At 44.0% G+C, this 71371-nt stretch overlaps 2 protein-coding genes and 1 pseudogene across 3 annotated transcripts; all 3 read right to left on the reverse strand.

The window, feature by feature from the left end:
- Positions 1-444: 444 nt before the first annotated feature.
- THEM5 (thioesterase superfamily member 5) lies at positions 445-8827 on the reverse strand. 2 transcript variants are annotated; one of them, XM_045479248.1, is made up of 6 exons: positions 8499-8826; positions 7130-7331; positions 5789-5927; positions 1346-1456; positions 902-1026; positions 445-603 (listed from the first exon to the last, which is right to left on the reverse strand). In XM_045479248.1, exons 1-6 carry the CDS (start codon positions 8619-8621, stop codon positions 560-562), a joined length of 744 nt encoding a protein of 247 aa, XP_045335204.1. In that variant the 5' UTR covers positions 8622-8826; the 3' UTR covers positions 445-559. The 2 variants fall into 2 exon arrangements, with proteins under 2 accessions (XP_045335204.1, XP_045335205.1); XM_045479249.1 differs by lacking the exon at positions 902-1026 and having other exon boundaries at positions 8499-8827.
- Positions 8828-11941: 3114 nt separating this feature from the next.
- On the reverse strand, positions 11942-31348 carry LOC123598715 (annotated as a pseudogene).
- A 103-nt stretch (positions 31349-31451) lies between these two features.
- THEM4 (thioesterase superfamily member 4) lies at positions 31452-56301 on the reverse strand. The gene is made up of 6 exons (XM_045479250.1): positions 55839-56301; positions 47583-47766; positions 41254-41410; positions 40545-40655; positions 34896-35020; positions 31452-31703 (listed from the first exon to the last, which is right to left on the reverse strand). The coding sequence occupies exons 1-6, from the start codon at positions 56067-56069 to the stop codon at positions 31663-31665; spliced, it is 849 nt and encodes a 282-aa protein (XP_045335206.1). The 5' UTR covers positions 56070-56301; the 3' UTR covers positions 31452-31662.
- Between the last annotated feature and the right edge of the window lie 15070 nt (positions 56302-71371).

Genomic DNA, 71371 nt, shown 5'->3' on the forward strand with positions numbered 1-71371 from the left:
ACTCTGCCCTTTTACCCCATTCCTTTGCTTTTACTATCCCTTTTGCCTGGAGAGTCCTCCCCTCCCTTGCTTGCCTGGTGAACACCACTCAAGTTTTGAGACTCAGTTTAAGCACTGCTTCCTCTAGAAAGTGTTTTTTTTTTAATCTCCTTTATAGAGTGAAATTCACCCCTCCCTTTGTGTCTGTACTGCATCCACGGCAGGAGCCAGGGTGGGGTGGCAGGAGCTGAGGGCCCCCTGCTTGTGGCCTGCTGTTGTTCACCTCAGCACCGGGGCTCTGTCTTTGTCTCTCGTTACTGTGTGCTCGGTGCCTCACCCAGGGCCTCGACGTGCCCTGGTGCAGGTGCTGAAGAAATCTCTTGGTTGGTGATGATGGGAAAGTGGGTGTGTGGGGGGTGCTGGCAGGATCTTGGCTTCCCACTACAGAAGGGTCTTAGCCTGAGAAGGAGTTGTGAATCTTTATTTACTCAGAGGAAAGTGCTCTCTTCTTCATCTCACCAGTCACTTCCTGGAGACACCTCCTTGCTCTGCAGTGGGTCCTGAGCAGGCACAGTGACTGTCACTGGGACAATTCCTCTTCCAGCTGCAGCTGAAGGAAAACACCTGCAGGAGAAGGGCAAGCTGAGTGGCAGGAGCTGGATGTGGTGCACGGAGCATTTGCATCCTGTTATCTAGTACCCGATCCTGTCCTTGTGGTACAGGTCCGGCCACTCATACATAGAAAAAAAAAAATCCTAGCCGGGTTCTCCCTCATTTCATCAGAGTCTACAGCAGGTGCCCATTCCCACTCTAAAAAGCTGGACCTCAGTTTGGGACCGGATCCTCAGTATTCTTCCTTCCATTTGTCCTGAGGGTGATGGCGGCAGGACAGAGTCTGGGCTGAGGCTGAGAACCTCCTTACCTGAGGACTTGGCATAGACTCTCTGCTGGTCCCTGCTCTGGGCGATGCAGGACATGTAAAGCTTTTGGTCCTCGATCTTTTCCACGTCAACGTTCAGCACAGCCAGAGAGCCCACAGGGATCAAACTGAAAGAGGGCATGGCTTAGCCCAGCCGTCATGTGGCTTAGCCCAGCCTAACCCTGGCCACCATCCCTTCACTCCTCTTCACTTCATCCTTCTCTTCAACCCACCCTGCCCCAAGAAACAAGTGGCCCAGGGCTCAGGGCCCATTTGCAGGCTCCTGGAATCTGATGGGAGAGGCTGTGCTCTGGCTAGGAACAGCTTAGCAGCAACTGGGGGAGGAGAGTGGAAGACAGGGCTCCTGCACCCAACACTGAGGATGGCCAGCCCTCAGTGATAAAAAAAGGTGTGACTTTGGCCGACATCTCAAGGATTCATACTTACTTTTTGAACCTGATGTTGAGGCTTAGTGTGAACAGCCCCTCTCCAGCCAGGTAAGCAGTTTTAGAGAAGGTCTCATCCATCATGGCGGCCAGGGACCCTCCATGTGCAAACCTGGGGGTGGGGAGAATAAGGCCTGGGCTATGGGCCTCCCTCTGACCCCGACCCTACCCATGGAACCACCTTGCCTGTACCTTTCTCCAGGACGGGAAAGGAAACAGAGTAGGATCCCAGCTGATCAAACTGGCCAAAGTCACTTCAGCCTTTCTCCCGTGATGCTTCAGCATGTTAGCACCACCTGACACAATTATCTTATTTTGCCAGGAAAATGTTGGGCTTTTTTTTTTTTCTGATAAAGTTCATGGAAAAACATTTTTCTGATTCATCACCTAACTGCTGGCAGCAATTGCCATCATTTGGAAAGGTGCGCTCATACAGGGGAGGGGAAAGTCCCTGTACTTTTTGGCTTGGGCTTGGAGGCGCAGCCTGGGGTCAGCCCCTACCTTATCTGTCACTGTAGCCAGTGCCAGGTCCAAGCCTGCGTTTTCAAGGCCCCTAAATGTGAAATGTGACCTCTGCCCTCTCTAGTGCCTTCTGAGCAGCCAGCAGGCTGCCTGCAGAAAGGGCCTGCTTCAGCAGGATGTGCAAACTCTTGCTTTACTTAAAGTGAGAGAAATGTTCATTCTTATGTAAACTGACCTGCATGCCAGAGCTACTTCACTGTTGGTGAGGTTGGGGAACATAGAAGGGTGTCCAACTCTAATAGATAGCACAAAACGGATTCAGGGTTCTCATTTTCTTTTTTTTTTTTTTTTTTTAATTTTTTTTTTCAACGTTTATTTATTTTTGGGACAGAGAGAGACAGAGCATGAACGGGGGAGGGGCAGAGAGAGAGGGAGACACAGAATCGGAAACAGGCTCCAGGCTCTGAGCCATCAGCCCAGAGCCTGACGCGGGGCTCGAACTCACGGACCGCGAGATCGTGACCTGGCTGAAGTCGGACGCTTAACCGACTGCGCCACCCAGGCGCCCCCAGGGTTCTCATTTTCAAAAGCCTGGTTCTCCATGGACAAGCCCAGCTGCCCCACTGTGCTAGCATGGATTCCTCTCCTGTTCTCACCACCAGGAGGGGAGAGAGCTGGGGGCCATGGAACCACACACCCACCTGGTTTGACTCCACCTCTCACTACCTGTTTGATCTTGAGCAAGTTGCTAAATAAATAGTTGAGCTGCTAAATTGCTAAGCTGTTCTGAGCCTGTTTTTCCACTATAATTTGTGAATAAAAAGAATTCCTATTAAGGGGCCTGGGTGGCTCTGTTGGTTGAGTGTCCGACTTTGGACACTTCCGGTGATGATGTCTTGGTTTGTGGGTTTGAGCCCCGTGTCAGGCTCTGTGCTGACAGCTCAGAGCTTGGAGCCTGCTTCAGATTCTGTGTCTCCCTTTCTCTCTGCCCTTCCCCCGTTCACACTCTGTCTCTCTCTCTCTCAAAAATGAATAAATATTAAAAAAAATTGAACAAAAATAATTCCTATCTCATCAGATTACATGAGGTAATGTTTACAAAACCCCTCGTGTACCTCCACATTGCTTGAAAGAGGGATAAAGGAGTTGATGCCGAAGAACCCCAAACCCACTCTTTCCTTATCCTCACTGGCCAGGCAGGGGCCCATTGGCAAGTGTGTGGATTCTGCAGGATAGCCCTTGGCCAGCTGGTAACCTACCCCTCCTAATTGCCTATGGGCTGGGTGGGTACTTATGACAAGATAGAAAATATATATTGGTGTCTGCCTCTGATTCCTGACACAGTGCTGCTGAAACTCTCGTAATTTCCTGGGTGATGGGACTGTCTTGTTCTATTGAGGCAACTCTGGGCGTTGGCTCCTGGATGGCTCCTGGATGGGGGCTGTCCCCAGAAAGACCAAGCTATGATTAAAATCTTGGCACTTTCACCTTCCCCCACCCCATTCTCTCAAGAAGGGAGGAGGGCTAGAAATGGAGTAAATGACGGATCATGCCTGTGTGAGGAAGCCTCCATAAAATCCCAATGGTGCAGGGTTTGGAAAGCTTCCAGGGTGGTGAACGCAGGCACAGTAGGAGGGTGATGCACTCTGACTCCACAGGGACAGAAGCTCCTGCATGCATTGGGGACCCTCCCAGACCTTGCCCATGAACGTGCTTCATCTGACCATTCTTCGGTATCCTTTATCAGACCCTTTAATAAACTGGTAAACATAAGTGTTCCCTGGAGTTCTGTAAGCCTCTCTAGCAAAGTAATTGAACATGAGGAGGTGCTAGTAGGAATCTCCAAATTGTAACCGTAGGGGCCAAGGCAAGCCACCCCAAGATGGGCCAGTTTGACACGAAGATTATTTTAAATACTTTTTTAAATGTTTTTAAAATGTTTGTTTATTTTTGAGAGAGAGACAGAGCGTAAGCAGGGGAAGAGCGCAGAGAGAGGGAAACACAGAATTGGAAGCAAGCTCTGGGCTCCGAGCTGTCAGCACAGAGCCTGATGAGGGGCTCAAACTCACGAACCATGAGATCATGACCTGAGCCGAAGTTGGACGCTCAACCAACTGAGCCACCCAGGCGCCCCTATACACTATTACGTTTGATTTCCTCTTGTTCATCTGTCTCACATCAATATGATTCCTCATCCAGCTAGAAGGACCCTTGAAGGCAGCAGGAAATTCTTGCTCCCCAACATAGCCAAATCAGACAGAAGTCGTGGGAGCCTGGGGGCCTGCTACTTGTGATTGACATCTGAAGTGGGGGGCAGGCCTGTGGACTAGCCCTTACTCTGAGGGATCTGATGCTCTCTCCAGATAGATGGTGTCAGAATAGAGTTAAATTGCAGGACACCCACCTGGTGTCACAGAATTGCTTGGTGTGGGGAAAAGCCTTCACCCGTGTGGTGATAAGAAGTGTCAGAAGTAAAGTGTCCTGTGTGAGCAGTAAGGAGACACACAGGAGAGAAAGAAATGGTAGAGGAGAGCTGGGTTTTTCCCTACACAATAGACCGAACTGGGTGTTTCTTTCTATTCAGCACTAATCTCTTCTCTGGACCCCTCAACCTACTGACCTCAGTGTTGGATGGTCCTCCTCTGTCTCTCCTGCCCCACATCCATGAGCCCCTAAATAAAAGCTACACTTCACCCCCTACTTGGGTTTTCCTCTTTAGAAGGAAGGGGATCCCTGACCTGTTTAGGGCTCTGACCTAGTCCCCCAGTGTCAGCATGCATTAGTATGAAAACCAGTGTCCCCATGGAAGACCGCTTTTGTATTGCCAAGGCGACCAAGGGCTGCAGTCTGAAACCATGGCCTGTGGAGGTGCTGACATCGATTAAGATCTCTGATGGGGCACCTGGGTGGCTTAGTCGGTTAAGTGTCCGACTCCGGCTCAGGTCATGATCTCACGGTCTGTGAGTTTGAGCCCCACGTCAGGCTCTGTACTGACAGCTCAGAGCCTGGAGCCTGCTTTGGATTCTGTGTCTCCCTCTCTCTCTGACCCTCCCCTGTTCATGCTCTGTCTCTTTCTGTCTCAAAAATAAATAAACATTAAAAAAAACCAAATCTCTGAATTTAATGGCTACTGAGTCCCTCTCAGGCCTTGGGACCCTAGAGCTGCCTCCCCCTTTCTCCCTCTGCCTTGCAGGGACTCTGGCACCAACAGCTTTCAGCGATTGTTTAAAGAAGGAACAGTGACAGAGCAGAAGGCAAACAACCACGGACTTAGTGGCACAGTGGCCTTGGGCAAGAGGCTCAAGGCTAGCTTGATTTCCCTTGTGGAATTTATGTCTAGCAGTCTATTCCAAGTTTGAAGACAGCAGAACACAATAGAGAGATCGGTGGACCCAGATTAGAGTCCTGATCTGTCCTTGATTACCCGTGCTCCTGCGGGCAAGTTACCTTACCTCTGTGTGCCTCAGTTTGTCCACGGGTAAAATATGAAGTTTGGGTAGATGGTGTCTGATAGCTATATTGTGCTGTATGGTTCATGAGTATATACAATATTATAGTTTTCAGCCACTTAGGCAGATGGATATTACTGCCCCAGGTTTCAGGTAATGAGGCTGAAGGCCAGAAGTTAAACTGCCTGCTTGGGGTCCAAAGGCCAGCAAGGCAGAGCAGGACTGGAAGTCTGGCTCCACATCTTGTCCTCTTCCAAGGTCACCACACCCTTCTCTCAAAGTGGCCCCCAAAGCCACCTTCTTATTGGGAAATATTCAGATCTCCATAAGGAGGCTTTCCTTGTCTGAACAATGGGGACTGGAGCAGACGACCCAGGATGCCCTCCCAGGCATGATGTTGAGACAGAAGCCCAGTGCCCACTACCCCCACCCAGCTCCTTAAGGAGAGGTACAGACTCCAGGGCCTGGTGTGTGGCTAATCTATCAACTGAGCAAGCCCAGGAAGCAGCTAAGGACATCCACCCAGGCCTTACCCTGGGGCCCCCTCCAGGTAGGGGCCAGGTTGGAAAAGACAGATGGACTTCTTCTTGGACGGGTGGAAAAAAATGACATACTCGTAGCCTTGTCCTTCCACTTGGAGGCACCTGGTAAAGATGCGCCAGTCGCTTTTGTCTGGGGAGAGACGGGAAGGGCTGCAGCTGGAGGGGGAGTTCGTGATTGTATGGGGCCCGTTGGGATGCAGGGCCAGCCATTCAGCACCATGTCTGGAGCTCTGTCTCAGGCACAGGGTCTAGGGAGAGAACCAGAGGACACCCAGGCTCTGCAATCTGAGAGTGGAGACAGAGCCCTCTTCTCAGGGATCCCTCAGTCTGGAAGGAGGAATAGTCAGGAAGTTCCCTGGCTGAGTGTAGAGATGGGATCAGGATTAAGACTTTAACAGATCTTAAACACTGAAAATTTAAAATGTAACATGTAATTCATATATAATTCAAAATAACAAACAGTAAAATACTAAACATAGTCAAATAGGAGTGCTGGCTGGCTCAGTTGGTAGAGCATGTGACTCTTGGTCTCAGGCTTATGAGTTCAAGCCCCATATGTGTGTAGAGATTACTTAAAAATAAAATCTTTAAAAAACCCAAAAAGTAAAATAAGTGCAGAAAAGTCTACCAAAGTTCTGGGTTTTTTCCCCCCAGAAAGACAACGACAACAACTACATCCTTTTTTTGATGAATACCAAGTTCTTCGAAAAAAAAAATTATTTTGGTGACCCTGCCTTGTTTGTGACATAAACCTAAAGGTCATCTGTCTACTGGACCACCCATTCATGAGTAGGCAGGAAAACCACATATGTGAATGAGACAAGAAAATAGGGACACCCTCTGACACACACATATGCATGCACACACAAGAAGAAAGACGAAGGTGGAAAGTTCTATCCATCTGGTGGGTGTTTTGGGAGACTGGCTATGGGCCCAGTAGAACAAGGATGGTATGCCAAGGCCTGCAGTGGGGGTGGGGACTGGGTGGAGAGGACGACTTGGGATAAGGCTTGACAATACGGAAGAACACCAGGTAAGAAGGCAGAAGGCAGGGGGGCTGCTCTTGGCTGGGAGCAAAGGTAGCCACTTGATTATATTCTCTTGGATGGGAGGTGGGGAGCTAGAGACCAGAGAGCATACTCTTCTTTTCGCCACCTGCTGGGGCTGAAAGTATAAGGAGTGGGGCAGACACAGAAAGGACTTCCAGCTGAGAACTGGAAGGGAGTTTGTGTATCTCCTTCCTGAGGGTGGAGAGTTAGTGCAGGGCAAGGGATTGGCTGAACCCCCAGGTGGGCTGGGTGTGCCCAGGGGTCCTCCCAGACCAGCCCTTACCTGAGGTAGCTGCTAACCCGAATGGGAGCTTGAGCCCCTGGATGTGGTCTCTGTTGGATTTGAAGGAGGGTAGTTTGATCCAGCCATCAGTCTTGGTCTTCTCCAGAAATTCCTGGTACAAGTTCAGCATGTCTGGACACCAGCTGGCATTGGGAAGGGCATAATCCTTCAAATCTGTCTTCTCCAGGCAGAATCTTGAAACCTGGGCAGCAAAATCAGGGAGACCAAACAGCTTCCTGGGGGAGGGAGGCTGCTGCTTGGGCTGTGAGACCTGTAGGTGATTTGCTCCTGGGTTCCTGGCTCCTCAAGCCCTTCCACCAGTGTTGACATACAAGAAACAGCCCATTTTCCTTGTAGAGGGTTTGGGGACACCTGTGGGTGACTGGCAAGGAGATGCTAAACTGTAAAGGAAGGGGAAAAAAAGGAACCAGGGCTGACAGGTAGAGGCATACTGCTGTGTGGCGGTCCCATTTAAAACCTGTGAACTCTCCTTTGAGGCTGAGAACTGTTAGTCTGAGCCCCATTGTACAAATGGGGAGACTGAGGAAATATGGCTAAAGTTTCAGGTAATAAAACTTCCCATAATAGAGAATACTGCTCCTATTAATTGAAGCTTGTGAGTGTGAGAACTGATGGTCAGACTAGAGCCTGTTCTGAGACACTGTCTACCCTACGGGATGCGACCACAGCTGTTGAAGACCACTATTACCACCCCCACACCTGAGAGGCTACTCCAGCTCTGACTACAGCTGTGAGTGTGCCTGGGCAGAGTAGTTCCTTTGAAACACGGTTTTGGCACCCACAGAAGTGTGATACCATCTGCGAGACAACGTGAGCCCTCTATGGCATTGAAGGCTCACAGATCAGTCACTGCTCTGGGCAGTAGGCCAGCTGCTTTCCCAAACCACACACAGACCCCTCCATCTGGAACCCCCCAACTCAGCTGCAGTGGTCTGTGTGCCACAGAAGGAAAGCGACTTGTTGGTGGCCACACAAGATTCAGACCAGGACAAAAGTGTCCTAGTGGTTTTAGTTTTGGATCCTGGCTCCTTGGTTTCTTTGTCTTCCTTCCTCCCCACCTTCCTCCCTCCTTCCCTTCATTCCTTCCTTCTGTAATCTCTGGGCCCAACATGGGGCTCAAACTCATGACCCCAACATCTAGAGTCGCATGCTCTACCAACTGAGCCAGCCAGGAGCCCCTTGATCTGGGTATTCCAAGAGCACCTTCCCTTTGCCAAATCAAATAGCTTCCCACCACACTGCCCACCTGCCCACCCATGATCTGGGAAGTGGAAGTTTGGAGTCCTCTTTATGCCTTAAGCCCCCAAGAGAAGGGCCGCCTGCCTGGCTGAGCTGGGAACTTACTCACCAGGGAGTCTGTGGAAGATCCAAACGCTGAGGTGCGGTTGAGTCTGGGCAGGACGTGGGGGGCTCCAGGAAGGACTCTGTGGTGGCCAAGTCTTATTACTGCCTGGAAGCCTCTCCTTATCATGGCTGAGTGTGAGGATTGGGGCTGGTGGGGCTGCTGGCAGGCTCTTAAGGAAGCAACAAAGTGAGTGAGTGCTCTTTAGCTGCACCCTGGTGCTGTTGGTACAGCCAACTCTAAGACAAGTCTCTCTCCCCTTCTGTCACAAAATTTTCATCAGCAACCTTCTGCAGATGATTAGGCAAGATGGGGCTGGTTTGACACAACACCCACAGATGCTTGGGGCCTTTAGCTGTTCCCAAGCCCCACCCAGCACTTGGGGAGGGGCCAATGCTGTTTGGGCATGAAGGTTTAACAGGACTGGCCTGAGTCCAGAAAGAAGTATTTGTTAACGAGGCAAAAAAAATACATAAAGAAATAGCATATGGTACATGGAGCCTCAGAGGGCTGCCCTGAAGTGTTTGGGGAACAATCCAAGAAGATCCCCAGAATGATAATGGAGGTCTGTCTCTTGATTGGAGGATGTTGGGGGAGGGTCTGTGTGTGTTGGTGGTGGAGCCTTTGGGGCATGTGGCTTGCAGCAAGACCACGAAAGCCCTAGTATGGTCCTGGCCCTCAGAGAACCACCTCACAGCTCTCAGTTGCCCCTTCTGATATCCCAGACAAGGGGTGGCACGGAGAAGCCTCCACCTGCTGGTCCCTCGTGGGGATACACACGAGAAGGGGAAGATCTTAGAGGCAGAGACAGAAAATCATTTGGATGGGGCACCTGGGTGGCTCAGTCAGTTGAGTGGCTGACTTCGGCTCAGGTCACGATCTCACGGTCTGTGAGTTTGAGCCCCGTGTCGGACTCTGTGCTGACAGCTCAGAGCCTGGAGCCTGCTTTGGATTCTGTCTCCCTCTTTCTCTGCTCCTTCCCTGCTCATGCTCTGTCTCTCTCTCTCTGTCAAAAATAAATAAACATTAAAAAATAAAAAAAAAAAAAAAGGAAATTATTTGGAAGGAAGCAGCTTAGCCAAGGTGCTTTCATGCTTTGGGAACCCCAGGGAAGAGGCTGTGTGCTGAGGGTGAGGTGGGGAGATGGGCAGTGGTGGCCTTGTCACTGGCAAGCCTGGAAGAGAGGCGGTTTTCAGGGGAAAGGTGGGAAGAGTGTTCAGCCAGTGTCTGCAGGCCTGTGGGCTTTTTTGGTAATGATATTTGTTCTGTTGAATTAAAACTGCCAGTTTTCAACTATAAGTCCCAGTTTTTAGTTCATTGGAGAAAAGCATGTTCTGAAGGCCAGAACTGTGCAAAGGTAGATGATAATGATGATGGTGGTGGTGATGATGATGGCGGTGATGGTGATGATGGTGGTGGTGGTGGTGATGATGATGGTGGTGGTGGTGATGATGATGATGATGGTGATGGTGGTGGTGATGATGATGGTGGTGGTGGTGGTGATGATGATGATGATGGTGGTGGTGGTGATGATGATGATGGTGGTGGTGATGATGGTGGTGGTGGCAGTGATGATGATGGTGGTGATGGTGATGATGATGGTGGTGGTGGTGGTGATGATGATGGTGGTGATGGTGATGATGGTGGTGGTGATGATGATAATAATGTGGTGGTGGTGATGATGGTGATGGTGGTGGTGGTGATGATGGTGATGGTGGTGGAGATGATGATGATGATGGTGATGGTGGTGGTGATTTTTGGCAGTTTCTGAAAGACCAAACAGATTTAATAGGGAAGTTTACAGATTTTGTCCCCCTGCTTTCTGTGTTTGGCTGCCCCAGAAGACTAGAATATAAATATTTTCATTATGTCCTGTGAAGGTTTTTTTGCTTGTTTGTTTGTTTAAGAAAAGTTTTACTGGGGCACCTGGGTAGCTCAGCTGGCTGAGTGTCTGACTTTCAGTTCAGGTCATGGTCTCGCGGTTCGTGAATTTGAGCCCCGTGTCAGGCTCTGTGCTGACAGCTCAGAGCCTGGAGCCTCCTTCAGATTCTGTGTCTCCCTCTCTCTCTGCCCCTCCCCTGCTCATGCTCTGTCTCTCCCTCTCTCTCAAAAATAAATAAACATTAAAAATTTTTTTTTAAATTAAAAAAAGAAAAGCTTTACTAATGTGTTATTATTTCAGTAAAGTTATTGCAACAGGTGTAAAAGGCATACATTATCACAGGCTATAAAGTAACAAAGGAATTTTATACAATTAAAATATTACACAGACTGATGGGATTTACTGAATAACTAACAGATCCATAAAGGAAACCAAGTCTGAAATATGAAATCCAGTAGCACCTAGAGTATCTCTGAAAGTAAAACTTTTAACTGTTTCATTCTTTCCTAATATATTTTTTAACTTTCTCCCAAATACAGTGCTCTCAAACCCCAAAGATGAATGAAGGGCGTAATAAACACTGAAACCAAAAACATATCACCAGAAGAACTATAAACACGGACTCGGACTTAAGAGTTTTAGTTGGAACTCACTGAACTTACTGTACTTGAACCAATCCTAGGATTTCTGTGCACTGAATACTGTATATGAGGAAGGTCTCTCAATCATAAGGTTTGCCAGTAGGGACAAGTTAAAAATTAGGAATATACGGTATTATTCCTATCAAATATTTTTTTCATAATTTATGTTTATAACAAAACTATAATTAAAATATTTATTATACTTGCTTATTACACATTCAGGGACAGGGCAGGGACATTTATGTGTTTGATAGTTTAGCATCCACTTTATTGTGCTTACTTATTTTTGTAAGGAACACACAACACATACTACATCCTCCCAACATTCAAGGTAATGCAATAGCAAAATTCTCCAAAGAAAAATAACTGGAAATTGCACTAAATACTGTTTTAATTAGGAATATTGCTATAACAAAACAAATAACATTATGCATTATTTTTCCAATGAGCTTCAGTTGGAGAAACTGAACAGCAGAAATTGATCTTTAAGATTTTGGTCATGCAAAACTGGTAATTCTCTGAGATCTGGGAGATGCATCAGCAAAACCACAGACACAGCCTACCTTTCACCAAAATCCTGGAGAAAAGTATTTTCTGACTTTGGGGGAAAGAAGACTGAACGCTGGCTAAGATGGGACTTGCTGAAGTCTCGAGCCACCTGGGAAGCTGGCCCCAGGAATGAGAGAACCACCGTCCTGGTGGCAGATGAGAAATTAGCTTTGTGTTGAGCTGCCTAATGGCTTATTTTAACAGCTGTAAAAAAAAATATTTTTTTACATTTATTTATTTTTGAGAAAGAGCACAAGTCGGGGAGGGGCAGAGAGAGAGGGAGACACAGAATCTGAAGCAGGCTCCAGGTGATGAGCTGTCAGCATAGAGTCCAACACGGGGCTCAAACTCACAAGCCATGAGATCATGACCCGAGCTGAAGTTGGCCACCCAACTGACGGAGCCACCTAGGTGCCCCTCAATGGCTTTGAATAAAAAAAAAAGTGAAATGCTTCATTGTGTTTTCTCAGAAACTAATAAAAAGATTACAGAGTCCTACACAGTTTGGAGACACAAAGTGGATGCTGAGTGACTAGAGGTCACTCCAGGTGTGGAATTTTAGAAAGTTAGTCCTTGGGGTAAATGGCACCATTGCTCTGGCAGCAGAGAGGAGGTAGGGGACACTCTGTGATCGGCCAGTGGATAGATGAGGGTCCCAGCTGGAGGAGGGATCTTTAGTTCTAGGTTTATCTCCCACTGCTCACACCTCTGTCTTCATAAATGGTGATGTCAATAACTCGAAGTCCTCTCTCAATAGGATCTGTCGGGGGAGGCCTTGGAAAGCATATATCTTCTCACTCTCCTACTGGGACGCTGTCTCCAGAACCTTCTCATAATGGGTTTCCATGCGTAAGAATATGGGGAAGCCAAAACAGCCTTCAAGATGTGATTGGCCCCCAAGCTTCTCTGCTTCTGCATAAAGGTTACTTAGAGTTCGAATTGTTTTTTCAAACTGCTGCCTATCAATCCAGCTCTCCTTGGTCTGGAGCTGGCAGTGTGTGGTGCTGCTGTCGTCTTGCTGAATGAATACCTTCCCAGACACTGGCGCCTGCCGCGACCTCATGGCGAGGACTGGCTGGGCCTGCCGCCTCCTCGGCCCTCCAGCGGCAGTCACACCGCCTATGTTGTCCTGTTCTGTGAATGTTTGAATGAAATTTATTCAAAGATGCGGAAACCAGGTTTCTCATCGTTTCAAGTCTCTGGGTCTAGCCAAAAATGCCAACATTTAAAATGCAGACTTTTACACAAAACAGGCCGAGGATCTCCAGATAAGTAGAAGGATCTGGGAACAAGTCACCTTTATGCCTATGCAGCAGCTGTTGGCTGGAGCCAGAGGTCATGCTCGTCCCAGGCCTCCCCTGGTACCTGGCAACCCTCCATTCCCTTGCCAGTCTCTATGTGTGATACTTGATTGGGAGGATGGGACTCGAGGAGGAAACAGGAGAGAAAAGAGGAATCTTAAAGAGGGTACATGGACTGTAGAGGAATCGGAGGAAAAGGGGAGTAGGAAGAAGGAGGGGCCTGATCCCAGGAAGGTTATCAGGAGCCTCAGGTTGGCGGGTTTATCCTGATTCCAGGAAGAATCAATAGCTGAACCTGAGAAAAGAAATCCTTGTTTCATTGCCCGAAAGCTACGTGGGACCTGGCTTACCACCCATGCACAGCCAGACTTCCCTTGTAGATGGTACACCCCAGTGGGATCAGCATCTCTTGTTGCCTGACTAGAAAAGTAACACTGTCTGTGAAGTAATAGAAAATATATATAGTGGTCTCTGCCCCTGGTTCCTGAACACAGCTCCTAAATCCATAGGAATTTTCTGGGTGATAGGAATGTCTTTTGTTCTAATGAGGCAACTCTGGATAATGAGTCTCCTGATAGCTTCAGGATGGGGGCCAGTCACCAAAAAGACCAAACCAGAATTAAAAGCTTGGAACTTCCAGTCCCTGTAGGTTTTGAAACCCTTTGGGAGGGGTGCCTGGGTGGCTCAGTGGGTTAAGCACCAGACTTCAGCTCCGGTCATGATCTCATGGTTCGTGGGTTTGAACCCTGCATTGGGCTCTGTGCTGACAGCTCAGAGCCTAGAGCCTGCTTCAGATTCTGTGTCTCCCTCTCTCTCTGCCCCTCCCCCACTCAAGCTATCTCTCTCTCTCTCTCTCAAAAATAAATAAACATTAAAAAAGAAAGAAAGAAAGAAAGAAAGAAAGAAAGAAAGAAACCCTTGGGAGCTTCCCTGGTGTAATCTGAAACCAGCCCATAAGGGAAGGGCAATGAGAGACCCAAGAAAGAGGCAGGCCACGCCAGGTTAGCAGGTGGCAGTTTTAAGAAGCAAAGGGAACTTATAGGAGAGGGTAGTCTTGGGCAGCAGCAGGACAAGTGGATCCCCACACCCACCTGCCACATTTTAGGTTGAGAGAGAAAGCCCTTAACTGGAGCCAATCATGTATACTATGCAGGCGTTTTCAAAACCACATCATTACTCAAAGCTGTGTCCTTGGAGCAGCCTCTAGGAGTAGTAAAGGCAAGTGGAACCCACATTCCAAGGACAGGGGAAGGGGTGGGGACCTCTGATCACCGGGGTCCAACTTATGGGTCAACTAACAGTCACGTCTTCTTGATGACCTTCCCCAACAGGTCCCACCCTCCATTCTTCAGGAAGGGGACAGGGGCTGAAGACTGAGTTAATGATCCATGATGCCTATGTGATGAAGCCTCCATAAAAGCACTAAAAGTACAGGGTTTGGAGAGCTTCCAGGTTGGCACACCCCAACTCCATGGGGATAGCAGTTCCTGTGCTTAGGACCCTCTCAGACCACACCTCTTCACCTGGCTGTTCATCTGTATCCTTTATCATATGCTTCATTATGTAATAAACCAGTAAGCATAAGTGTTTCCCTGAGTTCTGTGAGTGGTTCCAGCCAATGATCAAATCCGAGCAAAATGGTCATGGGAACCTCTGATTTATAGCCGAGTCAGACAGACATTGTAAGCAACCCAGGAACCCACCACTTGCCATTGGCATCTGAAGTCTCGTGGGACTAAGCCATGAACCTGTGGGGTCTGCATCTAACTCTGGTTAGTGTCAGAGCTGAATTATAGGACATCTAGGTGGTGTTGCAGAGACTTGCTCGGTGTGGGACAAGGCCATGCATCTGGCGTGAGAAGTGCGGTGCAACCATGAAGGAGAAACACAAGAGAATTTTCCTGTAGGCCTTCTCCCCCTTGAGTTGTTTCACAATTTTTGGTTAAATCAACTGTTAAATATTTACATCATTATGATTACGAAAGTGTTGTTCTCACACTTGCCAAGTACCAGTTACACATCCTTTCTTTTTTTTTTTTTTTTCAAGAATTTTTTTTAACGTTTATTTATTTTTGAGACAGAGAGAGACAGAGCATGAATGGGGGAGGGTCAGAGAGAGAGGGAGACACAGAATCCGAAACAGGCTCCAGGCTCTGAGCCATCAGCCCAGAGCCTGACGCGGGGCTCGAACTCACGGACCGCGAGATCGTGACCTGAGCTGAAGTCGGACGCTTAACCGACTGAGCCACCCAGGCGCCCCTACACATCCTTTCTTGTATAACTTTTATTTTCCTTGAGTTGATGATTACCAAAGTTCAGCTGGATGCTACTGTCCAGGGCAATACGAAAAACTGAAGGGGCTGTCCAGTGGGTCAACCTCCATCTCCCAGCTGGGTGGGAAGAGATCCAGAAGACAGAAAAGAAAAGAAATAAAGACCTGGCAATGTCTGTGATATTTAAGAGCAGTACAATGGGATCAATGGTATGACAGATTAAAGGTGACTAGAAATAAAGATATCTGAGGACAACATTTATGCTGATGGCAAAACCATAGGTGTGATCCTGCAGTCAGTGGCTGGAGTAGAATGAAGGAGTTTGTTCTAGGCCATTTAGGGAGAGAAAGACTTGGAATGTGGAGAAAGTGCTACTTTCTCCCCTTCTGACTCTTTTCCCCACCATTCCACACATGTCATGGATTCCCCGTGCAATACTAAGACCCTTGCAGATGTGGGCTGGGACGTCAGCTATGCAGGAAGGTGGAAAGGTATTGGCCGGTGCCTCGAATGGGTTTTTTTCCCAGCATGAATTTTGGCCCCAACCCTTCTTCTGTGTGAACTCAGCTCAGGAAAAACAAAGAAAACTCAGCTCAGAGGAAAGAAAGCATCTCCCCAGACCTGGACCCCCTGGAGATGCAATTAGAAAAAAGAGAGAAGTCAGTCAACATTCAGCATAATTCAGAACTCCCGTTGGATTTTGATTTAGCCTATTTGCCTGCTTGGTTCACTTTCTGTTTGGGACTCATGGGGAAATGTGGAGTCTGGGGGTTTCTCTCACTGCGATATGACCTGTCCCCAGAGGCATATCCTGGGCCAGACCTGACAGGTAGGTGGTCCACAGGAGAACCAGCAGTGGTGTGCCCATCAATAATTAACAACCACTTCCTGCGGGGGTGTGGTGGGGGGGACCTCTAACTGGTAGCTTTTGCCAACTTCTGTGGTAGAAATATTCCCACAGCTGGCTGATTTCAAGCTACCAGTGAAACCACTTACCCTGACTGTGAGGCAGGGGAAAGATGTATACAGTTGGCTCCTGCAAGGTGGTAGGAACTGGCTCCAGCACCCACTGATCTAGGAATTTCTCTGGTGTGGCGCAAAGCAACAGAGGTAACCAAGGCCTGGTAGTTTCCATGGATCACTTCCTGGTCTCAGGATCCTTTCTTCCTTTTAGCAGCTCCCAAATCTAAATTCATAGCCACCCCTGTCTCTTTGGGAGTTCCCTTTCATCACGGAGAAGCCCTTAGTCTCCCCAGCCTGCCCTCCTCCCTTGCTCCCACTAAACAAGTTCACAGGACACTCTTTGCTTAGAGATACAACTGTAAATCACTAAGAGGAAACAGAAAAAGAGCAACACTTCCAAAAACCTTACAAAGTCCTCCTCAGTTTGGGGGCCTTGGAAGCCCTCTCAGACCATTCCAGACATGTGGTGGAGCTCCCTTGATGGGGGCCAGCCGGCTCCCTCCTGTGATGGTGGGTTCCAGGCACTTTGGAGTGGTTTGTCAGGGTGGCCCCATCTGGCCTTCCTGGATGAGGCAGGGACTTCCCTACTAGACTTCCTAGAGGTCTATGAACTCATTTCTTCCTGAAGACTTGGCTCTTGGGCTCACCCCTGCAATTTCTAGAGGGGTCCCAGACTGCTCGTGCCCTCTTTGTGACTGATCTTCAGACTGCTCAGGCTGGCCCTGACCTCAGGGAAGGGTGGTTTCTTGACCTTCTTCTGAGCCAAGGGTCAGGGGCCAGGCTGAGTGATGGGAAACTGAAGGATGCTCAGAGGCGGCCATCCTGGTCTTGCTCCACTCAGGAGGTGCTATGAAAGGACACAGGCCCAATTACCAGCTTTCCTAATTTCTCTGGAAAAGTCAGTACAAATCCAGGCTTTTATGTTATGTGAAACCTTTTTCTTTTTAAAGTTTATTTTGTTTATTTTGGGGGTGGGGAGGGGAAGGGAGAGAGAGAGAGAGAGAGAGAGAGAGAGAGAATCCTAAGTCGGCTCCATGCTGAGTGTGGACCTCCCATGACCCTTGATCATGACCTGAGGCAAAATCGAGAGTTGGACACTTAGACTGAGCAACCCAGGTGCCTCTGAAACCTTCTAACTTTTAAATGTTGCAACTAATTTATAAACATACTGCTGGAGCCAAACTAGACGTCTCCGACTGGATCTTGTCTGGCAGGCTGCTGATTATGCCACCTGGTCATAAGCTCGTTCCCCGCCCTTCCTGCTCTTCTGCCCAAATCCCATCTCTCTGACTACCCCCAGAGCAGTCCTTCGTTTATGGTTTCCTCCGGGAGGTATCCTGAGATTCATTGTACACCCTGGACTCCCACAGCCGGCCTTCGGAAAGGAAAATACGTGTCATGTATTGAAAGTGATAAATCAGTTGCCTTGGCGTTTTTGCTTCATCCAGTTGTTAAGGGTTTTGGCCTGCGGGTGGGATGGGTGAATGAGCGGCTTGGGGAAATGCAGAAGCTTAGCCTCAGACTAGTCAACATGGGGGCGGGGGTGAAGAGGAACCCTGTGCTCACCAAACCTGGGCACAGGATGGAGCTAAAAGAAGCGGTTGCTAAGTGCTGTGCCCAGAAGGGCCCTGAGCAGGTGCCACCCAGAGAAGAATAACAGAGGGTGAACAGGGCTGTGGTGGAAGGCCCGGGGCCCAGGGGAGCTGGGTGGCTGACAAGCAGGGGCTGGCTCCAGGTGCCACTGCCCGGTATGATCACTGCACTGATGGTGGGGGTCCCAACAGAGTACAGGTAGGGGATGTGCCAGGACTGATGGAACCTGAGCTCCCCTCCCTCCAGATGTGAGAGCCCCTCCCACAGCTCAGCTGGAGTTACCTATTTGTGAACTACCAAGAGGCAGAGAGCCACACCCTCGAAGCTCAGAAAGTGACAAATCCTGAATGGGTGTGTGGGCACACTCAGGGTGGGGCTCACAGTTCCCAGCGAGGCCTGTACTTGAAATCCCTTCTTCTTCAAACCTAGACAGTCACTTGAGAGGTGGTACCTTCAAATCAATGGGACTACATGGTGTCACTGGCAAATCTGCCTTACTAGTTTGGGGCATGAAGTAAGGTCACGTTCCATTTCCAAAACACATCAAATGGCTAACACTGCTCCCATGATATCCTGAACCGTTTCTCCCCTGAAAACTCAGAAACAGGGATGTCACTGTGTGTTGAACTGGCTCCGTGGCCAAGCCTGTGAGCCCTCCAAACATAGGTGATGGTGACTTCACCAGCTTCTGGGGGGTGCCCAGTGCTCTGCTTTCCTCAGGTCACGGCCATCCTGGTGGCAGAGAGCGTGTCAGTCACATGGGCAGCCAAGGCCTGTGGCCCTGACTGGGTGGCACTCCTACTGACCAGTCACAGCAGGGGCTAAGGTGAGGTGACATGTGAGGTAACATGTGAAGGCAAGTCTTCTTCAGGCCTCCAGGAGGAACCTCCTCTAGGCCTTGGGAGCATGCTCACTGGGTGATTCAGCTGCCCAGTGCCCCAGAGGAGGCCTTGAACAGTGCCCTCACAGGGTAGGCTCCTAAGGCTCTCCCACCTCAAGCTCCCACCTCTGTGCTTCTCAAGCAAGGAACCCTCTCTTTTTTGGGCAACTTCCCCTGCTAACCCCCTGTAGCCACCCTTCTCCACCTCCCTTTCTCCCCAGCCGGGCCTCAGACCTCCACTTAGTCCACATGAGGGAGGCCCACTTACTTCTCCAAATGCTTCCCATCTGTCACTAGCGTTCTAGAACCCATAAACCCTGGATGATTAGCATCTGAAAAAACCAGTTCTTCCTCTCCTGGGGACTAGTAGGGCTCCATCTACACATCTCTGGGAGATGACAGGAACCATTCCATTCTTTGAGTGTCAGGTGAAGATTCAGTTTCATACTGAGCCAGCCTGACCTTGGATTCCTTCTTCGACGCCAGGCTGTCCAGGAGTGTCTGGCGTTGGGGCTCTGCCTTGGGTTCTGTCTATGAAAATTAGTAAAGAACCTGTAGAAAGATCCTTTCCTGAGGCCGGGGCTGCTGGCTTTCAGTAGGCCATGGGAGCTCAGGAGACGTGGGCTCTTTAGAGGGCAGCTCTCCTGTCCATGGCTGGGCATTGGGCACTGGGCACATGGCATCACCACTGTGCCTTGGTGGTCCTGCCAGCAAAGAACAATATTGTAGCCGCTATGGTGTAGAGTTCCTTGGCTTAGAGAAAGCCTTGCTCCCTCCCTGGGGCCCTCTGCTAGTCTGAGGTGGCCTGGTTCCTGGACACTGTGAAGGCCAGTGCTTTACTCCCTGCCCCTGCCTTCTGCAGCTCCAGAGTCACCTGGCTGTTATAGTGCACACATACACAGGGGCAGGCACGCCCACCCTCACAAACGTACTATGCATGGCCACACACGCTCATATATGTGCACATGTGCTCACACAGATGCACTCACGTATACACAGATATGGGTATATATACATGCACACAACACACACATGGGTTTGTGTGTGCATGTCTACCCATTCACATACGTAAATCATACTGTACACATGTATATGCAATGTACACACGGGTGTACACACACTCACAAACACATACACAGATATGGCCATACACATGTATACAGAGATACGAATGCACATGTATGGATACACATGGCGTTTGCATACATACTCCCATGCATACATGCTCACTTGCACACTCACATAAACACCACACATGTGCACATATTCACACACACGCATACACACCCACCTGTTTACATATTGTGATATTGAGAGGTATTGTGCCATGTATTGTTCATCATAGTTTAAAGTTTTGCTTCTCTTTTAAGATGTAAATATTTTAAATATTCCTGGCAAAAAAACCCAAAACCAAAAACAGTAAATATTCCTGTAAAGGGTCACACTGGAAGCAGTTATTAGTTATTTTATTTCTTAGTTTAACTGGGAACCTGAAAGTAGGTTTTGATGAGGAGAAGGGGGACAACAACTCCGAGTCTGAAATTATGGAAGTAACATTTCCTTGGAGGCACAATTTTGTCAGGTACCCTGTCCCTGAAAGGGCATGGCTAGACCAGACAGAGTGACTTCTTTGAAGCGGAACTCCTACAGAGCTTCAGACTGTCTGATTCTGGAGGTGCCTCCAAAAGCTTTTGGTTTAAGTCCCTCACCTTAGAGAGGGAGAAACTCAAATTCATTGAGGTTAATCAAGTCTCCTAGGTTGTGTTTCCAAAATAGATCTGAATCTGTCTACTTCTCTTCCCTATGATCCACGTGCCCTGGATTTTATTCCAGGGCAAGACTGATTACTTAGGTTATGTGCCCTTTCCTTAGGCCAATGTCTGCAGTCAAGGGGATCAAGGGGATGAAGAGACTAGGGCTGGCCTGGTGCCTGCCCCCCACCCCCCGGCTGTGACTGGGAGCCCTCCACACACAATAGAATCAAAGGAAACCTAAAAGGGTTGCCTGCCTAGTCAGCATGGTTCTGTTAGCAGGAGACCAGGAGGCAGGGATGTGAGCAGACCAAAAAAACAAAAAACAAAAAACAAAAAACAAAAAAACAAAAAAACTGATGGCCATGACTGTATCTTAGCAATTGTCTAGAATGTTCAGCCTCAGAGTTTCCAACAGAAATAAACACAAAGGTCAGTTGTGATGGGCGAGGGGCAGCCGAGGGGGGGAGTCCCAGTGTGAGGACTGTGTTTTGGGGGGAGCAGGGATGGAGTGCAAAGTAAGAGGAGGGGTAACGGTGATCACTCTCTGCTGAGGCTCATTAGATGCGTTACAGTTCAGATTGTCTTTAACTCTAGAGTTAGCGCTTCAGAAACTTGGGGACGTTGGTGTGGCATGTTACAAATGGATAGAGGACCTGGGTGACTTTGTGGAAGTTTTTTTTTTTTTTTTTTTCCACATTTTAGATATGACTGAGGTGGACATTCTCTTAAAAAATTTTTTTTTAATGTTTATTTATTATTGAGAGACAGAGAGAGACAGAGCATGAGCATGGGAGAGGCAGAGAGAGGAAGAGACACAGAAGTCTGCGCCATCCAGGTGCCCCTCTTTCTTTCTTTTTTTTTTTTTTACTTTGAGAGTGAGAGAGCATGCATGAGTGGTAGAGGGGCAGTGAGAGAGAGAGAGAGAGAGAGAGAGAGAATCCTAAGCAGGCTCTGTGATGTCAGCAAATAGCTGGACTCAGGGCTTGATCTCACGGACCATGAGATCATGACCTGAGCCAACTGAAATCAAGAGTGGGACACTTAACCAACTGAGCCACCCAAATGCCCCAAAGCTGTATTTTTAAAATAGCGCATTCCTCATGAGGATGTGAGGTTTAAAAACTTTTTTTTTAATGTTTGTTTATTTTTGAGAGAGAGAGACAGCACAAGCAAGGGAGGAGTAGAGACAGAGGGAGGCAGAGGATCCGAAGCAGGCTCCGTGCTGACAGCAGAGAGCCCCATGCGAGGCTCAAACCCACAAACTGAAAGATCATACCCTGCGCCACCCAGGCGCCCCAAGGATATGGGGTTTAAAAGAGTAAATCCATACACAGAATTTAGCACAATGCAGAGAAAGTGTTCAGTAAAAATGTGTACAGATCCCCAGGTAGAGAAGTGATTTAAATAGGACACTCTTGCCCTTACAGAGAAGACAAAACCTGCTGAAACTTGGCTTCTGTTGGCTGGGACTGGACTCTATGCTCATCTAAGGAGACGCTTACACCATGACTTAGAGCCTCTGGCTGGTGGAAGAGCTTGGTAAGTAAATGTCCTTTTCCTTGTAGCTCATTTGCCCAGGCTGCCTCAAAAGAGAAGTCCTCTGGCAGCCTACCATCTGTCAGGGTTTGTCACAGGGAAAGAAAGTCAGAGCCTGGGCCTCAGAGCTTGACAGCTTGGGTTCGAATCCTGACTGTGTACCTTTGAGCAAGTTAGGTAGCCTCTGTGTGCCCCTATTTCCTTATCTGTAAAATGGAGTAACCTTAGTCCTTAGTTCTTGGTTGTCATGGGTTGTCAATACACATCTGAGCCCACAGGACACAGTAATGTGTTAAGTGTTTGGAGCTTAAATAAGCATAGATAGCTATAGTTAAGGAATCTCTCTCTCTCTCTCTCATATATATATATATATATATATATATATATATATATATATATATATAACTTATATGAGATAAACTCAACATACAATTACCAGAGAAGTGCCTGGTGAGTTAATACAGCAAAACATTAGCCATTTCTGGTTGACATACCACCCCATTTCTATCTCTGCTAGTGGAATCTTGTCAGACTGGCAGAGGGACAGGCACAGCCAAATCACCCTTCTCTCCACCCCCTCACGCACTCTTCCCCTGCAGCTAATGTCATGTGAAGCCTAGAGAGTCAGTGTGGAGGTAGGGAGGCAATTTGCATAAGGATCTTGGGAGTTTTCTAAGATTCAAAGTGTTTGAATCATGTCTGAAAGTACCCTGGTGGAGGAGGGAGATGCGGGGGGGGGGGGGGGGGCAGGAGGAGAGAAGGGCAGGTAGTAGGCAAGAATAGGAAGGGGAAGAAGGGGTGTGTAAAGTCAGAGCCATAAGATGGCTGGACTCTAAAGCTGGCTCCTCTCAGCCCTTTGGGTGCCAGAATCTGCAGGCCACAAGTGGCCACATGCATGACCACAGCTGAAGAGCTTTGTCTATCCATAGAGTGCTGTAGCACAAAGAAGTGAGCCTCACTCTGGGAAAAGAATGTCCTCTTCTTGCGCTGTGCCCCAGAAAGTAGTGGTGGCTGTTGCCATGGAAGGAAGGTGGTGCCTGGGTAGCCACAGTAACTGTGGAAGAAAGACAGGGTCAGTGGGGGGCAGGCCTCAGTCACCACAGTGAACTAAGGGTCCACTGGAGAAATAACAGAACACCAGCTGCAGAGACTGGGTCCCTCAGTATCCCTACCCATTGTTTCCCATGTTAGGAACTAGGCCTGCCCCCTTGGTGCCAGGTGGCTCCTGGCTTCTTGGACTTCCAGCAGGAAGGAGGAGCAACCCTGGGGTGGGTAAAATCTGACTCACTCGCCTGCACAGGTTAGGGGCCACTTATATGCATCTTATATGTTGAACTCAGGGCACATTCCATTAGACTAGCATTCAGTACTCGGAATGCTGTGTGCATAATTACAAATGACATTCAGGAAAATGAAGGTCCCAGCTGGCTCCCCTTGGAAAAATGTGGCCCGCCTTGAACTGTGGTAGCCCACCCACCTCCTGTAAACCCTTTCCTGCCCTCAGCCTTGTGCTTCCAGACAATGGCAATCTAGCCAAGTGCAGAAATGGGACAGGGGAGGAAGGGGCCAAAACCTGAGGGCTACCAACTTCCAAGTGGAGCAATCTACACTGACCTTAAGAATCTTCCTCCTTGGGGTGACTGGGTGGCTCAGCCGGCTGAGCATTTGATTCTCAGTTTCAGCTCAGATCATGATCTCGCGGTTTGTGGGTTCAAGCCTATGTCGGGCTCTGTGCTGACAGTGTGGGGCCTGCTTGAGATTCTCTCTCCCTCCCTACCCCTCCACCACTCACACTGTCTCTGTCTCTCTCAAAATAAATTAAAAAAAAAAAAAAAAAAAAGAATCTTCCTCCTTGGGGTGACTGGGTGGCTCAGCTGGTTAAGCATCTGACTTCAGCTCAGGTCATACATGAGTTCAAGTCCCACATTGGGTGGGCCCATGCCCCACTTCAGGTGAGCCCTGCTTCTCTCTCTCTCTCTCTCTCTCTCTCCCTTTCTGCCCCTTGTGGGATTCTCTCTCCTTCTCTCTCCACCCTTGCTCACTTGCACCCTGTCTCTAAAAAAAAAAAAAAAAAAAAAAAAAAAAGAATCTTCCTCCTTGGGGTGACTGGGTGGCTCAGCTGGTTAAGCATCTGACTTCAGCTCAGGTCATACATGAGTTCAAGTCCCACATTGGGTGGGCCCATGCCCCACTTCAGGTGAGCCCTGCTTCTCTCTCTCTCTCTCTCTCTCCCTTTCTGCCCCTTGTGGGATTCTCTCTCCTTCTCTCTCCACCCTTGCTCACTTGCACCCTGTCTCTAAAAAAAAAAAAAAAAAAAAAAGAATCTTCCTTCTTGGGGCAACTGGGTGGCTCAGTGGACTCTTGATCTCAGGGTCATGAGTTCAAGCCTCGCCTTGGGCTCCATGCTGGGTGTGGAGCCTACTTTAAAAAAAAAAAAAAAGTACCTTCTTTCTCAGCACCTGTGCAATAGATTTTAATGCAAGGCTTTTGCCCTCATCGGCTGATGGCATCTTGAGTTGTCCCCGGGAGAAGCAGTGTTAAAGATGATACGCAGAGGGGCGCCTGGGTGGCGCAGTTGGTTAAGCGTCCGACTTCAGCCAGGTCACGATCTCGCGGTCCATGAGTTCGAGCCCCGCGTCGGGCTCTGGGCTGATGGCTCAGAGCCTGGAGCCTGTTTCCGATTCTGTGTCTCCCTCTCTCTCTGCCCCTCCCCCGTTCATGCTCTGTCTCTCTCTGTCCCAAAAATAAATAAACATTGAAAAAAAAAAAAAAAAAAAAAAAAAAAAAAAAAAAAAAGATGATACGCAGAGTCTATATCCTTTCATGAATCAAAGGGACACAAATTGGCCCATAAGACTTATCTAGAGTGGTTCAAGCCTACAGCAGTACAAGGATTACTAAGACAGTGATAGCTATTACTTAAAATCATACTTTTCCAGACACTGTATAAACACGATTGCCTTACCTCCTTTATTTATTAGATACTACTGATGGCCATATTTTACCAGTAAGCAAACTGGTTAAATAAATTTCCCGAAATCACAGAGCCACCCCATGAAGTAGGTACTCTGATTATTACCATTTCATAGATGAGGAAGCTGAGGCAAACCTGGGATTTGCATCTGGGTCATCCTGACTCCAGATCCCAAGCCTCCAACACCAGGATTTACTGTCCTCCTGTCGTTCCAAACCCAGGCACAGAAGTGTATAAGTGTGATGGATGGAGATCTGGAAGAAGGCAGAGGAGGACGGACATTTCCTTGATCACTGATTCAAGGCCAGGGTTTTCAAACTTGAATTTTGTAAACTTTATATTTTATAAAGAATGATACCCCAGTCACGAAATTGGTAAAGTTTTCATCATAAGGCAAATTTTGATAGTAGTGTATTGTTAGTGTCCATTTTAGGGTCAGGAAAAAAAAGCCCTCTGAAAAAATAACAATACCAAGTATGTAAATGTCAAGGGCTGGGGGTGGATGTTATAAAGCTGTAATTAGCTGTGTACCTTCGCTGAGTCAGGAGCACGAACTTAATAAGTGTTCTAAGTAGACAACACTCAGGCTGTTGATTCCCTCTCTGAGGTGGCTTACTGTTCTCAGGAAAAATAAATCTACTACCACAGGTAAGGACACATGTGACAAAGAAAAGGAACTGGAAACAAGATTCAAGAATAATAGCCACCTCAGGGTCGTCTGGGTGGCTCAGTTGGTTAAGCGTCCGACTTCAGCTCAGGTCATGACCTCGCGGTTTGTGAGTTCGAGCCCCACGTTGGGCTCTGTGCTGACAGCTCGGAGCCTGGAGCCTGCTTTGGATTCTGTGTCTCCCTCTCTCTCTCCTCTCTCTCTGCCTCTCCCCTGCTGCACTCTTATCTCTCACTCTCAAAAATAAACATTAAAAAAATTAAAAAAAATAAGTAAATAAAAAATAAAATATCACAAACTCTTGGTCTACTCTGTGATTTATTTGCTGCCAATATTTAACCCTTTTTTTCCTTTTTAAAATTTTTATTAATTTTTTCATTTAGTTTTTAATTTACATCCAAGTTAGTTAGCATATAGTGCAACAATGATTTCAGGAGTAGATTCCTTAATGCCCCTTACCCATTTAGCCCATCCCCCCTTCCACAATCCCTCCAGTAACCCTCTGTTTGTTCTCCATATTTAAGAGTCTTATGTTTTGTTCCCCTCCCTGTTTTTATATTACTTTTGCTTTCCTTCCCTTATGTTCATCTGTTTTGTATTCTAAAGTCCTCATATGAGTGAAGTCATATGATACTTGTCTTCCTAATTTTGTTTAGCATAATACCCTCTAGTTCCATGCACATAGTTGCAAATGGTAACCCCTGTTTTTGTTTCAACATCACCCCCAGGCTTTTATCACAAGTAAGTACAGTGTCTACTCAGGAAATACCACTCTGATATCAGTCCATTAATTAGATCTGAAAACTTGCTACATAAAAATTCTCCTAAAAATCTTGCTTCATAAAAATCTTCCTACCATTATCTAGCTTGGGATCATCTGTGCCACTAGCATTTAAATCACCTAATTCTCAGGGCGCCTGGGTGGCTCAGTTGGTTAAGCGTCCGATTCTTGATTTCGTCTCAGGTCATGATCTCATGGTGGTGAGTTCGAGCCCAGCGTTGGGCTCTGTGCTGACAGTGAGGAGCCTGCTTGGGGATTCTCTCTCTCCATCACTCTCTGCCCCTTCCCTGCTTGCGCTCTCTCCCTGTACACGCTCTGTCTCTCTCTCTCTCAAAATAAATAAATAAACTTAAAAAAAAAAAAAAAAAAGAATTTGAAGTTAAGGGGCACCTGGCACAGTAGGTTAAGTGTCCAACTCTTGATTTCAAATCGGGCCATGATCTCATGGTTGTGAAATCGAACCCCCGAGTCAGGCTCTGTGCTCAGTGTGGAGCCTCCTTAAGAGCCTCTCCCTTTCTCTCTGCCCCTTCCCTGCTTGCACATGCTCTCTTTCTCTCGCTCTCTCTCTCAAAAATTAAAAGTTAAAAAAAAAATTGAAGTTAAGACATCAGTGAGGGAACTTTCTGGCTTCTTATCAGTTTGTTAGATAATTAGGCAATTAGGTAAGATTCAGATCATTGTACTGAAAGCTTTTTAAGAGTTAAAGATAAGTTGAATGAGGTTGAAAAAGTTTTGCTGGCGGGAATGGAAGCTGTCTAGAATGCCTAGTTGTCTGGGCTGAGAAGGAAGGAGTGGAAGAAAATGAAAACTTCATAGTCACTTACCTCGGCAATTTTAATTTCTCCAAAGCAGTAAAATAAACAAGATCTACCAGGTAACCATTTATCACAGACACAAGATTGATACATTTTCTAGCCCACTTACTTTTTTTTAACAATTGAAATAATTTTTTAGTATCAGTAAAAATCATAGTTTTGCTTTCATCAGAAAAACCTTATTATAATAGTATTTTTAGGGAGATTAATGAAATGTAGACGTGGTTTTGTCCTTGTAACATGGCTAATAAAGGACTTCTGGTAGTACCAATAATAGCTCTGCCACTTACTTGTGCTTTGCTTGTATTTGCATTGTGTTATTTAAAGAACAGTTTTATTGAGATAGAAATTATATAAAATATTATTCACACATTTAAAGTGTATAGTTCAATTTTTTTTTGCATATTACATTGACTTTTAAAAGTTGTGGGGAAAATATATGCTCAATCAATTTTCAACAAAGCAGGAAAGAATATCCAATGGGAAAAAGACAGTCTTTTCAACAAATGGTGTTGGGAAAACTAGACAGCAACATGCAGGAGGAATGAACCTGGACCACTTTTTCACACCATACGCAAAAAGAAATTCAAAAGATCTAATAGTGAGACATGAAAACATCAAAATCCTAGAGAACACAGGCAGTGGCCTCTTTGAAATCGGCCATACAACTACTTACTAGGTATGTCTCTGAAGGCAAGGAAGCAAAAGCAAAAATAAACTATTGGGACCACGTCAAGATAAACTTCTGCACAGCCAAGGAAACAGTCAACAAAACTAAAAGGCAACCTACAGAATGGGAGAACATATTTGCAAATGACATATCTGATAAAGGGTTAGTATCCAAAATCTATAAAGAACTGATACAACTCAACACCCAAAAACCAAATAATCCAATTAAAAATGGGCAGAAGACATAAATAGACATTTTTCCAAAGAAAACATACAGATGGCCAACAGACAGATGAAAAGATGCTCAACATCATTCATCATCAGGGAAATAAAAATCAAAACTACAATGAGACATTACCTCACACCTGTCAGAATGGCTAAAATCAACAACACAAGAAACAACGGGTGTTGGCGAGGATGTGGAGAAAGGGGAACTCTCCTGCAAGTTGGTGGGAATGCAAACTGGTGCAGCCACTCTGGAAAACAGTGTGGAGGTTTCCCAAAAAGTTGAAAATAAAACTACCCTGAAATCCTGCAAGTGCATTACTAGGTATTTACCCCAAAAGATACAAAAATACCAATTCAAAGGGATATGTGTATCCTGATGTTTACAGCATTATCTACAGTAGTCAAATTATGGAAGAAGCCCAAATGTCCATGGACTAGTGACTGGATAAAGAAGATGTGGGCAATTTTATACATATATATATATATACATATATATGTATATATATATACATATAATGTATATATATACATACATATATACATACATTATATACATATATATATAATGTATATATATATGAGTAATGGAATATTACTCGGCCATAAAAAAACACAATGAAATCTTGCCATTTGCAATGACGTGAATGGAGCTAGAGAATATAATATTAAGTGAAATAATGTAGAGAAAGACAAATACCATATGATTTCACTCATATATGCAATTTAAGAAACAAAAGAAATGAACACAGAGGAAAAAAAAGAGATAGGCAAACCAAGAAACAGGTTCTTAACTATTGAGAACAAACTGATGGTTACCAGAGGGGAGGGAGTGAGGGGATTAAGGACTTAAATGGGTAATGGGGATTAAGGAGTGCCTTTGTTGTGATAAACACTGGGTATTGTAGGGAAGTGTTGAATCATTAAATTGTAAACCTGAAACTAATATTACACTGTACATTAACTGACTGGAATTTAAGTAAAAACTTAAAAAAATAAATAAAACCACTTACATAAAAAAAAGTTGTGGGAAAAAACATGTAACATAGAATTAGCCATTTTAACCACTTTCAAGTGTACAATTCAGTGGCATGAATCACATTTATAATATTGTACAACCATCATCATTATCTATTTCTAAAATATTTTATCACCCAAACAGAAACCATATCCATTATGTAGTAACTCCGCATTCTCAGCTCTCCTCAAGACTCTGGTAACCTTTAATCTATTTTCTGAATGACTTTGCTTATTCTAGATATTTCATACAAGTGGAATCACACAATACTTGTCTTTTTGTGTCTGACTTATTTCACTTAGCATAATATTTTCTTTTTTTTTTTTAACGATTATTTATTTTTGGGACAGAGAGAGACAGAGCATGAACGGGGGAGGGGCAGAGAGAGAGGGAGACACAGAATCGGAAACAGGCTCCAGGCTCTGAGCCATCAGCCCAGAGCCTGACGTGGGGCTCGAACTCACGGACCGCGAGATTGTGACCCGGCTGAAGTCGGACGCTTAACTGACTGCACCACCCAGGCGTCCCTAGCATAATATTTTCAAGGTTCATCCATGTTGTAGTGTGTGTCAGAATTACCTTTTTATGGCTGAATAATATTCTTAAATATTCTTTAATATTCTTAAATATGTATATATATATATACATATATATACACACATACACACACACACATATATATAATATATATACATATATATATATATATACACACACACACGCACCACTCATCTGTTCATCAATTCATCTGGTGATGGACATTTGGGTTATTGCTACCTTTTGGCTATTATGAATAATGTGGCAAGGAACATTGGCATCTAAGTATCTGAGTCTCTCTCTCTCTCTTTTTTTTAATGTTTATTTTTGAGAGAGAGAGAGAGAGAGAGAGAGAGAGAGACAGAGCATGAGTGGGAGAGGGGTGAAGATAGAGGGAGACACAGAATCTGAAGCAGGCTCCAGGCTCTGAGCTGTCAGCACAGAGCCTGACGCAGGGCTCGAACTCACAGACCACAAGATCATGACCTGAGCTGAAGTTGGACGCTCAACAGACTGAGCCACCCTGGTGCCCCTGAGTCTCTCTTTTTAATTCGGTGGGTATATATTGGTGGTTCATATGGTAATTCTGTTTAGCTTTTTGAGGAACTGCCAATTGTTTTCCATAGCGGTTGCCCCATTTTACATGGCTTTTTGTAAAAAAAAAAAGAAGGAAGGGAGAAATGTTGGCAAAGATGTGAAGAAACTGTAACCCTCGTATGATGCTGGTGGGGATGCTCATGAATGGGATTAATGCCCTAATAACAGAAGATCTAGAGAGATCTCTAGCCCCGTCCACCAAGTGAGGACACAGTGAGGAAGTACCAGTTATGAGCCCATAAGCCAGCCCTCACCAGAGGGTGACTGTGCTGTAACTTGATCCTGGACTTTCCAGGCTCCAAACCTGTGAGCAATAAATTTCTGTTGTATATAAGTTACCAGGTCTGTGGTGTTTTGTTATAGCAGACTGAATGGATTAAGATATCTAGGAAATAAATATGGGCTTCTTCCAGTGATGATAAACTATGTTGTTAAGACACAAGGGACAGTTTATATTAAAAATGGTACAGCTGTTGGGCGCCTGGGTGGCTCAGTGGGTTGAGCGTCGGACTTCTGCTCAGGTCATGATCTCATGGTTCGTGGGTTCGAGCCCCGCATCGGGCTCTGTGCTGACAGCTTAGAGCCTGGAGCCTGCTTCGGATTCTGTGTCTCCCTCTCTCTCTGTCCCTCCCATGCTCATTCTCTGTCTCTCAAAAATAAATAAACATAAAAAAAAATCGTACAGCTGTTTATTCTCTAGGATCCAGAGTTGAGTTATTCATTCCAATAGGAACTAGCTGCACTTCCTACTGTAGCCAAAAAGATTTGTTTGGATACAATAAAGCTAGCTTTGTAATTTATTTATTTATTTTTATTTATTTATTTATTTATTTTATTAAAAAAAAATTTTTTTCAACGTTTTTATTTATTTTTGGGACAGAGAGAGACAGAGCATGAACGGGGGAGGGGCAGAGAGAGAGGGAGACACAGAATCGGAAACAGGCTCCAGGCTCTGAGCCATCAGCCCAGAGCCTGACGCGGGGCTCGAACTCACGGACCGCAAGATCGTGACCTGGCTGAAGTCGGACGCTTAACCGACTGCGCCACCCAGGCGCCCCTAGCTTTGTAATTTATAACACACACACGCACACATACCTCATTACTTCTTTTGGTTTTCTGGCATATCCAAGTTTGTGGTAAGAGTTTCAGTATGAGTTTTCTCTCCAGGCAGCAACGGGGCAGACATGCTTGTGCATGTGCTTGTGCTTGTGCACAAGGCATGCTTGTGCAGCCTTAAGGAACCCATTCAAAGTCACGTGAACCAGACACTTATCCTAAGGAGACACAAATAATTGCTGCCACTCTCACAAGGAGTACTTCTGTGTTGAAGAGTTTAGAAGATGGGACCAGAGTCCCTGGAATTGTATTCTGAAGATCTGTTCAGGAAGGTGTGTTAGCAGGCTTCACCCTCTGGGGGACTCAATGGCAGGTAAGTAGAGCAGGAGTGGCACAACAGCTTCTTCTGGGGGAAGGAGACCCTAACGCAGACTGGTGTAGAATGTACCAGAAGCTCGTTTATGTCAACCTTGTTTTAGGATCCAGCTTTACAAATAAACCTAAACAAACAAAATAACAGAAGGTGACTGCCATTGGATGGGACTTCTCTGAGTAGAAATGTATACACAAGGAAAGGGATTTAGATTCATATTTGTACCTTCCGTCTCTGGGCCTACTCTCATTTCTTAGCCATATTAAGAGTCAACTTTTGACTATCACAATACCACAGCGCCTCTCTTCCTCTCCCAGTCCTCTCTCACTTTGTCATTTCACAGTTCATTACCACTTCCATTAGAGATAGTCAGGAAAGTGAAAGGAAGTGAAATTACAACTAAGCTATTTGGAACCTTTGATATTGAAAGGTTTAGGGAGATAGGACACCTAAACCACAGCCTGGAATGGAGTTTTTAAATTGACTGTGGATTCCAAGTGTTCAGGATCTTCCTCCTGCTTCTTTTATCCATCATTTCTGCAAATAGCTGATACTTGGGGGGTGGGGTAGGTGTGGAGGAATAGAAGACACAAAAAGCATTAACCATAAGGAAGAAAACTTAATAGATGCAACTATATTACCATGAAGAAAACCTTCTGTTCATAGAAAAAGATACATTAAAGCAAATAAAAGACAACTTACATACTGGAAAGTGAAATGTGCAGCTTACATATCAATGGAAACATTAGTTTAATACAAAATATAGAAAGAACTCCTATAAATCAGTTAAAAAACAAAGGAAAAAAGGAAAAAAAACAAAAAACCTGAACAAACAGGAATTTCACAGAATGGGAACAAATATGGTCAACAAATATATGAAGAAATGCTCATCTTCATAGGTGATCAGAAAAATAAAAAGATCACACAGAGATAACATTTTATAACCATTTGATTGGCAAAAATCCAGAAGTCTAACTTTACCAATTGCCAGAGAAGATAGGGATCTCATGTATTGCTGGTGGGAGTATAATTTGGTATAGCTTTAGAAAACAAGCTGGTGTTCCCCTGTGGAGCTGAACACTCCCCTACTCTACTCCTAACTATCTGCCAACCTCTTGCCCGTGTGCACCACAGAATGTTCACAGCAGCCCATTCATAGGAATCTGGGGCCCAACGTGATGAGAGGAAACAAATCCACTGTGGTTTAGTCACACAATGGAATATCATACAGCAGGAAAAATGAGGAAACTACAGGCCAACAACAGGGTGAACTTCAGCAACATGAAACTAAATGAAAAGAAAATCAACTCTCAGAAATGTACAAATAGTATGATCTCTTTTTCACAAAGTTCAAAACAAACAACTAAACTGTATATTCCTGAGGTATACACATATAATGTTGATAAAACTTAACAAAAAAATAATAAGGTGTGGACAAATATAATATTGTATGTTAATTATACTTTACTAAACCTCGGGGGGGGGGAAGCAGGAGGATGAGATGGGAAAGAAATTAGGTAGGGATATAATATTAAGATTCAGGTTCTTAGTTGGTGGTAGGCTTCAGGGTGTTTATTATTAAATTAAAAAATAAACACATTAGTGAATGAATAAATAAAAGATGAGTGTTTCACGTACCAATGAGCCTGTGTGTCCTAACTGAAAAATTCTGATGAACCCAAACCTGGGTATTTGAGGTCCAATAAGATAAAACAGAATAGAAGCAAGGAAAAATTAATGGATATCTACATGAACTTGTCTAAATCCGAAGCTACAGATGTAAGGCTTCAACGGCTCTTCCCTTGCGAAGGCCCTGTGAGAGCAGGGGCTGCGAGTGCTCAAGGACACAATCTGGAAGCTCTTCTGGTAAACTGCCTGTAGAGATCTCAGAGGGAAGGGGCGTACATTTCCCAGATAGCAGCAGCATGTTGGGGTTTCCTTCCCCATTTGAAATAAAAACTCAGGTTTGTACCCAATTTTACATCCTTTTGCTTAAATTTCTTAAATTGTGCAAGCTTTAGGTACCACAAAACCTAGCTCCTGTGCTGGTAATCCACTGACATAAGCACGTCACAAGGTACAAGGGCCTAAGGTGGTCTCTCCCTCCAACCTACTTGGCCTCCTTCCCAGAGGGAACCACTGTCTGTGTGGCATTCCTGAAGATTTATGCAGCACAGGTGTATACAGATCTTTTCCCCTCACTGCCATGTATTACTTTTTATTTTGAAATGGCAAGCTGACAGAAAAACTGTGAGACTAGTACAAAGAATGGTCTCCTCCGGAACCACTGGAGACTAACTTGTCAAAATGTGGGTAAAATGATGATATATGAAGTTATTCATATTATATCTAAGAGCAAAAGACTGGGAAAACATTCATGTTCAAGATTTCCAATTCCAACCCACAGAGCTCATTCTAGTTTTCTCTCCTTCCATATCTGGAAATGCCTTCTCTGACAGTGAGGAACCTAGCTCCCATCTCAGCTGCCAGCCTATATAGATGCCACCGTCCCCCGTGGGCTCTGACACCCCATGTGAAGCTGTGCCTTACCCTACTTGGGCTCTGACACCCTCCTCACTCCACTCAGGCTCTGACATGGTACTTGGGCCATCACAGCCATGGGTCGCTGCGGCCTCCAGGTCAATCCCAAGCCTACCATGCCTACTCTACCTAATTGGTTTTGAGGTAAATTATTCAGGAAGGAAGAAAGGAAAGGGCAAAAGGGAAAGAGGAAGAAAAGGGGAAGAGAATGAAAGGGTCTCTCTACATTTTTCATACTAACGATAACATACAACATTCACTGTCCTACATTTGTGGTTTTCATTCAACATGTTGAGATAGCTCCATAATTAAGGAATTTCCTTATTCTTATTTATTGCATCACGATATTCCACAGAATTTTTTATGGCATACTCAATATGGTTGTTTAACCAGTCTCATATTGATGGATATCTGTTTGGCCAATCTTGCTACTCCAAGTAACTTTACACGAGTAATGTAATTACTGTGACAGCACAGCAACTTCTACATTGTAATTTTGCACACTTTAGTGGCATAAAGTCCTGGAAATGGGTGAGAGAGTACATGACTTTGTAGTCTGGATACATTTTGATAAGTAGCTTTCTACCAGTAGTGTATAAGAATACCTTTAACTTATGTTTTGCATGATAGGGACTTGAGAATTTCTGAGCATTTGTGGATTATAAAACCAAAGCAAAGCAAAAATAAAAAACAGTCTCCAAAACCTCAAACATAAAACCCAAAATAGTCCAAACCAAACTGAACCAAACCCAAAAAAGAGATAATGATAGCTTCTTACTTGTTGCCTCTGAGTACACGGTCTTCTCATCCACACTTCGGATATTACAAGAAAGAAACAATTTCCTTCCTTCAACTTTATCAACTTGACTATTTATCACAACAACAGAACCAAGGGGGATAGGCCTGCAGAAGAAAAAAGGGAGACAAAATTAGTTTTTATCAGATTTATGTAACACTGAGATGACCAAGTGCTTGTGAAGGGTGGCAGTCTGTAATAACTGGTATCATGTGTGACCAACCACGTCAGATAAAACACCCCTTTACCTGGGATGACCCCAGCGGCTGTCCACAGCCCCTCCCTCCTGAGTGTCACTGACTTCAGGTGGCAACTGGGCACCTGGGCCTAAGCTGTTCTCGAGGTTAGGTTCAGAGAGGCCACCAGGGATTCAGGCTGTCACTTCTGAAGACCCAGAGCAAAGTCTGAAGGGAGCTGAAATCCTTTAAAGAAGTGAAAATGGGACCATGGGATGGTCCCATCAGCTTCTCTCATTTTCTGTCATAATAAAACATTTTCACCCAATTCCCTTTAGAGTGACTATCACTAGAAAGACATCCAATAAAAAATTGCCGGTAACAGCTTAATGTACTAAGCCAGCGCTGTACAAGAGAACTTTCTGTGGTGATAGACGTGTTCCACCTCTGAGCTGTTAATAGAGCAGCCACAGCTACTGCGATGAACCATGTTCATCATTTGCAATAGCCAAGTGGTGGAAAAAAAACAAATATCCACTAGTGGATGAATGGATAAACAAAATGTGGCATATACATACAATGGAATATTTAGCCTTAAGAAAGAAAAAAATCTGTCACATGCTACATCATGGACGAACCCTGAGGACATTTTGCTAAGTGAAACAAGCCAGTCATAAGAAGAGAAATACTGTATGATTCCACTTACATGAAGTAACTAAAGTAGTCAAATTTATAGAAACAGAAAGTAGAATGGTGGTTGCCAGGGGGTGTGGGGATGGGAAAATAGGGAGTTACTATTTAATGGGTATAGAGTCTCAGTTTTGTAAGACGGAAAAGTTCTTAAGATTTGTTTCACAACAATATGAATATACATACACTACTCAAAAATGTATTTTTTAAATTTTATTTTTAAATTTTATTTTTTTAAAATGTTTTATTTTTGAGAGAGAGAAAGGGAGAAAGAGAGAGAGAGGGAGAAAGAGAGAGAGAGGGAGAAAGAGAGAGAGAGAAACAGAGCATGAGCTGGAGAGCAGCAGAAAGAGAGGGAGACACAGAATCCTAAGCAGGCTCCAGGCTGATTTGTCAGCACAGAGCCCGACGTGGGGCTCGAACCCACAAACCACGAGATCATGACCTGAGCCGAAGTCGGACACTTAACTGACTAAGCCACCCAGGCACCCCTCAAAAAAGTATTTTAAAAATGTAAGGCACAAAACCTGTTCAATCTAAAATACCACTATGAACTCCTATCCTTTATTAAACATTAAATACTTTCCAGCTGTGACACAGAAATGGCCCAGCAGCAAGGTTATCCTGCCCACCATGAGAACACATCTAATATTTTCCTAGTCTTTAGCACTATTCTCCGTTAAAAAGAAATCAGGAATCTTTGTAGAGCAGCTATTCCATGTCTTGACACAGACACTCCTTGTTGTTGCAAAAGTAATGATAGTAACAACGTTAAAAATAAGAAGCAGCCAACATTTACTATTTGTTATGTCACCAGATACTGTCCTAGGTGCTTTACATGAATTAGTTTATGGCTCATAATGACCCTATATAGTATATTATCAACCTCTAAGTCACCTGTCCAAGGTCACACAGCTAGTAAGTGGCAAAATGGGCATTTGAACCTGCTCCAAAGTCGGTCCTCTTAACCAGTACATTATATGGTCTCTCTGGAGACAAAAGTACTTAAAAATATATCTGGATAGAAATGAAAGGACAGGAGTCCGTCTAAAGAGACTCCTAACAGGCCAAATGCAATTTAAGCACAGAAAAGAGGGTGATAATTATAACTAACTATGTTATGGAAAGCCAGGAGTCCCTAATGATTCTCAAAAGAGGGAAAAGTTAACAAAATAATTATAAAACTATAGCTATAATTCAAAAATAAGGATGGTTATGAGAGGATAAGTTTAACTTTTTAAGCATACAGAGAACAGTACTGACAAGTAAGTGTCTCTTTTACACAGTATATGTCTGTCTCACATGTATTTTACTCTATGAAAGGACATTGCAGACACAGAGTAAGGGGTGTATATAGGTCAGGTTTGGAGAAGCTGCATTCAAAGAATTATGTTTACACACTCACGGCATAAACAATCTGGTAGTTTTTCTGAGCTGTACGGGAAGATCTATAAAGGATTCCTACATTCAACAAGTGCCTTAGTTGAAGGTACTTACGAATCTGCATGAACTGAGGGCAGGCGAAGACTTGGACAGCCCTCATCATGCCCATCAGAGCTACTACGTCTTATGCTCCCTCAAAGTGTGTGACATGCAGGTGAGCTGACATGCGAAAACATCTATATACGTTCGGTAGATTTACATTCAGGGACAAATGCCATTTGAGACAATCTCCGTAAGAACCCTCACTAACCCTTTCCCCTACAGTCAGAGAACTGTCAGGAAGCCAAACAATTCAAGAAAATGCAGGAATTGTACCCTTAACAGAAAGGACTGATGACAGAAAATAACCAGCTAGAAGGAAGGCAAATGTCTTGCCCCGCTGGAAGAAAACTCATGTACTTGTCTCCTGGGAGATGGAGCCTGCCAATTAAATGAGATGCACTTAATTGTAGGTAAGCCATAAACCAAAGCAGAAAAAAATACAATGAAGATACAATGGACTTGGATACCAAAAAGGAGAAGTAGTAGGTTACAAGAAAAAGTGTAGGTCCGCAAAGTCCTCTGACATGGTAAGGAAATCTTGATGCCAACAGGGGCTTGGCTTCATGAACTCAGGCATGTACACCGATTGCCTTCAAAGGAAAAATCCTGACCCACCAAGAATGTCCAGGATGACGGCCCAGAACCTACAAGTTCAGTTAACTGAAATGGTTCTGCCAGGGTCTGACACCATTACTGGATGCCTAATGAGCTTAATAAGTATACTAACCTGAGGGAAATAGAAATGTTGACATCCTAAAGAAATTAATTAAGCTCACAATGAAAAATTTTTAATAAGTATAGGTGAAATAATAAGTTTTATGATCACTGAGATAATTGTGTTCATGGCAAAAAACCCACATTAAGGGAAAACCCCAATATTGGGCTTGTTATTTTATTTACTGAAGTATTTAGTACAATTTGTTCTTTCTTTCTTTCTTTCTTTTTCTTTCCTTCTTTCTTTCTTTCGAGGGTGGGAGAGGAGAAGAGAGGGAGAGAGAGAGAATCCCAAGCAGGCTCTGTGCTGTCAGCAGAGCCCGACGTGGAGCTCGAACTCACAAATCGTGAGATCATGACTGAGCTGAGATCAAGAGTCAGACACTTAACCAACTGAGCCACCCAGGTCCCCCTGATTATTTTATTATTATTTTTTTAATGTTTATTTATTTTTGAGAGATAGTGTGTATGTGCGAGCGGGGGAAGGGCAGAGAGAGAGGGAGACAGGATCCAAAGCGGTCTCCATGATGACAGCAGAGAGCCCAATGTGGGGCTCAAACTCAAAGAGCTGCAAGATCATGACCTCAGCCAAAGTTGGACACTTAACCAACTGAGCCACCCAGGTGCCCCCCCAAATTTTGTTTATTTATTTTGAGACAGAGAGAGAGAGTGAGCAAGCAGGGGAGGAAGGGACAGAGAGGGAAAAAGAATCCCAAGCAGGCTCTGAGCTGTCAGCATGGACATTCAACCCACTGAGCCACCCAGGCGCCCCACTACTGACTTTAAATGGAAGTGTTGTGTGGAACGTCCAGGGAGTCTCCTAAAAAAGGAGATGGCTCTTCTGCCCTCCCTCAATCCTGCTGTCAGGACATGTGATGACTCTTGGTGCCACTCTGTAATGTGAAAAGGTGAGCTGGAAGGAGACTGCGTCTCTGGGAACCAGGGAGATTGCCATACCAGCCCAGAAAGCCTTCCTCTGGACTCCTTTATGTGATACATTTCTACCTTGTTTAAGTCATTTTTATTTTGAAGTTACTATTATGGCAGCTGAGGAGGGAGAAATTAAAGCAGCTGGCCTCCAATTCTTTCACATCTGTGTATGTGTGAGCACATGCAGGCCTGTGTATGTGTATGTGTGAGGTGGGGAGCAGACAGAACCCTCCAGGGAAAAGGCGATAAATGACATTGTCTAGTTTTTTCAACTGGGCCTCCAGGAAACTGGCAAACTATAGCCCCACTAGCCAGCTGCCTGTTTTTGTAAATAAAGGGTTTTTTTTTTTTAATTTTTAAAAAAATGTTTTAGAGAGAGGGAGCGAGAGAGAGATCGCACACATTTTATTTTTTTAGATGTTTATTTATTTTGAGAGAGCATGCTTGTTGAGAGAGAGAGAGACAGAGAGACAGAGAGAATCCCAAGTAGGCTCCTGCTGTCAGCACAAAGAATGATGCAGGGCTCGATCTTACAAACTGTGAGATCATGACCTGAACTGAGATCAAGAATCGGACGCCTAACCGACTGAGCCACCCAGGCGCCCCTGTAAATAGTTTTACTGGAACACAGCTATATTCATTTATGTATTTATGTATTGTCTATGGCTGTTTTTGTTTTGCAATGGCACAGTTGAGAAGTTATGTTAGAGACAGTACGGACTGCAAAACAAAATATTTACAGAAAAACTTTTGCTGCCCCAGAAATTAAGTGAAAAAAGCACCTAGGAGGAAGTGCCCTTTTCTGTAGAATGCCTCACTAAGGATTACTTACATTAAATAAACCCATAGTCTACAAGGCATGGCTTCCTGATGATGGCCACACAAACCAGACAACTCTCTGGGGTAGAAAACGGAGATGTTCTGTATCTTAAATGCCCCCCACTGTGCAAAGCAATAACCCATAAAACCTCATTTGGAGACCTCATCTACTGAATTGTTCTTAAACTGTTTTGCCTTGTTGCTCTTTCGCTCTTCCTATGCAAGTTTCCACACTGTTTTGTTAACTGTAGGTGTGTCGCTGTAGGAACAAAGAATTAAGGAAGACCATGCTGGGCTTTATTTCTGATGGATACCAAACTCACCCTGTTGCCTGCCCTTTTATTTCTGTGTGAAGTTATACAGCTTGGATGTTCTGCTAGGCAGTGGATCCTGGTGCTCCACTCAGATCCCCTTCAATCCTTTTCTCACCTGTGTTTTTGTTGTTTGGTTATTTTTGCCTAGAAACTGCTTTGTTCAAACACAGAAAGCCCGAAGTGCTTGGAATTTTGGTCCCCAGGACAGCCCTCATCGTAGGACTGATGTGTGAGAGTTCCCTCGAGGTAGGAACAATTCAGAGGCACACAGTTCACTCCAGAGCCCCTTGGATGATCAGGCTGAAGCTGCCCTTTGCAGGACTTTGACGACAGCCCAGCCTGGTTGGCTTCTTCCTTTACCCTGTTTGTTCTGTTCCTCCCACTCCTGTGCTAGTCTCCCCTGGGACCACTTTTATCATTGCACACAAATCTTTGTCTCAGGGTCTACCACTGGGGAGCCTGACCCATGACATCTAAAAAGCAGAGAATATGCAGGAATTTACCTTTTAAAACTGATGTTGAGGCTGGCAGTCATGGCAACTCCTATGGCTACTATAGCACACATACCAAGAGTAGCATCAATCATGGTTGCAATGGCACCTCCGTGAAGGAATCTAGTTACAACAGAGAAAGAGAAAGTTCTCAAAAGGTCTAAAAACAGAGCCTCTCAGGAGAAATTATCCAAGAACATCTCCATATAATTTACTTATGAAAGGTCCACTTCGTCCATGTTCAATGAACTGAATGTCAAATAATATCCATGTCCCCAGCATTTTTGGTCATAACATAATAGCATAGTATTGGTAATACACCAGAACTTAATGGTAATCAGAGCACAATCAAGCAGAAAGCTAAATTATAATGTAAGAAATTTATGTTTTTATTTAACTGCACACATCACTGTTTAACAATGTAAGAAAAGTAGATAAACAGAAACAAAGAAAAATAAAAAATTGAAGGCCTATAATCCCACCATCTAGTGACAAACTGCTGTTAACATGTTAACAATACTCTCAAATTATACTCTATTGTTCTGTCCCATGAGTTTGTGATTTAATAATTATAAACACCTTTCCATGTCAATAAATATGTATCTACATTGCCACTGTAATGTCTTTAGTGTAGTCTATGGATATATGTGGATACTATAAGTTAATAATCTTTCAGATCGAGACCTCTACTGATCTATGGGATGTTATCTGTCATTCTTACCCAGGTGCTCCTTGCAGGTAGGGACCTCCTTGAAATATGCAAACTGTCCTGTCTTCAACACAATTATGGAACATTGCATATTCAAAGCCCAGGCCTTCCTCAAGGCTTCTGGGAAAGAGCTGGGCCTGTGACAGTTTTTCTTCCATTAGCTTTGCGTCTGTAGGGAAACGAAGTGGATGGGCATATGAGAAACAGGTAAGGAAGATGCCATGGCAGAGCTAAGCACCTGTACCTTGCAAGAACCACAGGTTAATGGAGGACTGATTACAATGTCAACCGGGTACAAAATTATAAGGGAATGGGAGTGTCCCATAGAAACAGAATATAGGATCTTTGCCCATGTGGAATTGACAGTCTAACTGGGGACATAGTAAACATAAATGAAATCAAAACCAAACACTTACACATGGCAATCAGGAAAAACAGTATATAAATGCTGAGGGATACTAAATGCTGAGGGATACTAGGAATAAATGATACTTATTCCTAGAATAAGTATGGCTTAAATGGGATTTAAAGAAATTGAATAGTGTAACAGTAGGGAGGTTTTCCTTGCAGATAGGAGTTCAGCTTCAGTAAAGGAAAGTTACCATACTGAATCAAACTCAGATCCAGTTCAGCCCAATATTCTGTGTGACTAGGACTCTAAGCCCCAAAATTCAGGGTTATAACCTTTAAAGTTCATGAAATCAAATTTGTGAGTTGTAATCAGACTTTGAGAAAACGAGCAGGGGAGGGGCAGAGAGAATCCCAAGCAGGCTCTGACACGGGGCTTGAACCCACGAACTGTGAGATCATGACCTGAGCTGAAATCAAGAGCCAGATACTTAACAGACTGAGCCACCCAGGTGCCCCTGAAAGCTGTTCTAAAGGTAGGGTGTGTTTATCCTTACACATCTATGTTAAGATTTAATTCCCCCAACTCTTAGCTTTCTTTCTTGGTTCATCATGATTTGCCACACATAACACTAAGTTTCTTTTATTGTTACTGAATTTACATTTACCAACTTGGAAAAAGATAGGAGATGTGAAGATTTAGGAGAAGTGGGGAGAATGGCTTTTATTTAGGCCATGAACATCCCAGGGGCAGGGAAGGTGCCTGGTCTTCTAGACTCTGTACACTCAACAAGAGGCATACACTGCATATGCGCACACTATATGCACTCTAGGGATTTCTGAGAAAATTAAGGGAGAAAGAGTTACAAGTGAGGACCAGTATCATAGGAGATGGGAGAATTTAGTTTTGGCCTTGAACTTGTTCCTTCCTCCACACTTTAACCATACAGTGAGGAGATAAACCTCAATGATCTCCGAGATCCTTCCAGCTCTGACATTCTGGAACTTCCAGATAAGCACCAAAACCTTCTAATTGTTTACACAGGCATTCAAAATTCCTGATCTAGATTACTAAACCTTGAGGTTATCTCATAAAAAATGAGAAAAATAAAGGTGGTGAAATAAGTTTGTTAGAAATGCAGAGTCTTAGACTCTACTCCTGAACTACTGAAGCAGTCTGCATTTTAACAAGACTCTCAGGTGCATCACATTCATGTTCAAATCTGAGGCACTGGCCGTTTACAACATGGGACAACAATGATGATAGCAGAGGAGTGGCATCCAGATCTCAGCTGTCAGCACAGAGGCTGCTTCAGATCCTCTGTCTCCCTCTCTCTGCCGTTCCTCCACTAAGGCTCTAAAAAATGAATAAACATTCATAAAAAAAAAAAAAAAAAAAAGAAAAAAAATACCGAAACATTAATTGCTAATAAGTCCAAGTTTACCTACTTGTGGCCTCTTATTATAGTTAGCCAAACATATTGGAGTCTGTTAGTAAACATGTCCTGTGTCACACTGAAAAACTGCACTATGAGGAAGCATATGCTTATAGAAATCATAAAATGTATTCATAAATTTGCCAATCTACACCATGCTGGCATCACACAGTTCACAATTGCTTACTTCTTCATTTTCACTAGAAATTAAGGTTTTAATAGGTTGAGAATTCTAACATAGCGGCGCCTATGGTGACTCAGTCAGTTAAGTGTCTGACTTTGGCTCAGGTCATGATCTCATGGTTCGTGAATTCAAGCCCCACGTTGGACTCTGTGCTGACAGCTCAGAGCCTGGAGCCTGCTTTGGATTCTGTTTCCTTCTCTCTCTGCCCTTCCCCCCTCACACTCTGTCTCTGTCTCTCTCAAAATAAATAAACATTAAAAAAAATTTTTTTTTTAATTTTAATGTCCTTAAAAATACTAGAAATAATAAGGGAAATAACTGTATGCAAAGAAAGCAGGATGTATTTTTGGTAAGAAAAGGTTATGATGTATGGAGATGGGTTTTTGTTAAGGAAACAAAAGAATAATTTTGTCTGCAAGCAGAATAACTAGTTCTTTCAGAATGATAAGAGGAGAATAAAGGGCAAACTAAGTAGATAAAGTTGGAGAGGAGAGAGGGAGAATCTTACCTGGTGTGATCAAGGTGGCTAACACTGAATGAATTTTTATAAAAGTTTTTTTAAATAAGTTTTACTTACTTACCTGGTTATTTATTTTTGAGAGAGAGAGAGAGAGACAGAGAGCGTGTGTGCACAGATGGGAGAGGAGCAGGGGAGGGGTCAGGGAGGGGAGGGTCTGAAGTGGGCTCTGCATGGACAGCAATGGGTAGCAGAGAGCCTGATGTGAGGCTTGAACTCACGAACTGAACTGTGAGGTCATGACCTGAGCTGAAGGCAGATGCTTAACCGACTGAGCTACCCGGGCGCCCCTAATATAAGTTTTAATAGAATATCAGCACAAAATTAAAATTTAACAATCTTTCATCTGTTAAAAGGATGTTTTTAAAATTTTTTTGAAGGTTTATTTATTTTTGAGAGAGAGAGAGACAGAGCATGAGCGGGGGAGGGTCAGAGACAGAGGGAGACAGAATCTGAAGCAGGCTCCAGGCTCTGAGCTGTCAGCACAGAGCCTGACTCCGGCCCAAACCCACGAGCCAAGCAGTAAGTTCATGTCCTGAGCCGAAGCCAGATGCTCAACTGACTGAGCCACTCAGGTGCCCCATTCCACTCTTGATAAGACATTGTGAGGCTCAGTCGGTTAAGCGGCCGACTTCGGCTCAGGTCATGATCTCGCGGTCTGTGAGTTCGAGCCCCACGACGGGCTCTGTGCTGACAGCTCAGAGCCTGGAGCCTGTTTCGGATTCTGTGTCTCCCTCTCTCTGACCCTCCCCTGTTCATGCTCTGTCTCTCTCTGTCTCAAAAATAAATAAACATTAAAAAAAAAAATTTAGAAAAAAAGACATTGTGAAAAGTTTTTCTTTACCTTTTAAGTAATCTGCCCAGAAAGTAAAAATTTTTTATCTTACCAAAATAATTTCCTGTGTTTTGTGTTGTCTTTTTCAGGTCTTTGATCACTTAAGATATGGAGTCGTCTTCTCTATTAAAAGATCTAAGTTTTTGTTTTGTTTTTACAACTATGTACTTTTCTGGTTTGCCTTTGACAACTTTTAATCATCACTCTGGCTAAATGAATAAGTATTGTTCCACATTGATCTATTTGATAAGATACTCTAAAACTTTTGATATTTGACCAAACCAAACCAAAGTTTAAATCAAGTCTTTGAACTCAGACGAACTCTGGGATTTCCCAGCAGGTCCCCAGAACACCTTCTAAAGAAGAGATGTTGAACTATTTCAAGTGTATGAAATATCTAATAATCTGGTATGTCCTGACATAATGGTATCAGTCATAATTCTAGTATCTTAAAATCTATGTCACAGAAATAACCACATTTCCTTGTCATTTGCATTAGAACGAACTCTCATTAGATCTTTAACCATGGCTATTTTTTAGTCTTTTCGTCATTTACAGACAGTTGTTTTATTCTGATGATTTTGTAAAAGTGCTTTGTCTTCTAAGAGATTCAAGAAAAAGACTCTGACAAGTACAGGTTTCTGATAACTTTAAGATCACACCACTGAACTGGGTAAGAATTTCCAGAACTCTAGTGGAAAATTCAATTCATAAAGCTGTCAAGATCAAGCAAAACAAGAATTACATGGGACTGAATGAGTTGATGAAGATATATAGAACTGAAATATTTATCTTTCTCCTATCTGATCCCACCAGAATTGGAAACTCTTATTGAGTGAGTGTTCTTATTTTCATAGTAATCTATTTATTTGGAGATAATCGGTTCCTTATAATAGACACAGATAAGACCAAACAGCTTCAAGGATTAAGGCTGACTTTATGGAGTCAATAAAACCTCCTTCAGAAAACTGCCTGGTATTTTGCTTACTGGGTTCCTAGCATTACAGGTGGGTAAAGATGGTCGCTTCCTGGCAGCCTGAGGAACTGCAGAATATTTGGGGGACCCTGAAAGAAGAAGAATCCACTCAAATTCATACGTATTATAGGCAAAGACAGTGAGTGGCTTTTAAAAGTCCAATCTGGGATTCCTTATTAAAAGTGAACACTCCAAAAAAACCTATGTGGCCAATCACAATTCTTACAGCACCTGTGTAAATAATCAGGTCATATTTAACGAGACTAGATTTATCTTGCAATCAAACTAGTCTTACTGTGATTATTTCTGATACAAATGGGTGACTGCAGGGGCATTAAGTGTCCGACTTCAGCTCAGGTCATGGTCTCGTGGTTCATGGGTTCTGCCCCCGCCCCCTGTCGGGCTCTGTGCTGACAGCTCAGAGCCTGGAGACTGCTTCGGATTCTGTGTCTCCCTCTCTCTCTGCCCCTCCCTAACTTGCACTCTGTCTCTTTCAAAAATAAATAAACTTTAAAACAAACAAACAAACAAAAACCAAATGGGTGATTGTAGAGAGAAAAAGTATATTTCCATACCACACTTTTGCGGATATCAGGTCCCAGTGCTATTAACTGTCTTTGCGGTTCTGTTATCTATCTGCAAATTTACTTGGATTCTAAATTCTTCTAGTTTCCTCAAATATCCAATTCCGACCCTCCAAACTAATGTTTCTAATTTTCTCCCACCCTTCTGACTTGGAATCACTAAGAACAAAACTACTTTTCCTGAAGCCCTGCAAACTGAAGCTGAACTGCTTTGATAGAAACTTCACAGAAATCACAATGGCTCACCTGTGGATAGTGTTTTGCCTGTTGCAGTTTGGCTACTCAGAGGGTTCACACCTGATGACATCACCAGAGATAGTCAAACTGCAAACCAGGAAAATGAGACTGCTGAAGACTTTCAACCACCTCAACCTTCCTAATTGATTAAGTTCTTCTTTCCAGCTTATCTTTGAACTCAGGCAAAAAGCCCTCTGGGCAAAGTATCCCATGAAGGGAACCAAAACTATCCCCTCAAGCAATAAGGACTGCCCTGAGGCAGCCAGAACCACCCCCCCCCCCCCCCAATCTGTGATTGACCCCAAGATAATGACATCTGACCTTTACTGCCCACAGGCATGTACCTGAAGGTTCAGAAGAGAAGTTGACCAACATAAAGCCATTTTGGGTTTTAGGTTGACTCTTAAAAGTTAGCAGGTCATAAAAAAAGTTATAGCCCATTGACAAGTACTTGAGACAGGCAGAGTGACCTTCCTCAAGAAGCTTAGCTGCCTTGATGTTAATTAATACTTTGCTAGAGGCAACAGGCAACCTTAGCTTGACATTAGTCTGACCTCCAGGGTCCTGTAAAAGTTCCTTAGGAAATTTCCTTTCTCTCTGCTTCCCCCCTGTCCCCCAAGATATATGTTAGCAATCATCCTCCAAGCATATGACCCCCTGATATACATCTGAAGGGTCTCATGACAGAGTTTTTATTAGACAGTAATAAATGACCTTCTCCTAACAGCAGCTAGCCCCTCAAGGTCTTGGAAACCTTGCTTCCAAATTCCTTAGAGATTTACTGCTATCCCTAACCCCTTCCTAACTTGAAAGTATACAATCAGCCATTCCTCGAAACACTAATGAAGCTCTTTCTGCCCATGGGTCCGGCCCTGTGCTTTAATAAAACCACCCTTTTTGGGGGCACCTGTGTGGCTCAATGAGTTAAGTGTCCAACTTTGGCTCAGGTCATGATCTCACTGGAGCCTGCTTTGGATTCTGTATCTCCCTCTGTCTCTCTGCCCCTCCCCAGCTTGTGCTCTCTCTCAAAAATAAATAAACTTTTTTTAAAAAATTAAAAATAAAATAAAATAAAACCACCCTTTTTGCACCAAAGATGCCTTAAGAATTCTTTCTTGACTGTTCACTCCTGAACCCCAACACTTTCACATCAGTAACCAGTGCCTTCTGTTCTGTTTTATACTGACACTTAAATATTCTTTATGAGAGAGTGGCTGTTCCTACCAGGAAAATAGATTTTGATGTCTTCAGTGCTTTGAGTAAATTTACTTTTATATGAAGGCAAATGTTTCCAAGAGCCGTCTTCACTTTTTTTCATGAACTGGTCAAAGAGAAGTCTCATGTCCTCATTCCAACTGGGGTTGGGGAGAGAAAGGTCCATATGAATGACCTCAGAAGAAAATGACCTCTAAAAAAGAGAGAGGAGAAAATGAAGAACAATGGGAGGTGCACTCTATTTCATAACATATTGTATTTTCCGAGACTATAACTTGCTGCTTCTCCTCTTCCCAGAAAACTGTCATTTTAGAGTGAAATCATATTTCAAGTATCACCTGGTCCAACCTCCTTGAGAGGAGGTGGCTGAGGGTGAATGATGTGCTCAATATCACCCAACTACCTACTAGCAGAGCAGCATTATTCCCAGGTCTGTGGATTCCTTTTTTAAAAAAACCTTAAGCACAAGTGAGGCAGGAACTGGAGATAAAGTGATGAAGGACACACATCCTCCATGTAAAAAGTGTCATCAGTAGGGTATGCGGGAAGCCAGAGCACAGGAAAAGCGTTTATCTCAGATGGTGGGGGGGGGGGGTATGGTTCAGGGACTTGAATCTTGATTAGACAAGCAGAAATTAGCAAACTAGAAAGGGTATTGTAGGCAAGGGAAAACTGTATGCAAAATCAAGGAGGCATGACATAGTTTTGAGAGGCCTTAGGACAACCATATGAAGTAGGTACTAATTATTATCCCCATTTTACAGATGATGAAACTAAGGCCTAAAAGAAGCCTGGCTTTGTTTCAGTGCAAGGGGAGGAGCATGGCTACAAAAACGTGTGGGGAATAAGCTTAGAAATTCCTTGGACTCATACCAATGCCTTAACAAGGCATAAAGAAGTACAAAGCCAAAGGATGCTTGGGTAAATAAGACTAGGACCCCAAGAGAGACAGGGGAGTGCAAAGGCACCCAGACTAGGCCCCCAATACAAAGGTATATGAGGTAAGCAAGATTAGGTGTTCAGGGCAAAAATGTCCCCCAATTTAGTACTATAGCAGAAAGCTGCTTTCACAGGAGGAAAGGACCAAGCTAGGTAAACAGGTAAATTGGGCTATAGACCGCTATGCTGTAGGTGAAGCTGCCCAGAGAGGAGATGATAAACAAAAGAAAGGTGCCTTGTTAACACTGAGGTCACTTGTCCTACCTGTCTCATCCCCTAGGCTAGCTAATGCTGGAAGCCGAGCTATCCTAGCCTGATGGCAAGGCCCTTGCTGTGGATGGATTGGGACTGTTAAGGCAGCCCACTGACAGTGAAGCTTCCTGTACTCCCGCTTTTAGGTAATTTGGCCTTAATAAAAGTACCTGGGGTATTGTCTGTGGGGGAATTGCCCTCGACAGGCCCCCTGGAAAAAGAACCATTAGAAAAGAAAAATAGGTTCCTCAAGGAAATTGTGCGGCCCCACATTTAGCCCTTGCTACTCCTTGTGAAGACTCCTCTACCTAAAGGAAGAATAGCCTCATACATTTGCCAGCACAGGGACATATGAATTTAAAAGCCCCATTCCAGCAACTAAGGAGTGTATCTACGGGCACAAGTTACTCTAACCCCTAGGCCCACTTGGCCCCCAGGAGGCATTTCAGATGATGATTGAACCTAGTTGGTTAAAGTACAGAATGGTTCATTAGTTCCTAGGTATACTGTCCCTCTGAGAATGTATAAGGCGTGGGTTCCTAAGGCCCTTTTGGCCCCCTCCTGGCACCTTGGACAAAGGCGAACACTTTTGTTCCTCAAACCACAAAAGGTTCAGGGAAACAACTAAGAGGTCATGTCCCTGTAACTCTTCCACTTGAGGTGTTGAGAGATAGATGACCTTTCATGAAGACAGCAAAGCAAATGCTTTACAGATTATAGATAAATATAGATACATAATGAAAATAATGTAAGAAATTAATCAATAAGCAAAGGGCAGGAGGGAACATTATGAGAAAATAACCATGTTATTTCTTAAAGGTTGATTAGACATAGGAACATTTTTAGAATTAGGTAATGTTAGAAAAACATAGATGACGTATGCTACAAGGAAATCACTAGCAAATATAATGCTATGTTTGCCACAATAAATCAGCCAGTTCAACACACTGCTGTTGTTTGTGTCCATTATTTTTGTTTTTTTATTTTAATTTTCACTTTTTCGCCGATGCCGTTCATCCTTCGGGAATCCCTGGACCTGCTGGAGCTGGACTCTGGCAAGCTAAGATAAACAGAGGTGGTGCCTCATGTCCACTGTAAACAACCTTCTGCCTGGCGTCAGGATTTTGTTTTGTATTAACCCAAACCCCTAACCCCGAATACCTTCAAGACCCCCTTTCCCTCACGTCCTCCAGTTAATGTTCAGTTTCATTGTTTCTTTGTGCACGTCCATCACCATGTTTGTAAGCCTTCTGATCCTAATAAAAATGGGGCAAGGACCCTTATTTGGGGCTCTTGTCTTTTCCCGGACATTAGCCATCTCTCGCATTTTAATCCTGTGTCCCGCTCACTTGCTAGACAAGAGAGAACTTTAGCCTTAGAGTCTACGACAGAAACAGGCTTGGCTGTGAGAAACTTCCACACTAAGCTAGTTGGCCTGAACTGATCTGTATCTGCAGTACTCCAAAATGACAAGATGTGATCTGGTCATCATATGAAAAAGATAGTGGGAAGGACCAAGACTGGATCTGAGGACCCTGCGTGGAGGATTTTAGAGGTAACCCAAGTGAAAAATTATGACTGCATGAAGCAGAACTTGGTGGTCATTTTGATAAGGAGAAAGGGAAGAGGAAAAACACAAGCACCCACCCCAGGTTTCTGAATTGTGCAACACAGTGAGTGACAGAACCAATTACCAAGAAAGAGATATAAAGAGGAGGAGGAGGTTGGGGGGATAGGTGCTTGGGTTCATAGTAACCACAGCTTCCACCCATGCTATTTCTCTGCAGCACTGAGCAACACTAACACTCCTGTGCCCAGGAAGCAAGTGGAATGGTGCAGAGGCCCTGGAAGGGGACAAAGTGTGACTTAACTAAGAGGAGCAGGACAAAGCAAAGGCACCAGAAAGGAAAATTGGTTCTTTTGACTTTGGCAGAAATCTTGGAACATTTAAGATCACAGAAGCTATCAGCTCTGTGGCATTAGACTTCCAGCCACCTATGTCAATTCAGATTGAATGGGTCTACAACACTAGGACAACACCCTGAAACCAAAACAGCAAGGCTGTGCTATGATAGGAGAAGCAGCTGACCAGACTTCTGCTGACACCTCGCTGGCTCTCATCCTGGCCAGATGGGGACACTATAGGTGGCCTGTCTCAAAAACTCTACAGAATTAAAAACGTCTTGGCTGAACAGAAAAAGCATCAACTTCACAGAGGAAATGTGAGCAGGATCAGACTGCTCCACTCCCTGGCCCAAGATTTGTACCTTTATTTTTTCCTTATGGCTTTGAATTCACTCATCTTTAGAACCCAGCTGAGAAAATTTGGGAAAGAAAAAACAATTTTAAAAAATCCACCCATTATCTATTATCTATCTTAAGAAAAACAATGTTAAAATTTTGATGTCTCTCTACCAACTTTTGTTAAATGTAATCTTTCTTAATAAACTTGTAATTTCGGGGCGCCTGGGTGGCGCAGTCGGTTAAGCGTCCGACTTCAGCCAGGTCACGATCTCGCGGTTCGTGAGTTCGAGCCCCGCGTCAGGCTCTGGGCTGATGGCTCGGAGCCTGGAGCCTGTTTCCGATTCTGTGTCTGCCTCTCTCTCTGCCCCTTCCCCGTTCATGCTCTGTCTCTCTCTGTCCCAAAAATAAATAAAAAACGTTGAAAAAAAAAATTAAAAAAAAAAAAAATAAACTTGTAATTTCAGTAAGAGATTTTTTTTTCTGCCTCACCACTTAAAAGTATTTAGTGCCCACTTTCTCATGTCCTTAATCTCAACTATCACCATTTTCAACAGCAGAAAATAGTCCTTTAAACTAATTAACTTAGCCATTTAAAGTGTTACCAGGGGCACCTGGGTGGCTCACTTGGTTAAGCATCTGACTTTGGTTCGGCTCAGGTCATGATCTCATTGGACTCTGTGCTGACAGCTTGGAGATTGCTTCAGATTCTGTGTGTGTGTCTCTCTCTGACCCTTCCCTGCTCACACTCTCTCTTTCTCTTTCTCAAAAATAAACAAACATTAAAAACATTTAAAAACAAACAAAAATAAAACTGTTTCCAATTTTTTGCTGCTTTAAATGAAAATGTTCATTAGAACATTATGAAAATAGCTTTTTCTCTATTTTGGATTATTTCCTTAGAATCCAGTCTCAATCACGTGGCTTTTAAAGTACATGAATTCTGGGGGCATCTGGGTGGCTCAATTGATTGGTTAAGCAACCAAGTGTTGATTTTGGCTCAGGACATGATCTCAAGGTTCATTAGTTCGAGCCCCATGTTGGGCTCTGTGCTGACAGGACAGGGCCTGCTTGAGATTCTCTTTCTCCTTTTTCTGTCCCTCCCCTGCTTGCAAGGGCACACACACACACACACACACACTCTCTCTCTCTCTCTCTCTCAAAAAAATTAAAGCACATGAATTCTGGAAATAACTAACAGATACAAGTAATCACAGATAAAATATGTACTGACCAACATATATCAGTTGAAAGGTAGAATAGAATGTGTAGGATTTGGCCCATCCCTAGGTCTCATCTTAAACAGGCAACTGTAGGATGGATCAGTCCCAGCATCCTTTTAAGGACCAGGGTGATAGAGATAACTCAAGAATGACTCCGTTGGCTGTGGGCTCTCCTACCTGATTTCAACTTTGAAAGTGTGGGATTCAACTAAATGCAGTGACTTTTTAAAATCTGCTATACACTTGGCTCTATGCCAGCAACTGGTTAAGACAAAGAGAGAAGACTTAGGCTCTGCCCTCAAGTGCTTGCAGCCTCGGATGTGAAAAATACCCTAACAGAAGTACATACAGACATAGGAGGGACACTCAGGGAAAACTTCAAAAAGATGAGGACTGATGGAGTGATTTCTAAAGGATACAAAGTTCACTAAGGAGAGAAGGGGAATGTTGCACCAAGCAAAGGTGTAGAGAGATGACACAACCGTGTGACACCTTGGGGGCACTGCCAAGATTTCAGTCTTCATGGATGTAAGGTGCAAGGAGAATAGCAGCCAGATGTGGACTGCAAGGTGGAAGATGAAACACACCACAGAGGCTCTCTGGCCTTAACACAGGGCTTAGATTTCACCTGCTAGGTCAATGTTTCCAAAGGCCAAAATGAAAGAGGATTTTAGGTGGCACAAGGACAACGACTTATGTATTTTTAAATGCATATTATCAAAGGACATAAATAACACATCACACTTGTGACTTCATAAGTTATTCCTCAGGATAAAGCTCATTAAAGAAAGGTAGTCTTTATGGGAATGCAAGCTGGTGCAGCCACTCTGAAAAACAGTATGGAGGTTCCTCAAAAAACTAAAAATAGAACTTCCCTACGACCCAGCAATTGCACTACTAGGCGTTTACCCATAGGATACAGGTGTGCTGTTTTGAAGGGACACATGCACCCCCATGTTTATAGCAGCACTATCAACAATAGCCAAAGCATGCAAAGAGCCCAAATGTCCATCGATAGATGAATGCATAAAGAAGATGTGGTATACATGTACAATGGAGTATTACCTGGCAATCAAAAAGAATGAAATCTTGCCATTTGCAACTACGTGGATGGAACTGGAGGATATTATGCTAGGTGAAATTAGTCAGAGAAAGACAAAAATCATATGACTTCACTCGTATGAGGACTTTAAGAGACAAAACAGATGAACATGAGGGAAGGGAAACAAAAATAATATAAAAACAGGGAGGGGGACAAAACATAAGAGACTCATAAATATGGAGAACAAACTGAGGGGCACTGGAGGGGTTGTGGGAGGGGGGATGGGCTAAATGGGTAAGGGCACTAAGGAACCTACTCCTGAAATCATTGTTGCACTACATGCTAATTTGGATGTAAAATAAAAAATAAATAAGAAAAAGAAAAGAAAGGTAGTCTTTAAAAAATCATGAAGGTGGCATTTGAATGATAAAACACTTTTTTCCACTATGGGGAGCCTTACAAAGTTTTAAGCAAAGCAGTAACATGAATTTAGGTTTCAAAAACCTCTCTCTGTTGTAAAGGATGGATTCCAAGGTGAGAAGAACGGCCCGGAAAGCAGTTAAAAGACTGACACCAAGATCCAGGTGAGATATGATTAGAAGTTGAACTAGGTGGAGAGAAATGAAAAAAAAAAAAAAAAAAAGTATTTAAAAGACATTTAAGATACTGGGAACATGGAACGTGGAGAGAGACTGATCATGGGGAAAGAGAAGTAGGAGAGCCTTGGATGATGCAATCTGCTTTGCAGATTAGGGTGGGAAGAAGAAAGGAGGTTTTTGTTAGTGTTTGTGTGTGTGTTAGGAGGGGGAAGTGTAGAAGTGGATCTATTAATTTTAGTTACAGGCATGTTGACTTTAGGTCCTCAGATGAACAGTGTGATGTGAGAAATAAAAACAATGAAAGCTTCAGTTCAAGGGGGTGAAAACTAAGAGATACCTGATGTAAAGTCACTTGTAAATTTTCAGCACAGACTGTATACATGAGGGATAAATGTTAGGGACAAACATTACCTTTTGTAGCCCTTGGAAGAGGAAAAGTCTTACTTGATCTTTGGTAATATATTTTTCAGGTGGGGCTCGTTAACTGAAGTTATGACTTTTTTTAAAAAGTAATCTCTACACCCAACATAGAGCTAGAGTTCACCACCCAAGATCAAGAGTTGCATGCTCTACTGATTGAGCCAGCCTGGTGCCCCAAGTTATGACTTCTTTTTAATATGTCTCCTTTTAAGATTCAGTTACTGAACAGAAAGAAAAGACTCACAAAGCCTATAAATACTACTATTAAATATTCTCAACACAGATTACAAGGCACCGACTAATTAAAGAAAGGAATTTATCTTTGTTGTTGTGAGAGGGGCACTGGACATTATCTTTTCCCAAGTGAAAGATGGTATTGGGTTAATAACCAATCTGCACATTATTCCTTTTTTTTGTTTGTTTGTTAATTTGAGAGAGAGTGAGAGAGTGCACATGAACAGGGGAGACAGGCAGAGGGAGAGACAGAGAATCCTAAGCAGACTTCATGCCCAGCATGGAGCCCTATGCAGAGCTTGATACCACACCCTGGGATCATTACCTGAGCAAAAATCAAGAGTCCCACACTCAACCACTGAGCCACCCAGGCACCTTCGCCCACGTTATTCTTTAAAAGGTACAAGAAAGAGCTCAATACAGAGCTGTTCCCTCCTCTATGTTCCTTTAGTACTTCATTTTAGCATACAGTACATTTTTAAAAAATGTTTTATTTATTTTTGGGAGAGAGCTCACAAAGAGAGCTGCGAGCAGCGGCGGGGCAGAGAGAGAGGGAGACAGAGGACCCCAAGCGGGCTCCCCGATGACAGCAGTGAGCCCCACTTGGGGCCTGAACTCACAAACCGTTAGATCATGACCTGAGCTGAACAGAGGCTCAACCTACTGAGCCACCCAGTTGCGCCAGTACATTTTTTTTTTTTTAAATTTTACAATCTCATCTTTTTCTCCCAAACTCAACTGAGAGAGTTTTCTTACTTGTCATAAAGACATCATCAGAGACTAATGCCTTGCATATTGTTGGGGCTTAATTAATATTAATTGACTATGTCAGTGAAGCAAAACATAGGAACACCAGAACAAGCAATATTACCTCATTTTAATTTTACAACAACCTCACCAAAAGTGACAAACTGGTTTGAGGATGCAATTTTCTGTCAAGCAGAGACGATTAGGATGAACCTCTAGGGAGAGACACTGCTCTTCTTGCGACCCTACAATGTGACGGTCAAGAGCCGGAGTGCTAAGTCAGACTCCAGCTCCGCCAGGCGCCTGCTGTGACCTTGCCCGAACCATGACCCCTTCTTTATTGGTCATAAATAAAGTAGCAGCGGGATTTCCCGACCTAATGACCAGAATCCAGCATCCAGCACGCTGCTTCATACCAGAGTCCCCTCCCTGTCCCTCTCCGTCTTTGAACCTCAGGACTTTAAGTAAGCGACCCCTGCTAAAAATAAAACCGACGCCTCTGGGGCTGACGTTAGCGTTTACTCTACGGTCAGCGGGCTGATCAACAGTCCGGCGCAGTCGTCCTCACCAGGTCACCCCTGACGCAGCCTGGCTTGGCCGCCCGCTCCCGCCGCCCGGCTCCGGGATTCACCCGCGGCGACCACGGGTCCTTCGCCGGCAGAGGCGCGCCTCCGGGCGGGCCGCGCAGAACCGCAAGCGTGCGCAGTCGTGAGACGCAGCTCCGCAGCATGGCTCCGACAGCGACCAAGGCTCGGGTCCGGATTAGTGCTGGGCCCCCTGCACGCCAGCTCCTCCCCATTCACCGAACGGGCACGTGACCCCGGCGCGCGCCATGAGGCGGGCTGGGCAGCGGCCTTTGATCTCGTTAGACTCTGCGCCCCTACGGGGGCAGCCAGCCTTAACCACTTCCCCCGCCCGCCAGAGCGCTGGGGCTCAGAGGAGTTAGGCCGGCCTCCCGCGCTAGGCCCGGGAGGCGGGGAGAACGGGCGGCCCCGCCCCACCCCGCCCCTCCTCCACCGCGGTTGCCGCCCATCCCGCTGCAGCTTCCGCGCTCTCCGGCTTCGCGCTTTGGCACTTTGCGCAATCGTGTTCCCAAGCAGCCTCTTCCTCTTAAGAAGGCTTAAGACTCTTGGCAGGTAGGAGCGCACACGAGAAGTTGTAGGAATAAGGGCTTGTAGGCCACAGACACGTACCTGGGATCGGATTGGTACTGATTTGTAGAGAGCCTTCCGGCTGCTAAAAGGGCATTTATACGTTTAAAATGCCCTTTTTCTGCCTCTTCCGCTGCCCCTCGTCCCGCGCCCCCTTAAATCCCGGGGCAGAACTAAAAGTTGAAGTCAGGCTGTTTTCAAATGGAGGAACTCGTAGGATGTGTTCGTCGCTAGCTTTGGGAACAGACCTGAGCTCAAACCCTTTCCCACCTGACACCATGTATGGACTCTTCAGTTGCACCTGGCCTCTGTTTCATCATCTGTTTGTTGCGCGTACTGAAAAAAGTGCACCGAAGAACTTTCTCTTTCATTGGGAGTCACGAAGTTAGAAGTTACCTGGAGTTACCTTGTACTTTCCTTAGGAAACTGCCCCGGGCCAGTGGTGTGCTGGCGCTGGCTCATGGGACCAGACTTAAAAATTCAGAGTTTGGCTAGACGATCCTTAAATACTGCCATTATCAAAACTTAAGTTATGTCGCCTTACAATTAAATAATTAAAAAAAAATTTTTTTTAATGTATATTTATTTTTGAGAGGGAGAGACACAGAGTGCAGGCAGGGGAGGGGCCAAGAGAGAGGGAGACCCAGAATCCAAAGCAGGCTCCGGGCTCTAAGCTGTCGGCACAGAGCCTGATTCGGGACTCAAACTCAGGAACTGCGAGATCATAACCTGAGCTGAAGTCAGATGCTCAACCAACTGAGCCACCCAGGCACTCCACTAAATAAATTATTTTTTAAACGAAGGTGTTCAGTACTGAAAACTGTAACTTCCTAATTATTTTACTACTATCTGCTCTTGGGGTTGTTCACCTCTATCCTATTTGTGTGGGGGGAATAGTAGGCACAAATCTTCCTAACATCCACTTTCAGTCACATCGCCTGGCGGCTTGAAATCCACTGCCTGGGAGTATTCACTCACTGCACATGAGGGCCTCTTCTCTCCCTTTTATTAAACATTTACCAATATACGACAGTCCTCCTACATCCTGAAGTCTTAAGACTCTAAAAGTTACTGGCATAATAGTTATTAAAATTGCTTAACAGCCAGCACATGCTCATTACATAGTGTTTTCCCACCAACACACTTCTGTCACTACTCACATAGTAAAGGTAGAACTCAAGGGACCATTACGGGGAAAGATTTATCAGAGATAAATAAACTTGGCTTTGAGCTTGGCGCTAAGTTGAGAGACCCCTCCCCCATTCTACATTTTTTTGGTGAGCGATTGGTATCTATGACACTAATTTCCCATTATTTCAGTACCCTTTGTTGAAAAGCTCTCCTCATTTAATTGTCTTTGCTCTTGGATAAAAAATTGATTATCATATACCTTTGGGTCTATTGCTGGACTCTGTATTCTGTGCCATTGAGCTAGTTAACTTTCTGTGTGTGTGTGTGTGTGTGTGTGTGTGTGTGTGTGTGTGTGTGTTTTAAGTTTATTTATTTATTTTGAGAGAGAGGAAGAGAGAGATTCCCAAGCAGTTTCCATGTTGTCAGCGCAGAGCCCAACGCGGGCTCCATCCCAGGAACCGTTGAGATCATGACCGGAACTGAAACCAAGCGTTGGATCATTAATGAACTGAGCCACCCAGGTGCCCCAAGCCAGTTCTTTCTCGATGCTAATACCATACTGTGTTTATTTCTGTGGCTTCATAATTAGTCTCAAAATTATTTTGAACTTTGTTCTTTTTCAAAGTTGTTTTGGCTATTCTAGAGATATTTTGCATTTCCATATGAATTTTAGAATCAGTTTGTCAATATCTACAAAAAAAAAAAAAAACCTGCTGTGATTTTGACTTGATGTCTCAGCAAATGAAGTCTTCTTATGAATAAGTTGTATTTCATCAGCAGGTGTTCTTATGAACAAAGTTATATCTTCCCATTTATTTAACTCATGTAATTTCTCTCAGCAATGTTTTGTAATGTGGGTCTTGTACATCTTTTGCCATACAGGCATACCTTGTTTTTTTGTGATTCTCTTTATTGGACTTTGCAGATGTGTTTTTACAGATTGAAGTTTTGTGGCCATCCTACATCGAGCAAGCCTATTGGTGCTTTTAAGATTTTCTTTTTATCACTGTTTTTTGTTTGTTTGTTTGTTTTAGCAAATCGGTTATGATTTGCCTTGATGTAATGTTTTCATATTTCTTGTGTTTGGGGTTCATTGAGATTCTTGGATCTGTGGATTTATAATTTTCATCAAGTTTGGAGAATCATAAGCTGTTACTTCTTCAAGTATATTTTCAGTTCTCCCCCCTCTTCCCTTCTTTTAAGGACTCCAAATACTTGTATATTAGGCCACTTTACATTGTCTCTCAGCTCATTGATGCTCTCTTATTCTTTCCAAATCTCATTATTAAAAATCCCTTTTCTTTGTTTTGTTTTCTATAGTTTTTATTGCTATGCCTTCAAGTTCACTAATCTTTTTCCTTCTGAAATATTTAATCTGCTGTTAAAATTTTTTAATTTTATTTATTTCTGAGAGAGAGTGAGAGAGCGTGCACAGGGGAGGGGCAGAGAGGGAGGGAGACACAGAATCTGAAGCAGGCTCCAGGCTCCGAGCTGTCAGCACAGAGCCCAACAGAGGGCTGGAAGTCACGAATCTCGAGATCTTGACCCGAGCCAAAGTCTGTCACTTACCCGACTGAGCCACCCAGGTGCCCCTACATGAGGCACCATTTCCTGGTTAGAAATTTAGGAGTCACCTTTGACCTCTCCTTGTTCCACAACCCCTCTCCCCATCCAGTTAGCATATACTCTTGAGTATATATAGCGTATACTCTTGAGTTTACCTTGTAATCCAGTTATCTTTATCTTTTATTTCTTTGTGTTGTCTGATTGCTGTGGCTAGGACTTCCAGTACTATGTTAACTAACAGTGGTAAGAGTGGACATCCTTGACTTGTTCCTGACCTTAGGGTAAAGAAAGGCTTTCAGTTTTTCCCCATTGTGTATGATGTTCACTGTGATTTTTTTATATAAGGTCTTTATTATGTTGAAATATATTCCATCTAGACCTGCTCTGTTGAGGGTTTATCATGAATGGGTATCATGGATGGTTGACTATGTTGTACTTAGTCAAATGCTTTTTTTGCATCTACTGAAATGATCATATGGTTTTTATCCTTTCTCTTGTTGATGAATCACATTGATTGATTTACAAATATTGAACCACACTTGCATCCTGGGAATAAATCCTACTTGATTGTTGTGAATGATTTTTTTTAACGTATTGTTGGATTTGATTTGCTAGTATTTTGTTGAGGATTTTTGCATCAGAGATATTTGGCCTGTACTTCTCTTTTTTGGTGATGTCTTTCTCTAGTTTTGTTATCAGGATAATGCTGGGCTCATAGAACAAATTTGGAATGTTTCCTTCCTCGTCTATTTTTTGGAATCGTTTGATAAGAATAGATATTAACTCTGGGGCGCCTGGGTGGCTTGGTGGGTTGAGCGTCCGACTTCGGCTCGGGTCATGATCTCACGGTCCGTGAGTTCGAGCCCCGCGTCGGGCTCTGTGCTGATAGCTCAGAGCCTGGGGCCTGTTTCGGATTCTGTGTCTCCCTCTCTCTCTGCCCCTCCCCTGTTCATGCTCTGTCTCTCTCTATCTCAAAAATAAATAAACGTTAAAGATTAAAAGAAAAAAAAATAGATATTAACTCTATTTTCTTTAATTTTTTTTACTATTTATTTATCTTGAGAAAGAACATGTATGCACACACGACCCAGGGGAGGGGCAGAGAGAGAGGAGAGAACATCCCTGGGCTGATAGCATGGAGCCTGGTTCTGGGCTTGATCCCATGTACTATGAGATCATGACCTGAGCCAAAATCAAGAGTCATACACTCAACTGACTGAGCCACCCAAGCACACTTTAACTCTTCTTTAAAGGTTTGCTAAAATTCTCCTGTGAAGCCATCTGGTCCTGGACTTTTGTTTCTTGGAAGTTTTTTTTTTTGATTTCTGATTTAATTTCTTTACTAGCTATTGGTCAGTTCAAGTTTTCTTTCTTCTTGATTCAATTGTGGTAGGTTGTGTAATTCTAGGAATTTATCCATTTCTTCTAGGTTGTCCAATTTGTTGGCGTATAATTTTTCATAATATTCTCTTAAAATAGTTTGTCTTTCTGTGGTGTTGGTTATTTCTCTTCTTTCATTAGTTGTCATAGACTCTGGGTCTAAATTTCTCTCTGGTCTAGTAAGAGAGCAGGACGCAGGATGAAAAGTGAGAATCTTGTCTGGGAAAAGACAACAGCCTGGAATATGTGTCCTTGCCCCATTTTTATTAGGATTGGAAGGCTTACAAACATGGTGATGGACATGCACAAAGAGACAATGAATCAGTGAAAATTAACTCATGGGCATGAGGGAAAAGGGGGTTTTGAAGATATTCAGGATTAGGGGTGTGGATTAATACAAAACAAAATCTTGGCACCGGGCAGCCGGGCATAGAGTTGTTTACAGTGGACATGAGGCACCACCTCAGTTTATCTTAGCTAGCCTAGGGGATGAGACAGATAGGACACATGACCTCAGGGTTAACAAGACACGTTTCTTTTGTTGTTTTTTTTTTTTTTTAATTTTTTTAATGTTTATTTATTTCTGAGACCGAGAGAGACAGAGCATGAGCAGGGGAGGGGCAGAGGGAGAGGGAGACACAAAATCAGAAGCAGGCTCCAGGCTCTGAGTTGTCAGCGCAGAGCCCGATGTGGGGCTCGAACTCACAGACTGCGAGATCATGACCTGAGCTGAAGTCGGTCGCTCAACCGACTGAGCCACCCAGGCGCCCCAAGACACCTTTCTTTTGTTAATCATCTCTACTCTGGGCAGCATCACCTGCAGCGCAGTGCAGTGGTCTATAGCCCTATTTAACTGTTTACCTAACTTGGTTCTTCCCTCCTGTGAAAGCGGCTTTCAGCTATAGTACTAAATTGGGGGTCATTTTCACCTGGAAGGGCTGATCTTGCTTACCTCATATAGCTTTGTATTGGGGGCCTTTGCCCCCCTCTCTCTTCTGGGTGCCTTTGCATCCCCTCTATATCCTGGATGCCTTTGCAACCCCCTGCTCTCTCTTGGGGTCTTGATCTTGTTTACCCAAACTCAGGTGTGAGCATCCTATGGCTTTGTACTTCTTTATGCCTTGTTAACCCATTGGTGTAAGCCCAGGGGATTCCTAAGCTTATTCCCCACAATTAGTGATTTTGTTTATTTGACTTCTCTCTTCTTTTTTTTTTTTTTTAATTGATGAGTCTGGCTAGAGGTTTATCAATTTTGTTGATCTTTTCATTTTTTTTTCTTTTTCTTTTTCTTTTTAAAAATTTTTTTTTAACCTTTATTTATTTTTGAGACAGAGAGAGACAGAGCATTAACGGGGGAGGGGCAGAGAGAGAGGGAGACACAGAATCGGAAACAGACTCCAGGCTCTGAGCCATCAGCCCAGAGCCCGACCCGGGGCTCGAACTCACGGACCGCGAGATCGTGACCTGAGCTGAAGTCGGACGCTCAACTGACTGAGCCACCCAGGCGCCCCTGTTGATCTTTTCAAAGACCCAGCTTGTGGTTTCATTGAACAGATCTATTTTTTTTTTCAGTTTCTATATCATTTATTTTTGCTCTAATTTTATTATTTCCTTCCTTCTGTTGGTTTTGAGTTTTGTTTCTTGTTTTTCTAGCTCCTTTAGGTATGATTGTGTTGTTTATTTGAGATTTTTCTTGCTTTCTGAAGTAGGTCTGTATTGCTATAAACTTCACTTTTGAAAAAATGTTCATTTACTTTTGAGAGAGAGAGCATGAGTGTGAGAGGGGGACAGAGGATCTGAAGCAGGCTCTGCACTGACAGCCACAAGCCTGATTCAGGGCTCAAACTCATGAACCATGAGATCATGACCTGAACTGAAGTTGGATGCTCAACTGACTGAGCCACCCAGGAGCCTCTAAACTTCCCTTTTAAAACTCCTTTTGCTGCATCCCAAAGATTTGGGACCATTTTTTTGTTTACATTTGTTTTCATGTAATTTTTTATTTCTTTAGTTAAAAAAAAACTTTTTTTAATTTATTTTTTAACCATGTCATTTTTTATTTCTTCTTTGATTTCTTGGTTGACCCATTCATTGTTTGCTTAGCATGTTATTTTACCTCCATGTATTTGTGCTCTTTCCAGGTTTTTTTTTTTTCCTGTGGTTCATTTCTAGTTTCATAATGTGGTCAGAAAAGATGGTATGGTATGACTTCAATATTTTTGAATATGTTGAAACTTGTTTTGTGGCCTGATATCTGTGACCTGTGATCTAGTCTGGAGACTGTTCCACGTGCACTCAAAAAGAATGTGTTTTCTGCTGTTTTAGGATGGAATGTTCTGAATATATCTGTTAGATCCATCTGGTCTAATGGGTCATTCAAAACCACTCTTTCCTTGTTGATTTTCTGTTTGCATGATCTGTCCACTGATGTAAGTAGCGTGTTAAAATCCCCTGCTATTATTATATTACTATTGATTAGTTCCTTTATTTTTGTTATTAACTGTTTTATGTATTTGGGTGGTTTCATGTTGGGGGCATAAATATTTACAGTTGTTGTATGTATAGTTTGTTGGATGGTCCCCTTTATTATTATATAGTATCCTTTGTCTCTTGTTACAGTTTTGTTTTAACTCTATTTTGTCCAATATAAATATTGCTATCCTGGCTTTCTTTTGACACATATTTGCGTGAGAAATGTTTTTCCATCCCCTCACTTTCCAGCTGCAGGTCTGAAATGAGTCTCTTCTGGCAACATATAGATGGGTCTTGTTTTTTTATCCACTCTGTCACCACATGCCTTTTGATTGGGGCATTTAATCCTTTTATATTCAAAGTAATTACTGATAATATGTATTTATTGCCATTTTGTTACTTCTTTTGTGGTTGTTTTTATAGGTTTTCTCTGATAATTTTCTTGCTCTCATGGTTTGCTGGCTTTTTTTAGTCAATTACTTGGATTCTTTTCTCCTTATTCTTTGCATATCACTGATTTTTGATTTTTGGTTAACCATTAGGTTTTTGATTTTTGGTTAACCATTTGGTTAACCATCTTCTGCATATAGTATGCTATATGAAGTTGATGGTTGCTTAAGTTTAAACCCATTCTTTACTCCTTTCCTTTACCTTTACTCCTTAGGTATATGGTGTCATTTACATCCTTTTATTTTGTGAATCCCTTGACTGATTTTTACAAATATATTTTTTACTGCTTTTGTGCTTCCTATTTTTCATCCTCTCACTTATGGTCTTCCTTTCCACTCGGGGATCCCCTTAATATTTCTTGTGGGTCTGGTTTAGTAGTCATGAATTCCTTAAGTTTTTGTTTGAGAAACTCTTTACCTCTCCTATTCTGAGTGACAGCGTTGCTGGATGAGTATTCTTTGCTGCACCTTTTTCCCTTTCAGCACTTTGAATATATCCTGCCTAGGAAGGATGCATTCTTGAATTGTTTTCCCCAGGGCAGGGCACCAAAGTGAGATTCTGGATGGCAAAGGGTGCACGTTGATGGGGGGGGGGGTGGGGAGACAGGGGTGAAGAAAGGGGTGGTTAGAAAGAGGACCACTTCAGGCAGATGCAATTCACGTTGCATTATTACTATGTTGATGTGGTATCTAGAGGTGTTGGGTGGTTTTCATAGTCATTTTAAACAAGTGGCAAGGGAGAGAGTTCTGTCCTCAGTGGCCAGGCCTCTGTCTTTGTATTGTATTTTTTTTTTTCATTGCCATTTTCTAACTGTCATATGCTCTGGTCATATTGGGCCCCCTTTCGGGGACTACCCTAGGTTCTTTCCTGCCTCAGGCCTTCTTGTATTTTGTTCCTCTGCTGGCAGTGCTCTTACTCCCAACTCTTCACCTTGCTAACTCCAGTTAATCCTCTGGTGTCAGCATAATTGTCACTTAGTGACACCTTCCTTGACCAAGTGTGTCAGAGGCAACGCTAGGTGCTTTGCAGTCAGTATTTAATCTGAATTAGGTCCTCATGACATTCTCCCACAGTAGCTCTGACTTTTCCTTTCAAGCACTTAGTATAGTTTGTAATTAAGTAGATATTCGTGTGCCCTCTGCCTCCCTCAGGAGGCCGTGCTTTCTCTCCGTCTCCAAGCTCAGCCCTGCATCTCCAGCGCCTGGCACAGTTACTGATAGATCATGGCACTCAGAAAATAGTTGTTGGATGAACAAATAAACAGGAAACATTTGGAAAGAGGCTGGGGACTCTTCCTCTCTCAACACACCTCTCTAGATTATCTCATCAATTCCCATGGATTTAAACACTGTCTATATATATGCTGATGCTTCCAACTTTTTATCCCTGATTCAAAGCTCTCTTCACTTAGTCATTAGGATAATTGTGTGGGATAACCATTATTACCCCTATTTTACAGATGAAACACGGAGAAAATTATATGTCCTGGTGCTATCATCAAAGAGAGGGTTTCTTAGATGTTAGGATGCACTCCTAAAAAGGTTCTGCCATGTCGTTCTTTTCACAGAGTGCTGGGTCAGTCTTTTTCAACATTGCTTTTGTCAATTTCAGAATTAAAGGCTCCCATAAGATTTGTTATGGTAAAGACACCTGGATTGATGGATCCACCCAAGCTTTTAGATGAAGATTCTGGTAGTGAGTGGGGTCAACTACTCTGGATAAACAGTGTTCTTCACAGAATTGTATTTTAAGAAAGCTTATTTTTGCTTGGTATGCCATGACTAATTAAAAGCACCATTTATAAATACTTATAAATACTCAATACAGATTGATTTTGAGGCACCAGCATGTGACTAAAGAAACAAATCTACTTCCGTAGTTGTAGGATTACTGTAGGCCATACTTTCTTTGCTACAGTATGAAACCATTTAGGATTAGACACTAGCCCAAATGCCTTAAGAGTCTTGAAAAGGGAAGCTGCAATAGGTTAATAATGAAACTGTCCCTGTGTAAGTCACTAAGTCCCTGAGCAGGTGAAGTCTGAGGTAAGTCTTGTGGGGCCAATGGGAGTTGGCCCAGTAGGTGAAGCAGGAGAGGGCAGGTGCAGGTGCAGGGTGTCCAGGAGCAGTTCCCAATGCCAGAGGACAGCATGGAGTCACTTGGCAAGTCCAGGGAACCATCAGTGGTTTCTGTGGGGGTTGGGCATCGGTTAGGAAGGGGATGTAGGAAGAGATGAGGGTGGGGCAGCAGGTGGGGCCTTCAGGATCCTAAAGAACCATCACCACCCACACTAATGTGGTGGTGCTTACCCTAGGCAGTGGGGAGCCACAAAAGGCCTGTTAGCAGAGGACTGACATTATCTGGCCTAGATTTAAAAAAGAAAATGATCACCATGGAGGCTATGTGGAAATTGCATTTGAATCAGGGATATGCTTGATATCCCAGCTGTCTGGGGGCTGGGTGTCAGTGAGGGGGGTTAGCGATGGATGAGACCCAGGGCCTGAAGAAAAGGAGAAGTCAGGATGCCATGTTTCTGGCTTGGGTGGGGTATGGTAGGAGGTACTCATTAGAGTGGGAAAAAGAGAAGTGTGTTTGGGGGCAAAGGGAAGAAGGAATATCTGTTGATTTGGGGATACCCATGGAGATGTCCAACTGGCAAATAGAAAAAGCTTGAGAGAAGACCTGAAAGTGTCTTTTGAATTATTCGCATAGACCACATGGGAGGCCCCTACTAGAGCTGCTGGGGTGAAGCGGGGCCAGCGGCTGGACTGGAGGGGTAGGTGGCAGGGGTGGGTGGCAGGGGTGGGAGCGAGTAGACAGGACGCTGTAGGAATGGGCTGACTGCCCCTTGGAAGCCTCCCTGTGAGGAGAATGGGGGGGCAACAGCTGTAGCACAAAAAAGGATTGTTTGTTCTCAAAAATGAGATTCATTTTTTTCTTTCTTCTTTTTTTTTTTTTTTAAATGCAGAGAAAATACCAACTCTACAAGCTAAGAACATTCAAACAACCCAAGTTATAAAAGTAAAACTAACAACTTGTCAGCCTGCTTTGTGACCAGACTTCTGAGCCGGGGGCCTGGCAGCTACCCTTTGGCACTTTCTACGTCTGGCCCCTTTTGGTTTAAACCTGCTCTTTCGGGCACCTGGGTGGCTCAGTCGGTTAAGTGCCCACTCTTGGTTTCAGCTCAGGTCACAATCTCATGGTCGTGAGATCCAGCCCCACCTCAGGCTCTGCGGAGCCTGCTTGGGATCTTCTCTCTCACTTTCTCTCTGCCCCTCCCCAACTCGTTTTCTCTCTGTCTCTACACACACACACACACACACACACACACACACACACGCACACACCCCACACCCCACCTGCTCGTTCACCCAAAATGAAATGCCATAATGCTGGCAGATGCCCTCACTCCCAGTGCTGCCTCCTCTCTTCCACCACAGCCACAATTCTGAAACCCCACATTTCTCAGCCTGTGTATTCTATCCCCAGGTAATACTGAATTGTCATTCACTGCTGGATTCAGTGGGGATCTGTCAGGCCTCATCCTACTCGGTGTCTTCTCAGCAGTTAAAAGTATTGATCTCTTTTCTTTAAAGTGCCTTGTCTCTGGTTCTCTTAACTTCATCTCATCCAGGTTTTAACTCCTGAATCTCTGCAAAGTTCCTTTTATGTGGAGTCATCAACTTTCTCATTACATCTTGGGACATGTATCCTGCTTTCTCTGTTTTTACAGAGTGCAATCTGGCAACCTTGGCTACTCTTCAACCATATTCTGCTAAAAAGCGTGGGTTCAAATCTGGCTGAGTGACTGTTCTTTTTCAGACACGGTGGATGAAGGCTCCATCCCACACGGCTGCCCCCACTTCAGATACCACCTTCAGATCTGGGCACTCAGGCTACCTTCACTTCTGCCAGCTGACTATAAATCCTGAGGTTCTTGTACCGCTCTCCCCACCCAGTTCAACAACTTGCAGAACTCAGCCCATAGTTACCATGGCAATTTTATTATAAAGGCAGGGGGTGGGTGGAGGGGGTGGTTCAGAGCTTCCCTGCCTCTCTGAGTGTGCTACCCACCCAGCACATCAGGCTCTCTGAGTGTGCTACCTGCCCAGCACATCAGGTTCACCAACCTGGAATCTCCCCTAGACCCTGTCTGAGTTTTTAAAATTGAGATTTCATTATGTAGGCACAATCGATTAAATCACTGGCCGCTGGTGTTTGAGCGGTCTCCAGCCCCTTTCCCTTCTCCAGAGCTCACGGGGTGCGACAGAAAGTTCTAGCCCTCCAATCACAAGGTAGGCTCTCCAGTCCTAAAGATATCTAGGGCTCTGCCTTGAGTTATTTCATTAGCTTAAACTATAAAATGTTTATTAAACATCTATAAAGTTCTCTTCTAAGTGCTGGAGAAATAGCAGTAAACAAAATATACAAAAAAAAGTTTTTGAAGTCCTTTATGAATGTTCTGATGCATTCCTCAGAAGTCTGTAGTGTATGGTTTTCATTAAAGAGTGTTTCTTTAACATTGGTCTTTCTCAACATTGCTTTTGTTGACTTTAGAGTTACAAGGTGATCAGAACTAAGGGGAAAAAAAAGGAAAAGCAGATAGGGAGTACTAGAAAGTCGGTAATCAGGGAAAGGACTCCCTGAAAACATGATACTTGAGCAAAGGCTTGGTGAAAATGAGGTTTTGGAGAAAATGACAAGTGCAAAGGCCCTGAGGTGGGAATTTGCCTGGTTTTTAAAGGAATAGCAAAGAGGCCACTATGGCCATATCACAGTGAATAAAGGAGAGAATAATATAGAGAGAGCTATTAGGGGTGCCTTGGGTGGTTCAGTTAAGCATCTGACTTCACTCAAGTCAAGAGCTCGTGGTCCATTGAGATTGGGCCCCAAGGAAGGCTCTGTGCTGACAGCTCAGAGCCTGGAGCCTGCTTTGGATTCTGTGCCTCCCTCTGTCTCTGCACCTCCCCTGCACATTCTCTCTCTCTCTCTGTCTCTTTCTCTCTCATAAACATTAAAAAAAAAAAAAAGGAAAGAGCTAATTAATGAAAGTCAAATTACATAGAGCTTTGTAGATCATTGTAAAGACTCTGACTCTTACTCCTACCATCACTGGAGTCTTTTCTGTGTAGCAGGGGCATGATGTAACTCGTGTGAGCTAATTTAAGTATTACCCTGGCCACTAGGTAGATAGTCAACAGAAGCAGGGGCCTTTCTTCCCTCTGCTCCCAAACCAGTTTCTTCCCTAGGCCATTTTGAAAAGCAATTTCCAACGTTCATGGCAAAAGATCTAGATGGCATCCTGATTCCTCCTTCTTTCCCATGCCTCACATCCAGCCAGTTACTACTAGTCAAGGAGACCAGTGTGAAAGTTAATGTGGTCATCTAGATGAGAGAGGATGGTCTCTTGGACCAGGGTGGGAGTGATGGAGGTAGTGACTCTAGATATAGTTTGACGATAAAGGTAACAAGATTCACTGATGAATTGCATCAGGATGATACCAAGGGTTTGGGCCTGGGCAACTGGAAGTATGGAACTGCCAGCAACTGAGACGAGGCAGACAGTAAGACTTAGAGCAGGTTTTAAGGGGGAAAGATCAGGAATTCAGTTTTGGATGTATTAGGTTTGAGATAGACAAACAGATCCATAGAATAGTGTCACAGACTATGAGTCTGGAGCTCCCTCTTGTCCAGCAAGAGAGTGGATGCAGAATTGAATATGAGATAGGCTAGTGTCCAGGAGGAGACAAGAGACCCAAACAAGGGTTTTGTCTCTGTACTTATTGAGCTCTCAAGGTTTTACACACGTGATGAACGTGCAGAAGAAACCAATAAGGTAGTGACCATTAATTTGTGTATGTAAGAAGCAAAGGGTTTGGGGGGGCGAGTGGCAGTAGAAGTTGAGATTAAAGCACAATGGTATATTGGCGCCAGATGCCAGATGGACAGTGTTTCTCTGTGGGGGATACAGTCAAGTAGCTGTTATCTCCAAAGTGTCAAATTGCTGGAGCATGCTGCCTTAAGGCTAACAAGGCACCTTTTCATTAGCTAACCTTGGGTGTTTTGGCTCTTAATGGCCTCTAACTGTTGGGGGGTTCTATGCTTTGTCTTACTTAATGACTGGCCTTGGGCGCTTTCACCCTGTGGCGGCTTTCCGCCCAAAGCCTTGTTAACCCGTTGGAGCAAGCCTACAGGATTCTTAAACCTATTTCCCACAGAATAGGAAAGAGCATGCAGACACAGACTCCATATATATGGACGCCTGCTTTACAACCAAGGTGTCATTGCAGTAGAGCAGGTTAGATATGTTCTTTTTAACAAATGGTGCTGGATCCATTGGGTAGCTGATGAGAAAAAATGAGCCTTGACCCTCTTTCATACCATGCACAAAAATCAGTTCCATATGGATTATAGGCGTACACAGGAAAGGTAGAACAATAAAACTTCTAAAAGAGAACATGGAAGTAGAGGTCATAAAGATGACCTTAGAGGAGAAATAATATTGCTTAAGATACAAAAATCTCTAACCATTAATGAAATATATTGATAAGTTGAACTTCATTATAGTTAAGAACTTTTATTAATCCAAAGATAACCAATAAGAGTAAAAAGACAGGCCTCAGAGAAGAAGATACTTGCAAAATGCATCTGACAGAGGGCTTTGTGTATACGAAGAACACCTTTATGTAATAAGAAAAGGTCTAACAACACACCCACACCCCCTCCCCCACATGCCTGGATCAAGCACATCAGAAGAGAGGATATCCAAATGGTCAATAAGCAAATGAAAGGGTACCAGCTTTATTCATCACTAGGGAAATGCAGATTAACCAATATATGCCTATCAGAATGGCTACTAAAAAAACCCTGACAATACCAAGTTTTGTATTTGTACCAAGTTTTGGAGGAGCAACTGGAATTCTCATTCTCCACTAGTAAGAGTATAAATTGATAAAAATCACTTTGGCAAACTGTTGGGCAGGATCTACTAAGGCTGAACATACGCATTCTCTGTGACCCAGCGGTTCCCCTCCTAGGCTTATACCCAACAGAAGTGAGGGAAAGAATGTCCATAGTGGCTACTTTGGTAACAGTACCGAGATGGAAACCACTCGATAGCCATCAGCAGTAGAACAGGTAAGTTGTGGCAAACTCATACAGCTTCTTTAATGCCTTGATAAAGAATGGACTGTGCCTCACACAGCAGTCTGGTTATTTTGAGTTAAAAAGCAATCAAATTCAGCAAGACAATTCAGCAGACTCAGACTCAGGAAAAGCTCTTTACCTCTCTGACAATTGCCTAAAAAGAATTTGGATGGAGGACCTGCTCCAGGAAGAGAGCTGTCACCATAGATAACTACATGGTACCATGAACTAGGTACAGGGCGGAACCTGGCAAGGCCTGTTTGATCCAAGTCCTCTGTGTCCCATTGTTTCTGAGTGGCGTGGCAAACATTTACTCTTTTGTATCTTCCTGGGAATTGCATTCCTTCCCTTTGAAGTTCTAGACCCTACCTCTTGCCCCTTAGCTCAGGACCACATATACACCTCATGTTGCCTGACTGTTTTGGGGATTCCCTGTGCCTACAAAATTAAATTTGAATTTTTCCTGTTAATCTGTCTCATGTCAATTTGATTCTTAGTCTAGCCAGAAGGACCTTGAAGGGGACAGGAAATTCTTGCTCCCAACACTGTGAATGTCCATAAGGTGTTGGTTTTGCTATCTACTCACTTGTCTGGTTTTAGGTGAGATTCAGAGATTGAAAAATAGCTGCTGTCACCCCTGCCCCCATCCTTCCAGAATCCTCTATGCTGCAGATACATGCCCTTTGCTGTATAGATATTTTCGATAGACTTTCCATTTTAGAGCATTTTAGGTTCACAGAAAAGTTAAACAGGAAGTACAGAGAGTTCCATGTACCCCTTCTCCCCCAAACAGTTTCCCTTATTA

Source organism: Leopardus geoffroyi, chromosome C1, assembly GCF_018350155.1.
Source record: "Leopardus geoffroyi isolate Oge1 chromosome C1, O.geoffroyi_Oge1_pat1.0, whole genome shotgun sequence".
Classification (NCBI taxonomy): domain Eukaryota; kingdom Metazoa; phylum Chordata; class Mammalia; order Carnivora; family Felidae; genus Leopardus; species Leopardus geoffroyi.

What these genes read in the sequence shown, in the direction of transcription:
- THEM4 (XM_045479250.1), bottom strand. Translation starts at nt 56,069, where the DNA reads ATGGGGAGGAGCTGGCGTGCAGGGGGCCCAGCACTAATCCGGACCCGA. An exon ending in TACCTGCAAGGAGCACCTGG is followed by an intron (nt 40,656 to 41,253) that starts GTAAGAATGACA and finishes TGTTGTAACTAG; the next exon opens with ATTCCTTCACGGAGGTGCCA. An exon ending in CGTGTACTCAGAGGCAACAA is followed by an intron (nt 31,704 to 34,895) that starts GTAAGAAGCTAT and finishes TTGTTTGTTTAG; the next exon opens with GTTTATTTGTAAAGCTGGAT.
- THEM5 (XM_045479248.1), bottom strand. Translation starts at nt 8,621, where the DNA reads ATGATAAGGAGAGGCTTCCAGGCAGTAATAAGACTTGGCCACCACAGA. An exon ending in CGGGTTAGCAGCTACCTCAG is followed by an intron (nt 5,928 to 7,129) that starts GTAAGGGCTGGT and finishes GTCTCTCCCCAG; the next exon opens with ACAAAAGCGACTGGCGCATC. An exon ending in AGTCTATGCCAAGTCCTCAG is followed by an intron (nt 604 to 901) that starts GTAAGGAGGTTC and finishes CTTCTCCTGCAG; the next exon opens with GTGTTTTCCTTCAGCTGCAG.